The 60,948-nt window shown below is 41.7% G+C and overlaps 6 protein-coding genes across 9 annotated transcripts in view; 4 read left to right on the top strand and 2 right to left on the bottom strand.

The window, feature by feature from the left end:
• Window positions 1–1,040: 1,040 nt before the first annotated feature.
• kcnk4b (potassium channel, subfamily K, member 4b) lies at window positions 1,041–8,866 on the top strand. Its single transcript, XM_080483820.1, has 6 exons — window positions 1,041–1,341; window positions 6,193–6,307; window positions 6,822–6,982; window positions 7,073–7,259; window positions 7,818–7,960; window positions 8,046–8,866. Exons 1-6 carry the CDS (start codon window positions 1,153–1,155, stop codon window positions 8,667–8,669), a joined length of 1,419 nt encoding a protein of 472 aa, XP_080339946.1. The 5' UTR covers window positions 1,041–1,152; the 3' UTR covers window positions 8,670–8,866.
• Window positions 8,867–16,142: 7,276 nt separating this feature from the next.
• Window positions 16,143–28,594, top strand: esrra (estrogen-related receptor alpha). Of its 2 annotated transcripts, XM_080483771.1 has the most exons (8): window positions 16,143–16,457; window positions 17,978–18,079; window positions 22,703–23,086; window positions 24,470–24,586; window positions 24,687–24,800; window positions 25,289–25,456; window positions 25,863–26,132; window positions 27,068–28,594. In XM_080483771.1, the coding sequence occupies exons 3-8, from the start codon at window positions 22,708–22,710 to the stop codon at window positions 27,319–27,321; spliced, it is 1,302 nt and encodes a 433-aa protein (XP_080339897.1). In that variant the 5' UTR covers window positions 16,143–16,457; window positions 17,978–18,079; window positions 22,703–22,707; the 3' UTR covers window positions 27,322–28,594. The 2 variants fall into 2 exon arrangements, with proteins under 2 accessions (XP_080339897.1, XP_080339898.1); XM_080483772.1 differs by lacking the exons at window positions 16,143–16,457; window positions 17,978–18,079 and adding an exon at window positions 18,732–19,051.
• Window positions 28,595–31,778: 3,184 nt separating this feature from the next.
• prdx5 (peroxiredoxin 5) lies at window positions 31,779–36,047 on the top strand. Of its 2 annotated transcripts, XM_080483265.1 has the most exons (7): window positions 31,784–32,100; window positions 32,212–32,285; window positions 34,521–34,655; window positions 34,735–34,866; window positions 34,959–34,997; window positions 35,074–35,138; window positions 35,716–36,047. In XM_080483265.1, the coding sequence occupies exons 2-7, from the start codon at window positions 32,274–32,276 to the stop codon at window positions 35,819–35,821; spliced, it is 489 nt and encodes a 162-aa protein (XP_080339391.1). In that variant the 5' UTR covers window positions 31,784–32,100; window positions 32,212–32,273; the 3' UTR covers window positions 35,822–36,047. The 2 variants fall into 2 exon arrangements, with proteins under 2 accessions (XP_080339390.1, XP_080339391.1); XM_080483264.1 differs by having other exon boundaries at window positions 31,779–32,285.
• Window positions 36,048–37,300: 1,253 nt separating this feature from the next.
• On the top strand, window positions 37,301–52,971 carry banf1 (barrier to autointegration nuclear assembly factor 1). Of its 2 annotated transcripts, XM_080483523.1 has the most exons (4): window positions 37,301–37,393; window positions 38,809–38,966; window positions 39,210–39,309; window positions 52,914–52,971. In XM_080483523.1, exons 2-4 carry the CDS (start codon window positions 38,841–38,843, stop codon window positions 52,937–52,939), a joined length of 252 nt encoding a protein of 83 aa, XP_080339649.1. In that variant the 5' UTR covers window positions 37,301–37,393; window positions 38,809–38,840; the 3' UTR covers window positions 52,940–52,971. The 2 variants fall into 2 exon arrangements, with proteins under 2 accessions (XP_080339649.1, XP_080339648.1); XM_080483522.1 differs by lacking the exon at window positions 52,914–52,971 and having other exon boundaries at window positions 39,210–39,804.
• gng3 (guanine nucleotide binding protein (G protein), gamma 3) lies at window positions 41,053–44,788 on the bottom strand. The gene is made up of 3 exons (XM_080483524.1): window positions 44,597–44,788; window positions 43,689–43,788; window positions 41,053–42,654 (listed from the first exon to the last, which is right to left on the bottom strand). The coding sequence occupies exons 2-3, from the start codon at window positions 43,785–43,787 to the stop codon at window positions 42,526–42,528; spliced, it is 228 nt and encodes a 75-aa protein (XP_080339650.1). The 5' UTR covers window position 43,788; window positions 44,597–44,788; the 3' UTR covers window positions 41,053–42,525.
• Window positions 52,972–60,026: 7,055 nt separating the features above from the next.
• Window positions 60,027–60,948, bottom strand: part of LOC308121420 (uncharacterized protein) — a 22,219-nt gene continuing 21,297 nt past the window's right edge. The window contains exon 5 of the mRNA XM_080482649.1: window positions 60,027–60,948. This exon is cut by the window's right edge and continues 1,140 nt beyond it. The gene's annotated coding sequence lies outside the window, so the exon portion shown is untranslated.

Below are 60,948 nucleotides of genomic sequence, written 5' to 3'. Positions count from 1 at the left end.
AGTAGTGCATAATGAGTCTGGTGTTCTGTGTTGCAGTCTGAAGTGTGCGTACGGTGGATGAGCAGCGTGCCCATCCTGTGTTTCCATGTTTTATTTGACGTGTAGTTGAACCAAAACTCTGGGGCAGCATCTTTACTTGGTAATCCATCGAGCAAAAATGCTCTCTTATCAGAAACATTGTGATTTTCCTCCTGACCTCTTTGAATTTTCCACATTTGTTGAATTCTAACTATTAGCCTGTATGTTTCAAAAGTATGGGTTTAAGATTGGGAATGAGGTAGCGATGTTTCCAATTCAGTAAGTGGACAGTCCCTTTGTGTATTCCTGGCAGCAATAAAACTGTTTGGAGAGCAAGTTTATATTCTGCTGTCACCGCGTGACAGTTTATTGCTCCCATTTTGGAGAGAGACCAGAAGATCTGCTGACTAAAGAGCTGCAGCCACTGAACTTTTAGGAGACAAAAAGCTCGGGTTTTTGATATTTTTCACGCAAAATGAATTGTGTAGCAGCCGTGTGTAGCCCTGCCACGCCTCAGAGGCTGACGTTGCACTCCTCGGTTGTCTGCCATTGATTATCTTCTCCAGTGGCGGGATTAATGTCAAACATTCTGTTTACTCGTGTAAAATCCCCGCTCAGTGCTGCGAGCTTCATGTAAAGGCTGATGTCTCTGGTCCTTGTCCAGTGTCCCCTCCATCAGAGTGTGACGGGGACGGGATCCCCACCGGTTACGGGTCCAGGGACTCCATCCTCAGACCTGGGGCCAAGAAGGAGTGGAAAAGACGAAGGCGTGGGCACCTAAAGCGGATTGACAGGCAAGTCCAGTTAGACTTCATCACTTCTCGTGCTATAACGTCCATCCAAAGTGTAACGTGGATCAGATGACAGGCTTTTTATCCGGGATGTTGCACTGACTGTGTGTCAGTGCTGCGGTGAGGCTTCGAGTCTATTTGTGCAGCTGCAGCAGGCGTGTGTGCCGCCCGGGGCTGTGGTCAGCCTGATACCTGTGTGCTTGTGTGTGGTTGCTGATGTTTCAGCTGCAGCAGCTGGGATCCAGAGCAGGCTGCGGCCGAGGCCGACCGACAGAAGCAGCAGCAGCAGCAGCACCAGCAGCAGCAGGAGCAGTCAGTGTTTGGCCTGACTGGAGGTGCAGCCATGCGCTGCTCCACCCTGCTCGCCGTCTTCACCGGGGTGCTCCTCTACTTGGTGCTGGGGGCGGTGGTGTTTCGCGCCCTGGAGGCTCCGTGGGAGGAGGGAAAGCACATGCAGCTGCAGGACACACGCCGGGACTTCCTGCTCAACTTCTCCTGTGTCAGCCCAGACAACCTGCAGGCCCTCGTGGAGGTATCAGTGACAGGAGCATCTTTGAAAATTAGAAAATTTCTTCTGCATTTCCTCGTTTTCGGGGGCATTTTGGGAGGGAATTAGATTCTACTGCTACTTTTTCTGTCACTTTTGTGCTACTTAAAATAGACATCCCATGAGTTAGGACACTATGCACAATGTAGATAAACATCAGTGTCCAATGATGTCCAAATGATTTAGAGCCTATGTGTAAATAAAAATGGTTCAACTATAACAAAACACGTATTGAAAATAGATTATTTAGATACGAACATGTTTGAAAAAAGTGACGACTGGGTATGATACTAATCAAATAAAAGCATACGCTAAAAACAAAATAATATCATGTCTACTGGAGCTCATACAAAAGCGACAAGTGACTTCAGGATTTAACTATTATAGGAGTACAGCTTCAAAAAAAGTCCATATTCTGTGAAATATTGCAAGATAAAGAAGAAAAGATACCACCAATGGCCAATATTCGATGGTTTCTACCAGCATGCTGTCTAACAGCGGAAAGCTTTGCTTGTTCGAGGAAAACATGATCACAACTAGACTTTGGAGTAAAAGTGATCAACTCTGTAGTTCAAACCTGTTAAACCAGTTTAAGAACATATAGTGCAATATCAAATTTGATTCAGTATACATATGAGCCTAAAGTTCCTTTTCTTTCAACCGTCTCCTGAAAAAAAACCTGATCATTTGTCGATTATTGGGAACTGGCTTGCAGGCTCCAGTCAATGAATGAGGGGCTGCACGGGGTCTGCCAGTTAGTCTTGACTGAGTTGAATCATTTGTTTCATATTTCAATCTGACCCTGAGTGGATTTGCAGTTATTACATTTCCAAGATTTGTAAGTAAATATCATACCTGCTTTAACACCGTCATGCAGTGGAGCTCAGGACACTTTAAATGGCCCCAAATGTAAGAAGTGTTATTTTCTGCCTCTGATGAAACTGAATCAACACAGAACGTCTCATCCGGTGTTGAATCTGCATCTTATGCAGGAAAAAGTGACACTGCCACTGCCCAGTTGATGTTATTTATATGATTACTTATCATCTCTAAGCGAGGAGCTGATAAAGGAAGAAGATAGAAATATGTTTTGGCTGAATGTCGTGCAGATATCTGAGAGCTTGAGACTGACGATGAAATCACTGACAGTCTTCTGTGTGGGTATTCAGGAAGAAGACCACCCCCTCTTGACTCGTGTGGTCAGTGCAGGTTGTTAATGGCTCTGCGGAGCAGTGCGGCACAGCCATGTGTGCACCGACTAATTGTGTGTCTTTAAGTGCATGAAAGCTGATCCATGCTGAGTTTTACAAGGTGTGTCAACTGTGTTTTGATCCTGAGACGGATGACCCTCGCTCCAGTGTGAACGCGTAAAAATACAGTTTTAGCTTCAAGGGTTCAAATGTTAAAGCATGTGAAGGACAGGACAGAAGTAAATCAAAAAGGCAAAACAGATTATGGCTTATAAAATTAGCAGTTTGCATGTTCTCCCCATTTGTCTTCTTCTGGGTACGCCGGGTTCCTCCCACAGTCCAAAAACGTCCATGTGAGGTTAATTGATGGCCCTATATTGTCCCCTAGGTGTGAATGTGAGTGTGTGTGTGGTTGTGTGTTTGCCCTGTGATGGACCAGCGCCCCACTTCCCTGTACAGGATAAAGTGGTATAGAAGATGGATGGATGATGAAGGGATGAAACACCTTTTGTATACACTTAAAAATAAATGAAATGAAAATAAATAAAAAGAGACACTTTTCCCACAAGTGAAAATACATCATGCTCACTGAAACACCGTCCTAATGTTGCTCAGCCTCCGCAGCTCTCTTCATGATAAAGTGCAAATAGAAAAATCGAACGGAAACAATTTAGGCTTGATTCAAAAAAAGTCTGCCGTGGACATTTTTGCTGCAATCTTGTCTATTTAAAGTGAGAACGATTTAAAAGGTTAAATGAAAACGCTTTACTTGCTTTATTCGTTTCACGTCGTTGTGGCCCTTTATAGTCCTGTTTGTTGTGTATCGATGTATTTCAGCTTTGGCCTCATTCTGGTGTATTGAGTGGCGACTCTTCTCCCTGCGGTGCTGAATTTTCATTCAGACGCTGCACTTTAAGCAAACAGGTCCTCGCATGTTAACTGACAGAGGTACGGACACAGCAGGCTCTCCATCTCATGCAGAGGCTGAGGTGGACGTCATGAGGCGTCATTTCATTCATTCTCAATGAATTACTATAGATTAATGTGAATGATGGACAGTGATGACCCCTGGTGTCCCCAATATTAGAACAACTGTGATTCAATTCACTCCACTGATAATAAGGATGTTTATATATAGACACCAATATAAGACAAGAACTTTAATCTATTCCTTCATCAATTCATTTATCTTCATCACAGACACGTCTCTATTGTTGTGGTGAATAGACTTTAACAGTGCAATAGCTCACATTTTTACTTTCCAGAGGAATGTTAAAGACGTGTCCATCATCGTCACACTGAGAGTCCCTCACTTGTCTTGTGTGAAATGAGCAGAGGAGGAGAATTAAACAGAAGTTAAACTTGCTCTTTAACTTACACAAGAACAAGTGTGGCCTATTTTGTAGAAAACTGACTGAAATGTTGCTCTTAATTCAGTATGAGAGCACTGGGACACATCGCTGCTGTATCACTCTGCTGATATCATATTCTTAATGGCCCCAATAACAACTAACTCTGGTAGAATTATGCAGAAATACAGAAAAGCTTCAGTGTCACTGAGCAATAATCCCACCGTGGTTTAGTTTAACGGTGCCATTAAAATCAGTAGTTGTTTTTTTTTTTGCATTAATACATAACAAATATACTGTCTTTTATATATACAGCTTACAAACTTTTTTACAATGTGAGAAAACTATAAGATGAGGATTGTTTGTGTGACCTTGACTAAGAAGACACTTGTGAAAACATGTCACCACACTGCTGACGGCAGCTCACACAAGACTGACGGCCACGTTATTCAAGAGTGAGCAGGGCAGCTGCGACAGACCCGTTCTTCAGATGTTGTTCAGTGCAACAGGTCACCATTGTGGTGTCAGGTTTCACTGAACAAATGTCAGACGCTTCAACAGGTCTCCAATAGATCCCGGGTTTCCTCATCCTGCCATCTGTCCTCGGAGCTGAGCGCTGAAGGTTTCTGGTGACGTGTCAAGTCATCCAAAAGGGAGAAAAAACTGCAGGATTTTCAAATGTAGACTTACTAATTTCCTCTGATTGGCTTTGATTTCGTTTTTCCGAGTCCAAAAACTACTAGAATCAGATTTTGAGTTGCGTCAGAAGATGACTAGTCTAAGAAAGGATCTTACAAACTTACAACAGCCTCATTTTCTCACCTGAAACCTCACAAACTGCTGAAATTATACCTTCTCTGGTTGTGTTTCTTACTGATTTGTCAGTAATTGCATATCCAAACTAAATGTCATTATCATTCTAATTATTATTCCCATCCATCCATCCATTTTCTTCCGCTTATCCATTTCCGGGTCGCGGGGGTGACAGTCAGAGCACTGTTACCCAGATCACATAGCACAGAAATTATTATTCCCATTATCTTTGACAATGTAAATTAAGTGTAAGCTTGACCAGTAGTTTGTAAAGCTGCAGTTTGCAAAGTCGGCAAAAACTAAAAACTGCAATACAATTTACATTGTTAAAGATTATTATTCCCATTATCTTTAACAATGTAAATTGTATTGCAGTTTTTAGTTTTTGCCGACTTTGCAAACTGCAGCTTGACAAACTACTGGTCAAGCTTACACTAATTGGGATCCTCAGCAATCCCAATCAATGCATTAAAACAACTGGAAAGTCTCCAAGTCCAATCAATTCCTCCCAGATTCCCCTGAGATAAACGTTCTGCTCAGCGGCAGCGGTCCAACGGGCACGGCCCAGCCAGAACTGCTTATTTCTAACGATCATCAGTGTCTCATTTACTCGATGTAACGACGTCCGCGGAGAACATGTGGATTCATCATGACGCTCAGGTTTGAAATCAGAGTTAACGAATGTCTCCAAGAACCAGTCGACACAAAACGGATAATGGAAAAGGAGAATCAGATTATCTGTGCTGGGAATAGTTCGATATCCATGGGACAGGATGGAGCCTTCACGGTCCAACAATACCAGGAACTTTACACAATTTTTAATCTCTGTGGACAGTTTGAAATCACTATTGGGTTCTCTTACTTAAGCGTTTACTTCTGCTTTTATTGCTTTTATTATCCAGCAGTCTTGTGCAAGTTACTTAAAGTTATTCAGTTATGATCATCAGTAGTTTCTGAAGAAAAAAAAACTAACTTGTGCTTTTCTTGGATTGTTTCCTTTATTCAGCGTTGTCCTCATATTGTTTAAATCTCTGTGTTATCGTCATTAGATATGCTATATCAGTTAGTTGGAGGAAGATGTTATGTAAAAAAAATATATATATATTTTTTAACTAAAAATAATTCATGGAAGCAGCAATAAAATAGCTGAGATTAATTGCAAACATTGAAGAAACTAATAAACCGGAAATCTAACATTCATCCTAAACCGCGTGAATACAGGTGAATGCAACGTGTTGAAAGGAATGCATCTTTTACTCAGTCATCTTTTATGTTGCTATTAATTTTGAGTCAATTCATCTTTAATGAGGCACTTTCTCTTTAGCAAACAGGAGTTTAGTGAAATAGTAGGAAACATTCGTTTTACTGGAGATGAAGCAGGACGATGAGCGACAGCTGCAAGGTGTGATTCCAAACACCATTACTGAGTTGATCATCAGCCACTGAAGTAACTAGAAACTGAACAGGAAACTCTTCGCTCGCAGGAAGTGTCGGACGCCCTCGGCGCAGGCGTGGACCCCAACAGCAACACCACCTACGTCAGCAAGTGGGATCTGGCCAGCGCCTTCTTTTTCTCAGGGACCATCATCACGACCATCGGTGAGCTTCCACAGGTTTTCTTTTTATGTAGTTTCATTTATTTATATAATAAATAGTATCTTTCTTTCGTTTTTTTTTTGTTTTTCAAAATACTGTTGTTGATGCCAGAGATGCATGAGAAGTTAAGCTGCAACTGTGTGTGTGTGTGTGTGTGTGATTTTTTTTTTAACATATTTCTTTTAACATGCTTTATTCAGTTATTTAAGATATTTACGATTTGAAAAATGGCCTCCTTTGTTTTTAATCTCGTGAGTCACTGTGGCTCAAGCTGCTGCAGACGTTACTGTAATGCAGGATCTCAGAAAAAGATTCTGTTTATAGTGCGTCACAGTATGTTGTATATGTTCTGGCTAAATGTTGGATTTATTGAAATGAAGTCTATGTATCGTCACCAGATTGAGGCCGATTGTAATTGTGGGTAATTTGGAGAACATATGAGGCTGTTTAGAAACTTCTTGATTTTCCATCTTAATTGTGAATATTTTGCTTTGGGTTTTTTCTCTCGAAACAACAGGGTTTGGAAACATCTCCCCCAAGACAGAAGGAGGGCAACTGTTCTGCATTTTCTACGCACTCGTGGGAATCCCGATGTTTGGCTTCCTGCTTGCTGGAGTGGGAGATCACCTGGGAACTGGGCTGAGGAAAACTGTGCTCAAGATCGAGACCCTCTTCCTGGTAAGATCCTTAAATAGAAAATAAAATCCCCTCCTCAGTTTAGCTGTCTGTTTGTTCTCCTTTATGAGTCTGGTGTCGCCCTGCTGACAGAAATGGCGGGTCAGCCCCACCATCGTGCGCGTGATATCAGCCGTCCTGTCTATCCTGCTGGGCTGCCTGCTCTTTGTCGCTGTGCCCATCCTGGTTTTCCAAGAGGTGGAGAGCTGGAGTCTCCTGGAGTCGGCCTACTTTGTGGTCATCACCTTAACCACAGTGGGGTTTGGCGACTATGTAGCAGGTGAAATTGCGTCTCAAGTGACTCAGTGAGACCTTGTTTTTTCTGCGGAAATTGAAGAGATTTCAGTTGATTTATTGTTTTTTTTTTCCACAGGTGTCACATCAGTTACTCTCTATTCACGGAGGTCACTTTTGTCGTCAATTACAGGGTCTTTCTTTCAAGACATTTCATTACCCAGGAGCCTCTGTGTTCAGATCGTCTCATCAAATATTTCATTGTCGATAATAATACAAAACTCACAGTTACAGTTCAACTTGGTTGCGCCGCTTGCTTTTGCATTTTCCATCTTTTTTTTGCTGTTGTTGAATTTATCGATTTGCAGCTTGTGCGACTTAATTAGCCTTCTATAAATACGACTGTCATCTGTGATGCATTAAGTTCTCGCTGCACAGACAACAACATCATTTATTAATGATTGTCTTGTGAGGCATGAATTATTGATCGTCCAATTTGGTAGGAAGTATCCACCATCCAAGTTGTTTATTTACTCCACAGAAGAATGATGAATGGACGTCTTGTACGTACTCTCAGCCTCTCCGTACTGTGTTTGCGTCAAAGGGGACTCTGGGTTTGCTGGGAGTGATCACTGGTACAAGCCTCTGGTGTGGTTCTGGATCCTGCTGGGCCTGGCTTACTTCGCGTCCATCCTGACCATGATTGGTAACTGGCTCCGGGTGTTTTTCAAGAAAACCAGAGCCGAGGTACTTTCTCTGTCTGTTCTGTCATGTGTTGTCTTTACCTATTCCATCATCATCATCATCATCTGGTCTCATTTCCCTCCATCAGATGGAAGAACTGCGAGCCCACGCCACCGACTGGACTCAGAACATCCAGAACATGTCGGTGGACTTCCGCATTGCAGGAAAAATCGACGACCCCTTCAAGCGTCATCGACGAAAGCACCGCCACCGTCACCGCAAGCACGATCACAACGCAACAGCCAACGGGGGCCCGGAGGAGAAAGTAGAAGGCCACGAGAGTCACACAGAGTCTGGATCTTACTCGTCTTCCTCGTTTACGTCCTCGTCGTCGAATGATTCGGGATCTGGGTCAGAAACAGATTCTCAGGTCACTCAGACGGAGCGAGTGGCCGAAGAGAAAAACACAGAGCTGAAGAAGAAGGAGGAGGAAGAGAAGAAGAAGGCGGCTCCTGCAGACGCCCACCTGTCTCAGCCCCTTGATTACTTCGGGGAGAACCTTGCGTTCATCGACGAGTCCTCGGACGCTCAGAGTGCCAAACTACATCTGGATCCTCTGCTGGATTCGACACAACCCAACACTCGCCCGCCAAAGAGGCGACGCCACAGGAGGCCGGTCCCACAGAGAAGCCCCAGAGTCATCAGCTGCAAGCAGAAGAAGACGCCCAACGGAGAGTCCAAACCGCTCCCTGACGTTCCACTGAAGCTCTAAGACTTCAGCTGATTGCAGAAACTTTAACTCTTTCATCCCCGGGTTTGAAAACTGCTACAAACTATGTCTGCCTTAACATGAAGCTGCACAGCGTCACAGTTAACAACACACTGAGCTGTGCGGACTATTTAAGCTATGCACAGTTCAGATCTGAAGATGTCTCACACCAAACATGGGTTGGTGCGAATGGTTATATCAAAAAAATGACTGAGTATGAGAAGAAAGCACCGGTACGACAGGTTGTTTGTGACGCTTTGGTACGTAGAAGAAGCGAAACAGAGCATGAACTCGGTCACTTGGTGTCTTAATGATGCAGCGGGTGGTGTCGATCAATGGTCCACAAAGTGTGCGACAGTCTTCTCTGGTACCAGAGCGGCAGGAAAAATCTCCCCGGCATGATTTTTCTCTTTAATATTTGAGCAGAAAACATAAAAAAAACAGTCTGTGTTGTGGCTACAAAACACATTCTTAGAATTGAATTTATTACAATATTAATTTAATTCAATTATGAACTAAGCTTTTGCGCAAAAAACTATTAATGTATCAGTAACAGACATTTCATCGAAGCAGCAGGATAAAAGTTCTGCTTTCTATCGGCTGTGGACTTTTAAACCTGTTTACTTAATATTATAGTGTGAAATACATGGGAAAGTCTGGAATTCAACCAAATATGACCTCTTGGTGTGAGAAGAATGGTGTGCAGTGTGAGAGATGGAGCTGCTCTTTGAGTTTGACTCATCCTCCCACACTTCTGAAACCCCCGGTGGAGATGTTATGGGTTTGAAGCAGCTGTGTGACTGCACCGTTTACAGCCCTCTATAGGACTCTTGCATTTGTTTGCAATCCCTAACAGTCAGACAACCGTGCCACCGAGGTATGTAGCGTACCAGCTGCACGGAACGGTGATAAAAGTTCACAAGAACGTTGTTCCCTCATTGAAACCGTTGAAATACTGCAGGTATTAACACCACTGCTGGATCCTATTTCAACATTTGATGCAGATGCAGAAACAGCAATGAGGTTTTTGTTTTCCACCCTCTCGTCTGTTCAAAGCCAAAACTTATTTATTTAATCTTCCTGACATTCATAGAAAGGTTGCTATTATTTCACCACATGGTTCCCTCTTAAGGCCGTCTCATCACTTCCACTCATTAGTCCAGTCACTGTGCTCTTATCTGACAGTTTTATGTTGGTCAACGGCAGTCGCTCTCGGTGTGGCTGTTTTCTTTGTGTGTGTATATAAATCTCGCAGACACTTGAGATGAAAACATGAAGCTGAAGCCTTTAGCCACTTGTGGTTTGCATTTAATGCTCTTAGCATGCGAGTGTGTACGCCTCAATCAAAGATGATGAAGTGCTCTTTGTGCAAGTGTTTTTTCCATTACTGTGTGACGAGTTACTGCCCCCTACTGGGGCAACAAGACATCGCACTGTTCCTGAAAAGAGAAAACACTGGCTTTTGTACTCATCCAAAAAACAAAGCTCAGTGTTGTGTTGATAAAGTTATTTGTGAATCCTGCCAACAGTTAAATGTTCTTTTGGTATGAAATGATTAAAAAAAAAACAACAACAAAAAAAACCTTTTAAATCACAATATCTGCATTTTGATTGCCAGTTGCTATGATCCTGACTGTACTGCATTTATCTAATAAAGATTTTTTAAATTCAATTCGATGTATGTTATTTAGGAAATATCACACAAGAGGAAGTGCTGCTGTAATGAGTATCAGCACGGTTGTGATTCAACACAAACTTGAGTGTGATATTGCTGTTTGTTGGTTGACTGAATTGATTTCTTAATCATCTGTTTGGCTGTGAAAAGTCAAATAGTCCTGTCACTAAACCATGAAGTGATTGTTTCTATTGTTGTGACACTTACTTTTTACTATATTTCTGCATTATCATAAGTTAATCTCTTCTGAATCATGAATATTAATCTGTATCTTTCCTTTCCATGTGTGACCAGTATAAATCAGACACAATTCTGAACTGCAGCGGTGCTATTATACCAAATATATTTTCCTGTTTGAACTACCTGTCGTATACCCACAGTGACATTACAAAAGTAGTTGCTATTTTCTACAAGGGCCTACAAAGACATGATGCAATCGCTCAATGGCAACCACTATACATCACAAGTAACTTCAGTAGTTTGTCTCTTTCATTCCCTCTTGCTCCCTCCTGTTACTACTTTCAACTTTACAAGTTCTACTTGTAGCCGTTAGATTAAAAAAAAAAAAATGGATAAATAAAAAAGACCAAAGACACAGACGTCTGATTGCAGCACTGAAACATCACTTCACTCTTCTTAAAGCACCACTTCTGAAGGTCATTTAAGGACAGGCACGCTGTTCAGATACAGTTACTCACACGGGATATCTTCACCTACTGAGCAGGGAAAACACGCCAACTACACTTCTTGGTGGAAGCGACTGTTGGAAGCTGTATATTTTAACGCTTTCAAGCATCAGCACTGGAATAGAAATAGACTTCATTGGGGGGGGGGGCACTCTGAAAAGAACATTTCCACCAAAGTATGCGAGTATCAGGAACAAGATGTAGTAAATGTATTTGAGCAAAAGTGCTGACCTGTTTAATCCGAATGATTTGTTACAGAAATATGACCACCAAATTAAGGACAGCAAACAGTCTGCACTAGAGCTCGCCATGGAAATATAAATAGATAAACATGAATCTATTGATAGATTGATCCAGCTTACACAGAGAAAAAAGCCGCGGTGGGTAGAATGATTGGTTCAGACATATAGAGACGAGCCGAAGGACAAGGTGATTGGGCCAATTACACTTAAATAATGTGCAACTACCTGGAACCTGCATTTGAATAGATTGCGGTAATTTCTACCAGTTTAGTCTGGAATCAAGTTTTTTCAGTGAATAAAAAAGTGGAGAACATATCTCCTGAAGATAGCCAATCTATTTAGTAGAGGAGATTTCATGTTTGACATAAAGCCTCAGACATACTTTGAAAACTATTTTTTATATGTAGAACTGCTTTCAGGCTCTAAGGATAAAAACGTTCACAGTGCTTCAATGCCTTTCATGGACCTCCTCAGACGCTGCTGGTAACCAGGCAGCCATATGCTGCAGGACTGGAATAGCACAAAGACTGTATAGAGGAGGCAGTATGCAAATGTCCTTCACTTGGTCAATATGGCCTTTTTAACATGTGCTGGAGCTCCTCTGCTCATCTGTGTAGGTAATACTCCTCTGGGCACCTTAACTAATTTCAGTCTGGAATAAAAAAAAAAACCCAAGGACAAACACAGTTCAGCAGCACAGGAAACAAACTCTTCTTTTATTATCTGTTCTATCATTTTAATGAAAACTATAAATCTTTTATCTTGAAATGTATCTGACCAACAAAGCTTGGAAGCAAAGCAGCTGAAGGAATTTCAAACAGGACAGATCCCAAAGAGGGTTCGATCAGGACGACGAAATGACCTTGACAGTGTGAAAAGAAATAACAGAGGACATAAAATGCGACGACTGTTTTGTTAGAGGTCAAAGCAGAATACTGAGACACAGAACTGAACAGCAGATGGCAACAATGTCCACAGCCCAGAAAGCAGGGATGAAGCAGTTTATCGCTTCACCACTTTACTTCAGCCAGTAATACAATTCCGAAGAAAGGTGGGTGGGTGAAGAAACTACAACTTCAGGTTGTTCATAATAGGATAAGTGATTTCCATTGTTTAGCAACTTTTTGTTTTGCTTCTTTGTAACAACCCATTCTATTAGAAAACCCGATTATTTACCTTTGAAGTAGTGTCACGTTTATCAGGAACATACATTTGTGGGATGAGCAGTAGAGGAAAGTATGTGGATGACAACTCCTGATTGGGTTAGTGGGCTGTATGTAGTTCTTCCACAAACTACTGAGGCGGATCCTTTTGAATAGATAATTTGGTAAATTATTAATAAGTCCTGTTTCCTCAGACTCCAATCATCCAATCCAAGAGATGACAATCAGTAGCAGGCAGTTGTTTTCTTGAGCGCTGTCCACATGCTGCTACTCATTCCACAAATCCATTTTCCTTACAAATGAGGCACTGACAAGGGAATCCTGCTTTCTAAAGGTATGTGGTTTATTACCAACAAAAACAAAGCAAATAATTAATCTAGGGAGATTTTTTTTTTTTTATAAGATAAGATGAGATGGGACGGGACGAGCTAAGATAAGATATACATTCTTCTTATACAGACCCATTCACTCTCGCAATTGGAGATACAGTTTTCAGCCAGCGTTGAAATAATTCATATTTGTGGAGGCAGTTAAAAAAAATGTATTCTTCTTTTAGAAGGAATTCCCAACAGTGTTGTGCAGTGTCCATTTCATTCTGTTCAGTTTAGAAACTGCTGAGGGATGAAGAGATTGTTTAAATAAATATTTTGTGAGCTATTGAATGATGTGATGCAGAGGAGGAGAGACGTTGTGTGACGAATATGACGTTCCAGATCAGAGCTACATGGTACAATTCAGGCCATAAAGTCTAAGGTGAGCTCGCCTGGCTTGTTATACATGACAGTTTAGTAGGTTGTACAAAGACAATAGTGGATTAAATGTGAATAATTCAGGATTTACTTATATTTTTTGGCATTTAAACTGGTGTGAAACAATGGAGTCGCGGGTATCTTTGGGTGATTATGGTGTTATGCTACTGGTTGGGCTCAGTTGAGATCAAAGTGTACTGTATGCGTTCCCTAAACTAAAATGAGTTTGACACCTCCGGTGTAAATGAAAGCTGGTTTTTCTTGTTTAACACAACCAGCAGATGGCAGACACATGCAGTGTTCAAGACCTAATTATCAAGTGCACTTGAAATACATCCGTGGTCCCTGACAGGATATTTGAGTCTACTTTTGTTATGTGTTTGCGGCCACCCTCATTATAAAAGGACAATTTCCCTTTTCGTCATTTTCATGCTGAATAGACGAGACGTCCACATGGTGGAGAGACGCCGCGGAGTGTCCATGTGGCCTTTGGAAATCTGACACGGTCGTATATAGGAAAAAGGCATTGCATTCAGGAAGTCAGGAGGCAGTGATGATGTGCAGTGGCAGTGTCAGTGGGTGACCTTTAACTGGAGGACACACACTCAGCTGCTATCACGTCACCAGCACGGACACTGCAGCTCGACGGAGCCGCCGCTAGGGGACGCAGTGTGGAGCAGAGCGTGCGGTGCTGAGCCACGCTCCTGACCTGGATTTAAATGGGAAAATCCACCTAAATTACAATACAAATATGTTTCGTCCACAATTTTGCAGGTAGATTTGACCACTGGTGATTGTAAATAGACACTGCAGCACCATCTAGAGACTAATTCTGATGCGGATTTAATGTAATATTAAATCAATATCTATAAATTGTATAAATATTACATGATAACTAATCTCCAGCTGGAGGAAACCGGTACACATGTTTTTTGTGTGATTTCAAAACATCTGAAGTTGACATCTTTGTAGAAAGTGCATCATTTCGGTCAGTATATCAGAAGATCAGCGTCCTTTGTATTCATTCTTGTGATTGTATTCAGATGAAGGTGTTAAGGCAAGGTGGAGACTGATTTGTATCAACTGTAGTATCTATGACTCACTATTGCAGGTTCTTTTTTTGTGTGTGTACTACATGCACAATGGCTTCTTGGTGTTATGTAGCCTATGTGCTGACACCTGTCCGGGGTCACAACCTCCTGTAGGGAGCACCCCAGGGACCCCAGCTGGCATTCACAGTGTCTGTGACTGCGCTTCTTGACGTTTCCACTCGCCACACACTCAGCACATGGCCTCGATCTTCATAAGCGTGTCAGACAGACGTACGTTCGGCATTCTAATGCGGTAAATCATAAAATATAAAGTGCGTCGAATCAATCCAATTTTCCAGCTTTCCTGTGAATCTAATGACCGTGGCATGGTCGGCTTCGTCTGTGTGACCGGATAATGCAGAGTCTGCAGCGGGAGGCTCTGATGCAGCCCCGCAGAATTGCAGTGTCTGCAGCAGAGACGGGATGACCTTGCTTCAAGGTCGCAATGACACTGCCGTCAGTTTTTCCTCTCATGCGCGCACACCACGAAAATCCCGTCCCGAGCCCCCGTGGCGCACCGCATCAGGGCTGCGTGTGGCCATCGGGCACTTCTGACACGGAGCAAGTGGCACTGCGCTGCTTATTGGTTCACACCAGTTTATTATTGGTCTACAATTAGAGGCAGATAATGCTGGGCACAGGGGGTGGGGGTGGGGGGGAATACATGCGTAGCCAGACTGGCACTAACGCGGGAGACTGTCACATTTCTCCCGCATTTCTCTGATTTTCAGATAATTTTTTACAAATCCGTGGACAAGCTCGTCAACTCTTGTGTGACAGCTCCTCTTCTCCTCCCTCAGCGCCAGCTGTTACCAGGCATGCTGGAGAGAACTATTTCGAGAAGCAGGAGGCTGCAAGTTAGACAGAAAAATCACTGATTTGTTGTTATCTTCTGTATTAGGAATAACATACATACAGAGAAAGTTCAGTCTTTTCTTGATAAGGGGGGGAATTCTACATTCAGTGCAACTGTTTATCCTCCTTCTTTCTCTCTCTTACTACTACTACTCGCCGTCGATTATGTGCCTCTCTCATCCCATTGCAGTGATCTACTGATCTCCTGTCTTCTTTGGCTTCAGTCCAGATAGTGTAGTGCTGGTGAGCCGGTTCAGTGTCACAAGATCGTCAGCATGACTACATTTTCCATAGAGGTCTTTGCATGGAACCTCTTTATGTAGAAGTCCCATATGGCTTGTGTCATAATCTAAACGTGATAAAGGCTATTCCTGACGTAATTGTGCTTTACATTGAAATCACTACGGCAAGACTGCTATAAAAGGACATAAAACCAAGGGAAGTTGTTTTTAATCATAGGCTGGGTATTAGTAGGAAGTTGGTTTGTCTTTTTATTGGGAAATGGCTTGCAGCTGTGAGAAATCCAGACATTGGAGCTGGACATCAGCTCTTTGTAAGGCTCGTGTCTCGGTGAATGTACCTGGACTACATCAGTAATAACCGGGTCATATTTTTTTCCAGGAGTTGCGGCCCTGATTATAATGCGGGTGACGCTGTGGAAGGTGCGTGCGGACGTAACGGAGACACAACGGACGCAAACCGAGGCGGAGGGAGGAGGAAAGGCACGAGATCAGGACGACGTCACTGACATGCGTAAAGCCGGCGTCAGGAAACACGGAGAAAACTGACGTCTGTGCGCTTCAAGTTCGTCAAATTAAAACCACTCGGCGTACGTACTCAATGAATAAAATTGACATGACGCTTTAGCGATCATACGTTGTGATCACATAGCAGGGAGTAATTATCTAACGCTGGTTTTGGCTTCGCGTTTTGATATTGCCTCGCTGGAGAAAAGTTACATATGTTTCATGAGCGTAGTCTGGTTTTATTTTGAAATCCCTTAACCGGACACTGCAGTTTTCGATGTGCTAGCTTGACGCTGATAGACAACTACAAGCTCAGTTGTGGAAGCCGAAGACGGGGATTTGTGTCGCCGGGGTACGGAACCGAACAACCGGATAAAGGCACGGTGTCTCCCGGTGGTCGACATCGCCTCTGGTGCCCGGTAACATCGTGAAGCGATGTGAGGAAGCCGGGCCAGGCTCCGACGTCGCCATTAAACCCCTAGCTCAAGCTCAGCTCAGCCGACTGTGGACTCTCCGACCGCGGGGACTTGACTGACTTCAGATTAAAAAAAAACAACAACCCTGCGATGCTCTTATATTTCTCAGTAAGTATGATTTTTTTTTTTTTTTTTTTTTTTTGGTTCACTTCTGCTGCAGAGGCTGAGCCCACAGCGGGGCTTTGGGGCTGTTGTTAATCTCGTCAGCTGTCTTAACGGCAGCCTGATGTGCATGCACGATTCTCCTGGCAGAGCCGCTAAGTTCGCCCTGGACACAGAAACCAACCGGGGGGCACGAGGGGGGTTGGAAGGGGGAGCAGGAGGCGCTGAATAAATACTTTGTATGGCATGCATCGTGTAATAATTTACAGCACACGCGTCCTCTCTGTCCTATAGCCCACTCTTGCCCCTCCTCTCTCTCTCTCTCCTATACAACCCAGTACGTAAAAGGTTAAGACGGAAAAATCCTACAGAAATGCCCTAATTAGTATGATGCATGGTCAGTCATGGCGTAAATGAAAAATTGCATGGCCAAGAGTGAGTAAGATGCGACTAATGATGCCCCCCCCTCCCCTCACCCCCCCCTTGCATGCTCTGCACTTCTTCAACACTTCAGCAATGCATTGTAATCTCCGGAGTTATTCTTCTGTGCGCCGTTAACACACTGAACTGTGTAAGTCACCGAGCCTGCTGGACCGGGATTGAGATCACTGATCTCGAGGCGTAATCCACTTTGGCAATTAACCTTTCACCGGTCCAGATCAGTAGGCAAGGTCACCCCTGGGTGCTGTTCTCTCCGTCTCCACAGTGCGCCGCATTTAAAAGCCCTCAAAGTGAGTTTAATGTACAGTCTGCGTGAGGCGCATTGTCAGAGATCCGCCGGTGTCCCCGCTATCAGGACCCCGATAAGAGAGTTCTCCTGCGCGTGAAGACAAAAGGAAGGGCTGCACTGTGAGCACTGTCCCATTCAAGGGACAGAACACGTGTTCCAAGTTTATAGCTTTATTTAACTGTTTGCTCCGCTCAAAATCGAAATGATTTCAGTTAAACAATCCTCTTAATAATGCGGTTGTTATCAAACTAAGTGAAGAAAACACCCTCACTGTTGTTACTCAAGGTGAAAGTTGCTTAAAAGAAAAAAGAAATGTCCAATTTCACAAAAAAAATGTCTTTAGTTTTGATCTGAGTCAGATTTAGACTTTCCTTGCTATCCTTTCACCTTAAATCGCCTGCCTTTAATTATTTACAGGGAGTTATCACCAAGCTTCAGCTTGCCACTGAGTTTGATCAAGAGACAAGGTGTTGGCTTTACTCTGTCTGTCCTTCAAGCATTCCTGTGACTGTGACCTTTGGAGTGTGTCATGCAGTGTAAGGGGGAGGGTACTCGAGCAGCACGCAGAAGTCCGGACAGATATGCAGGCTTATGAAAAAGGCAATTTTAGGAGTACATGCATAACATATCTTTTAAATGAACTTGAACCTTCTGGTCATCTTGGGGCTAATGCAGCAGGCTTGCAGGGATTCGAACACAAATGTAAAATAGTTTTTTTTTAAAAGAATAGTGATCCTCCTTGGTTTTGGCTATAAATACTCGGATGATACTCAAAAGCTTTTTCTTATTTTTGCAGGCTTCCTGAGAACTGCTTTACTTCAGCCCACAGCAACTTTACTTTTCTGAGCCACCGGTGTGATTGAACGACACAGGGTGCGATCTTCTGTTGGCCAAACAGGTAAGCTGCCATTTAGAATATGATGTTATTACTCCATACTTCAACAAGGATCATGTACGACCATGCAGGTACCGACGTGTTTCCGCCGTCATCGTTTTTTTTAACAAGTACTCCGAGGGAATATGGAATTAGAAATGTACCAAAGACAATAAGAGGATTCCTACTGTACTTACTTTTCATTTCCTGCCTGAGATATTACAAGAGGTCCCTACTATTCTGTAGCAGTCAGATGCTCCAGGATCATTGTCTGCAACTGGGATATGTATTTCAGTCTGCTGTAAGTGCATGGACACTGGCTTGAGAGGATGCTGTGGAAAGAACAGAGGAGTGTGAGCGCTGCCTAAGTAGTATGAATCAATGTGAGAATAAAGGTGCGGGTCTGATGGACTTTGAAGTTGTTTGTATCAGGGATGCTGTATGCAGCAAGGAGGCAGCGGATATCAAACCTTTGTGCAAGAATATAAAAAGTAAAGAAAGAATGCAAGTGATTTAAATCTCAATTAATACAGCAGACAAGTGAAATGTCAGCTTGTCGTTCATTCATACTGAATGCTCAGAAATGAGTGAATTCTCACCACATCACTTATCTAATTATAAGAGTCTACATAGTATAGTGTATATATAGACCTTCTGTGATCATCTCATCCCGAGCGTGTGTTTGTTTCTGCATCATGGTAGTTTACAAGAGAAGGAAACCGGCTTGTTAATGTGGCGTTGAATTAATGATAAAGCTGAAGTGGAGACGGTTTGCAGACTGCTCCCTGAACTGTGGAGCCCCAGCCAGAGGACCCCCCCTTGATTCCCCCCCTCCCCGGCTCCTCCAGCAGCCGTGAGACAGAGCCAAGTGAAGCCCGGCCCATCTCTGAGCCGACAGGGGCGAACCGGGGCTATAGCAGCAGGCAGAGCCGTGCCATGCGAACACGCCTCGGGGAGACTTAACGCTAAGTGCTGCTACTAGTCCCTGTCTGTCAGGTAAGATGCGGCCGACGAAAATAACCCCCCCCCCCCTTCACCACCACCACCACCACCCCCCCCTACCTCCCCGGCTTCCAGGAGGACAGAGCCGGTCAGTCAGGATTAGCGCGAGCCCGCGGCTAGCTCGGTTAGCTCGGGGTTGCTAACGTTGTATTCCTCGACGCGCTCGCGACGCTAGTAGCTCGTGCTAACGTGGCTCCAAACACGCTGACAGCAGCTGACGATACACACAACACGTTTCTATGGCGAGTTGAAGAGGCAACAAAGCCATCCGGCCAGGCCCCGGCTGGATTTACACCCCGGGTCGACGCGTTTAACCAAACCGGTCTGCACTCATTCTGCTTCTTGTGTCATGATTTTGGAAGCCGAAGTTCCTGATTTCCTCCCAAGCAGATGTCGCCCAGAGGTGCACATGGTGGAGGGACACTCGGTGGCCCACTTAAAACATGAAAGCGTGCGTTTTTCTGTGTGTGAACTCTGTCGGTACTGACTGGGCTTCGTAAAAAAAGAACCCAAAAAACCCCAACTTGGTCCAAAGTAAGATAAACTTTAAACAGGGGAGGTTTTGCCATGACCTGCTTGCCAAACACAGCTCATATCCTGAGAGGGCAAACTCCAAAGTGAGTGTATGCCAGCAGCCAAGGATGAGATTATCTGCTGGGGTGATAAATATGATAAAGCTGCTCTTGTTTCATAGCGAAATGTACCTTGGAGCTTGTATTAAGCTACTGTGTTGTCTTGGATCATCAATAGTCACATTTATATGCACCACACACATGAATGGAAGCCAGAACTCTTGAATGGCTTCTTCTGACTCTTTTTTTTTTTTTTCCTTTTCTTACTTTATTCTTATTAGCTTCCTGTGCTGTTTTTGGTTTTGTTTTATACCTAGTTGTCAGGCCTTATCTGGGCTCTGACCACTTTCAACACACTAGTTATGTTCAGGCCGTGGCTACAGCAGACATGAAATAAAGTGTTCACCAGTGGTGGTAACAGGGTGTCTTATCAGTGCTGTTTGTCTAAAGAGGACCAGAAAATGTTGTTGTTTTAAGATTTTTGTCAAAGGATCATGGCCTTTAAATAAGGTGAAATGTGTCTGGGGCTGAGTTGTTACTCAAGACCTGGTCATTAAACCATAACTGTGTAGTATAGAGTCAGAAATGTATTAATACTTTTGCACACTGTTGCAGACAAACAGCACACATCTCAGCTGTTATTGATTATACCCTATAAAGGTTTCAACCTTCCTTGAGCTGTGACAAATGCTGCAGACACGACGCTGTAGAAGAATTCTCCTCCTGCTTGACTTTCGTGCTTCTCCCCAAATATACTCAGGTTATCGTTTTCTATTCATGCTTTAAAACAAAACAACTGATGCTATGTTTAATATTCATATGTCGCCGGTGTGTATAGGGTAAGCTTTGCATATTGAGTTAACAATCGATGCCTTAAATCGTTGCAGTAATTCATAGGCTGTTAGAAGATTGTGAGCCCAGCTGATGAACACAGAGGAGACGATGCACTGTAATTGCTAGAGTATATAGTTTGCATGTGAGAAGTGATTTTCAGGTCTTCACTGCGTTGAGGCCAATTAGACAACAGAGATCCATCTCGTTGTCCTCACGCGGTCATATATTAAGGTCGGGCAAGGGCATTCAAGCAAGGCTTTCAGACATGGCATGGACTGAATTCTCGTTTATTCACCTATTTTGTACTCGTGACTGGTTTTCAAACTTTTATGTTTCACCTATGAAAATGTTGAGCTCTCTCCCAAGCGCCACGGCTGTGACCAACCTGAACACATTAGCAGAGGCTTACACACAACATGTGGGCAGTTCACAAAGGAGATATGTTTACTAGTGACGTGAACATTAATTATTATTTTCCCGCCAACTGCAACCACAATGAACAATTATAACAGTCACTTCAACTCATCCTTCATAAATACTGCAAGCAAAACAAGAATAATGGCTGTTTTTCATTAAATACAGGAAAGACGATGCTTATTTTCTATGAATTCCATGTTATATATTAGGTTTACAACTACAAAACTGAAGAAATGATCCTAATAGGAAGAAAAACAAAGTAGTGGGTACTTTGCTCACACTGAAATTCAACCTGCTCCTTTTCATGTGAGACAGTTTTTGGATATTGCTGCATTGTGTGTTAAAGAGATCAGGCTGCTTTCAGGCTGATTGTCCTACTTGTAAAAGATGAGATGTATTATTGACAGTGGGGACCCCCCCGACGTCTGGCGTTAAAACCGAGTTAAACAAAGTCGACTCGCAGCTTAAAAGTTTGAAACTTGATTACTTATAAGGATCCAGATTGGGTTTGCATCTGGTAATGGAAGTATGCACACACTTAAGGAATTGAATGCATTCTTCAAGGTTTTCTTTTTTTCTTTCTTTTTTTAATCATGAACACCTTTATTTCACTTTAAATAGTAATCCAATCAGTTTGAATCAGCTCACTTCATTTTTAAATATTCAACAAAAAGAGGTCTGAGAGTGTGTGTTTTCCCATTTTGTGGGTTACGCAGCCTCATCTTATCCAGACCAGGTCATTTTAATTTCAGAGTGTTGATGTTGGAAAACTGATTGCAAACTTGTTCTGTGCTCCTCAGTGCAGAAAGTGGGCCACATTTCTTCCTCCTCTTAAAAAACGTACAAATGCAGAAACGGTACAGCAGAGCCACTATTGGGGCCGTCATCTTTTTTTATGTGCTTGTATTCGTATGCTCGCAGTGCATTCATCACAGGTACGATATATTTGTCCTGCTGGTTTCTGTAATGAAACTGAAAAGTACAGAAAGTCTTTGGCGGACATGAAGGGCACTGCAGCACTCTCCCTGCCTCGCTTCAATGTAAGTTATATGTCTGGATAAGGAAGAGTGACCACTGTTTATGAGCACAGTGACCTTCATCCTGTCACCTTGGCTATTTTAATAGCTAGAAATGTTGCAAACAAAGGCATTGCATGAAGGCAATGGTCCAAGGACGATCTGCTTTCACATTGGGCTGGGAAGGTTCTGCGTTGGTGAGTTTAGGATGGTTTTGGAGGATTATGAACTGCGTTAGAGACACTATTCATCATTTTTTTGTAACATGAACATGCACCCATCACACATTCTGGACATTCTGTCCTTGGTTATAATCTAAATTAAATATATCCTCCTTGAGTGATAGTTTAAATAAGTTTCCTCTTATCTTTTGCTGGATTAAGGCCTTGTATTCCTGATAAGACTTTTTTTTTTTTTTTTCATGCTGCTTGTTTCCTTCAGATTACTGTGTTTACACTCCAAGCATCCCACGCCCCCCTGCATCAGTGCAAACAGTAATGGTTTGTTTATACTTGTAAACAGGGGCTGAGGCCTCTGTGCCCATCATGGAAGAAAAATGCAAACACAAAGTGTGACGCTTTGATGGTATTAATAACTGCAGTATGCTAAGGTTAAATAATGCACCTCTGCTGAAATTCATTTCCGCTTGAAAAAGACTGAACAGCCTGAAAATGTCAGGTTGCAGCTATTTTGTGAAGAATGTGTTTCTCTGCCAGGTGAATGGAAAGTGTCTTAAGCGGCGATGATGTGAGGGAGACGGCCATTATTTAGTGTGACCTTTCTCTCTTTGTTTTGTCGCCCTCCAGACATCATGTCTTCCCGGGACCGTCGGTCAGACGTGTACATAAAGGCAGAACCGAGCAGTCCAGAGGGAGGCGGGGGAGGTCGGACCAGCCCCGGCGGGGCCTCCTCGGACTCCTCGCAGAGCGGCGGTGGGGGGATAAGAGGAGACGGCACTAAACGCTACTCGCCGCCGCTGTACACGCCGGCTCTGCACTGCCACTTCAAAGAAGAGGCGGGCGACGGGGCCGAGGAGGGATCCACTGGGAACGGGGCCGGGCGATGCAAGTACGCCCTCAGCACGCTCCCCAAGAGGCTGTGTCTAGTCTGTGGGGATGTGGCTTCAGGTTACCATTACGGCGTGGCGTCATGTGAGGCCTGTAAAGCCTTCTTCAAGAGAACCATTCAAGGTGGGTGTTGGCGGCACAACACAGTCAACGTCCAACCTCAACAAAAACCTGAAGAAAAACCTAAATTAGGTGCATTTATAACAAAATAGAAGTATAACCTTGATTATAGACATGATCCTCCTGTAAGAGATATAGTAGGAACACCAGCAATCGGTTTCAATACATCTAGATCAATCATCCACATGACCATAAAAGATGACCACGGTCCTTTTTGTAGGTCAAAGGTCATGATGACCACGACCTCGCATCCGTTCCCTCATTGTCAACGAAATTCATCACAAACACCTTCGAGTGGCTTTCTCTGCGTCCGGCACGTTTGTCCACTTTATCTTCAGAGGGAACTCATTAGATTTTGCAAGTTAAAGGTCGTGGTCATTCTTACAAGTTTCCTAAACGTGAAACCCCCGAGATTTAACACAAACATTAAGCTGAACGCAGAGACGAAGCGATCAAAGAAGAATGAAGTTCTGACTTCTCATTGAGCTTTTTTTTTCTTTTCTTTTATCGAAAAGAATTAATTCAACAACTTTACAGTTTGACATCAGTGTGATTTGCTTTACTTACATTTTCCTGACTCTAACAAATCTTTTCCTGGTCAGGCACTGTGTCTTCAGGGTGCCTCATTGTCTGTACAATATATCACAAGTTTATTGTTTTTAGGATATTAACATGCACTATATATATATACATAAGATATATGATATTTAAAATCTTGCAAATAAAACCTCAATTGTTTCCATGTAATCATACATGAATATAGAAAGAATTGTGATTAATTTGCAAAAAATTTAATTTAATTATCTGGTGGCCACAGTGCCGAAGTCGGAAGCAGAAAAATCAAGACCAAAATCAACAAACTGCAGGCCGAGTGCCTGCATCTATGTCTCGCCCTTTTTTAAATTTGGCCCATTTATTGTAATTCAAACAAACGGATGAAGGTCAATGGTCACGATCACCAATACCTCACAACTTTCCATCAATGCAGTATCTCAGAGACACTTTCAGGGGATGATTTCAGATTTACTGCTCACCTTCACTCTATTTATAATCCTTCTAAATTTTGGTTGCTAGAACTTCATGTTTGCACCTCAAGAAAGTTCACATTGAACGGCACCTAATCATATCCCTTAACAGCCTGAACTAGAAGAATGAGTCAGGACTTACATTAATGAGAACTTGAGGTGGCATGGATGTTTTTATGGTTAAACTCTGTGAAGAACATTGGCAATAACGGAAAATGTTTAAAAGTGCCTTATAGTAACATGTTTATTAGCTACAGAAAAACTATTAAAATCTATTAAATTAAATTTTTTTTTATATGAAAACCACAAAAACTTGGCATCAGAGTAAATATGTGAAACGTTTTTCTTTTCTTCTTTAAAGGTAACATTGAATACAGCTGTCCTGCGTCAAACGAGTGTGAGATCACCAAAAGGCGCAGAAAGGCTTGTCAGGCATGCCGCTTTACCAAGTGCCTCAAAGTAGGCATGCTGAAAGAGGGTGAGTGCTTCAGGACACAGAAGCTTGTGTACCCTCTGCAGTCTGTAAAGATAATATTGTGTATAACTTGTTTTTTTTTTAATTATCTTGCTTGATGTAGGTGTTCGTCTGGACCGGGTCAGAGGTGGAAGGCAGAAGTACAAAAGGCGCCCAGAAGTGGAGAACGCAACATACCAGAGTGCCCCTCTACCACTGACGAAAGAGAGTGAAAAAGGTGGTTCAAAAACACAACATACTTCTTGTTCAAAAGGCCAGTTTTAGCCAGAGCTAAATTCTACTGCCGCCATAAATGTGCAGCCACTTCACGAATTCGCTGTGTTTGACATTGAGCTCTCATCAGAAAGTGGCTTTTGACTGTCAGCGGTCTCCTGCCTCATAGAAGTGACTAAATATTAAGCGTCTTTAAATAAACAGCGCCCCCTGCTGCCTGAAATGTTTTTTGGGGTTTAAAAAAAAAATATATATATAATCTTTAAGTGTGATTGTTGGCACAAATTTAGATTGAATCTATGTTAAAGTTGGAGGACTGGCGCTGGCGTCCTCTCAGAGACACTTTGTGTGTGTTAACAAGGAGTCATATTAGCCTCCTACGTCTTCACGGGGAGTATGGGTCCTTGCAAGATGAATGCGGTGCTCTGCAAGGTGCAGTTTTGCTCAAACGTCTGGGTCTCCTTGCAATAAATTCTCTGTGTGGTGTCATAGGTTCCTCCAACATCATCGTGTCCCACCTCCTGGTCGCGGAGCCGGAAAAGTTATTTGCCATGCCCGACCCTCTGCAGCCTGACACAGCCCAGCGCACGCTCACCACCCTCTGCGACCTCGCCGACCGTGAGCTGGTTGTGATCATTGGCTGGGCCAAACACATTCCTGGTAAGCGATGCAGTGAGAACGGAGGAGGGGAGGGGAGGGGAGGGGAGGCAGTGACAGCATGGCAGCAGTGGAAAAGATTTAGTGATCCATTCTCAGTGAATAGGAACAAGCGTGCTGTGTCATATTTCACCCTGGCTGTGACTGGAATATTGATCATCGGGATCATTATGAATGGCCTGTTTGAACCTGATTCTGCAGGCTGAACAGTGTAATGCATATGTACAACATAAAGTAAATTAACTTAGTGCACGAGGGGTGAGGAGAGGATGCTGGACTGATGCACTGCTTTAATTAAATGCACTTCCACCGCCACCAGGTATTCACAATAAATAATCCTCTACATAAATCATAGTAACGACATCTATAGTGCTTAAATGTGTGTCTCTTCCTGTCTTTCCTGCTGCAGGCTTCCTGTCGCTGTCTTTAGCAGACCAGATGTCAGTGCTGCAGTCGGTGTGGCTGGAGGTGCTAGTGCTGGGTGTTGCGTATCGCTCGCTCGGCTGCGAGGACGAGGTGGTGTTTGCCGAGGATTTTGTCCTTGATGAGGAGATGTCGCGCGTTGCTGGACTGACGGAGCTCAATGCAGCAATTAGTCAACTCGCTCGCCGTTTCCGTGCGCTAAACGTGGACCGGGAGGAGTTTGTCATGCTCAAAGCCATCGCACTCACTAACTCAGGTGCGTACACGCCAAATAAAACCTTCATTACAGTTCAAACTTTCTCTCATTGCTTGGATGCGTGATACAGTTAAAAAAAAAAAAAAAAAAAGTTTTTTGTGAGGTTTCCCCACCTGTCTTGATTGATCATCTTTATCTTGCACGTCAACTTTAAGCATTTGGCCACAATCAAACTTAATTATTAGCAGCCATTTTGACATTCAATTTGATACCTATGATGTATCAAAACATTAAAAACTGTATACACATTTCTTTGAAGTCTCATCTGAACTGGGTGAGGATTACTTAAGTTGTTAAGTTATAATAGATATCATCATAGATGGACGGATAAATAGATACTTTATAATTCCCCAGGGAAAGTCAAGTTTTCGGCAGCCCATATATTACTACAAAATGACAAAAAATAAAACACTCCCAATTCCAAAATCTATAGAATCTATTCTGTAATAAAACTTGATATTTACACATTTCAAGGCAGAAAGTGAACTACTCAAGGTGGATCAGTCCCAATGTTCCTTTTTTAACCTTATTGCAGCGACAAGTCACTCACAGTTTTCACCACTTTCAGTATCTTTAATCCAAGTAACGTGGGGGACAATGGTAATAGATGGCCTTTTTTTTTTTTGATGACTGTAGTAGTCTCAAGTGAGAAAGTTGCGACAAACAGCTTATAGATGTTTTCATTTAAGTGTGTAAAGAGGAAAACTAATGTACAAGATGTTTTTGAGGTATTTTCTGGAATCAAACTTTTTTCAAAGTCATAAAAGTGCTGCAAATAGTGAATAAATCAAATGTTCATTTATGTGAATATCTCGTATTAAAACCCAGAAAATGTTAGGAACATCATAAACATACGTTCGCATTTCATAACAGTCATAATATCCTCTGCTCAAAAGCCATTGATCTTGATCATGTGTCTGATCCTGTTCTCCCAGACTCCGTTTACATCGAGGACATGGAAGCCGTGCAGAAGCTGCGGGATCTCCTCCACCAGGCCCTGCTGGAGCTGGAGTGCCAGCGGCGCCCGGACGACCCTCAGCGGGCAGGACGCCTCCTTTTAACTTTGCCGCTCCTCCGACAGACTGCCGGCCGAGCTCTTACCACTTTCTACAGCATCAAGACCCGCGGCGGTGTACCCATGCACAAACTATTCCTGGAGATGCTGGAAGCCATGATGGACTCCCCCTAGAGCCGCGTGCGACGGAAGTGACCGTGACGATGGCAGAGACCCAGCAGGGTCTAGATGGTTTATGAAAAAGGAAAGCTTTTATTAGAGAATTCATCATGAGGAAATATTTTCCCCCCTTAAGACTTTGAGAAGAAAGGAAAATATAATGAGACGAGAAAGTCGTCATTTGTTCATGTCTGTGAGAGGAAATCAGCTATTAACAGTCAAACGTAACTGCCAAACTGTAGTAAAAGCCTCCAAGATCCACGAGCGAAAAACACCGAACACTAATGCCGGAACATTTCACAGATGTAACTGTTTCGTGGCATGTTTCATCACCGCGTCTGTCTGCAGTTACTTTACCGCTGAAGAACAACTTTACCCAAGAACAGACTGCAGGCGTGCGGCTTTTGAACTTTTCAAACCGATGCGCCGTCTGTTAAAGAAAGCCATAATACCATGTCTGGCATAAACGCTCGAGGGTCCGGTACGTGGTCAGATTGAAACGCACATGAAGTGCTTGTATTTACTATAGTTTAGCGTGCCGTTGTAGGCAAACCATAGGAATTACTTGCAATATGTTAAAAAAAAAAAAAAAAAAAAAAAAGCAATATAATGACTTGATTATTGTCTGTCACATTCAAAATGTGGATAAAATGGTGAGACATCTATTTTTTACATCAGTCGCTCTTCACTCTTTGCCCCTTCCAAGTGCTGATTTAATTTTTTTTTTTAAAAGTCTATCTTTGAGTATGAACTGGTTAATAGATTCTTTTAAGAGTAAAATAGCGGCACGTCTGGGGTTAATTAAAGAGTCGGGAGCCGCTGATGTAGGTTTCTTTATAAAAGGTTGTGCAATGGATTGGTTGTCTAGGAAAAGTGCACCTGAAGATTATGTGCAGATAAAAGGCTTCACTCGGAAGGTGATGCAGTTTATAAAGTGTATGTAAGTTGTTATGGTACACACACACACAAAAAAAAAAGTGGCTTCCATACAGACGGGCGTGTGTGCCACTGATTTCAGGGACGAACACAACTGTGGCTACAGCAGTGAGTCGAACAGGAACACGTCAGCCTCATCTGCTCTTCGAATATATTCTCCCCTCCGCTAGAACCACTGCGATTGACTTCAGCCGCTGTGCGTTGGAAAGGTTTGTCCTCCTCATGATGCTATAAAACTTGTAACACTATCCTGTACAGAGGGAGATATGAGCCGGCTGCAGCTTTCCGCTGCAAAGTTCTCAAACGTTTCAGAGTGTGATGGATGCAAGTCTTCGGGAATTCCCGAGGAGAGAAAAAAAAAAAAAGAGAGGAAAAAAAACTAAACAGGCTTGAAGCAACAAGAAATGCAACATATGCAACATTTCCCATTTGGGTGTTGAACTCTTGAAAGTCGTTAAGACGGTTTGTACGCAGTCTGAAGTGATTATTGTTGTAAAGCTCCACATGCAATGCAAACCTACAGCGTCTGATGTGACCATCGGATCCCGAGTAACGATACTCATTAAACTTTTAGCCATGTACAGTTCCATTCAAACAAACATGCAATTTATAGTGGGAAATGATAAAGCCAGCAAATGTGATCCAGACCGCCCATTACAATATTTGTGCAGCATACTGATATTTGTAATGAAAAAAAAAAAAAAACTGCAAAAAACTAAGCTTTTTCATACAGGTTCCTTTCTAGGATTTAAGGGTCTTTTTATTTGCGTTGTGACACACTTGTGGGTTTGGTATTGAAATGAAGCTTTCCATTCAGGATAAAATGAATGCTGATTGTCTTTTTTTTTTTTTTTTTTATTGTGTTTTTTTGGGGTTTTTTGAGGCTGATGTTTTTTTTTTTTTTAGGGAACAGTTTTTCATGGCTCTTTCGATCTGGTGGCTTGGTGTGGCTACAGAAGGCTACCTCAGGAGGCAGAGTGAGCCAGACAGATAAATAACTGTGGAGACAAACATAACCGTCATGGTCCTTTTTTTTAATTGACAAAATTTAAAGGTACAATATGTTTTTTTTTTTCCAGTTATTTCCTTCGAACAGCTACCGAAGATAAACTTCTCCTGGCCAGTTTTGCATTACAGAATGTCGCCAGACGCTCTGGTTTCTTGTCTGATTTTAGTTCTTTTTGGACTGAAAGAAGCACTTTTGCTAGAATGTCTCGCACGAGTGCTAACGCAGTCGGCGAAGAGTCAACAGAAAGATGGCTGGTGAAACCATGATGAACCAAGAAGCAAACGGAAGTGAAATCTGTAATTTCTCTGAAGCTTCTCCAGACTTTTTTCAAATTACCTGCTGACTGCATTGTGTTCAGTTTGACTCACTACTGCCACCCAGTGCTGACAGGCGGCGTCGCTAAAAATCGAGCATACTGTACCTTTAAAGCTCACTGGATTTCTCACAAGCACCTGAGTTCATCTGTTCCCAGTTTCCCACTCATTATACGGTACAGAGTGTGTTTTGCGGTCGGTGTGGTCAAACCTGTGAACTGTCCACCTGCTGACGCGTGGGCGTCGGACATCTTCCAAAACTCCACTCTTGGATTCACCTGTTCGGACTCGTTTTCGTCCTTAACATGCTTACATATGTGTGTCTGAAAGTTTTTATTATTAGGTTGTTTTCTAACCGAGTTTCTCAGCCACATCTCAATGCTGGCGAAGTTCCTCCACATTAACACGGCCATATATGCAAAGTTAGGTTTTTAAATGTCAGCAGACACACGTTTAGTTACTCTGGGTGTGGGTGGAGTGAGGATCAGCCGCGGTGTCACAGTTCAAATTCTAGAGTCATCTGTAGGTTTGACTACGTATGTGCGCATTAACATAAATGAGCAATACAACAAATTACCAAACCTCACATATTTCCTTGTATAGCCACAGTGTACATTTAACATTGCCAGTTATTCTGACAGATAGCGACTAAACGTTATATTATTTAGAAGTTCAAATCAATGTTTGTATTTTGAAAGACTATTTAAATGATTAAATTCTATTTTTTACTCAATTTACTGTCGTTTGTTGACACTGCTTTATTTCTGTGTGTGATATTGGCTGTGAATTTCTGTGTGTAGGCTTTTTTTTTTTTTTTTTTCATTTAGATACAAGTTTGATGTCCTTGTCTAAACATGTCCACATTAAAAAAAAAAAAAAAAGAAGAAAAAAAATCACTGTGAAAAAAAAGTGAGATCTTCCACTGTCTGGTGCAGAGCAGGGAGTGGATTATTGCTTTGTGTTGTGTAATAAATGGACACACCACCACCACATATCATTGGCCTCATCCCTTCCTTTTGGATGTTTCTGTGTGTGTGTGTGTGTGTGTGTGTGTGTTTTGTCGTTCTGCAGACACCTAAATACTATAGATTGAGCTTAGATTGTTTCTAATTTTCAAAACTAACCATACAGTGAGAAAAATGCTCACACTGTGTGAACTTTAACCATTTTAGCTGGTTCTGCATAGTAAAATAATTTGTACGATTTTGATTTGCAATCTTTTTAAAATATGATGTATTATAAACTCTGTTTCTATAGTTCGAGGTTTGCAGATATGTTTACCGGCCCATCCAATGCGGATATTCCCTTCTGTTAGACTGAGGAAAGACTAGACACTACAGGCTATCACTACGCCCCTGTGTGGTATAAAGTGGTACTACAACACAGGCTTTGACTACAAGGCCAGTTCTAAAAAAAATATGAAATAACAAAGATCTTGGAAATAAATCTGGCCAGATTAAGTTAGTCAGTTGAAATTTTATAGATTTTTATCGTTGATTTGAACAGCGCTACCAGTCCCATATGGTCTAGCGGTTAGGATTCCTGGTTTTCACCCAGGCGGCCCGGGTTCGACTCCCGGTATGGGAACTTAATCTTTCTGCTATTTCTCAAATCCGCTGCCCTTAACAATTATGTAATTATACTTAATTATAAAATTCTGATTGACCCCACTTTCCCCCTTTAGAATACCACTGCTATCATTTCAACTTCCATGAAGCTTTAGGATTTTCCGTTTAATTATGGAGAAGTGTTCCTTATATTGTTCCTTCTCTAGGTAAATTATTGTAAGTCCAAACATAACATAACTGGACAGGACTTCTCACGGATATCCAGTGAGGAATGTATTTTATTTAAACTAGTTTTTAAGGCTGATTTAAAAATCATTACATTTGTGGATTTCTTGTTTTTTTTTTTTTTTACTTTCCATGACACATTTTATACATAATAATGTTACGTGTATATAATGTACATATTAATATATATAGTTTTATCCTTAATTATTTGAATTTTATAATCTATGTGGAGCAATGGTGTAAAGAATTCTAATCTGGGTTTAATGAAGATTTTTCTATTCTATTCTATGAGTCGCGTCTGTATTTGTTATTGTTATAAAAGCCGCAGGTAAAAAGTTAATGATGGCCGCATTCCACTTAGTGGAAAATCTGCTTTTGGTCGTGACGGTTGACAGTCTGACTCACGCGCTGTCATTAGAAACACTAAATGGAATCGAGCCATCACCAAAGCACCACACGTACTGTACGATCGTTGACGGCTGCAAAAAAAATATATAAAATTTTTTTACTACACTAAATAACGTTACTTTTATACTCGATACACCTAAAACCACACTCCTCTGCTTTGGAGTAACTTAAGATGAAAAGTTGCTTGAGTAAATCTGATTCGTGCACAATAATATCCCAGTCTGAGAAAAAACATATGGCTCCTTGTTGGCAGATGGCGCAATAAATAAAGGGTTAGCAGGAAGTCACAGGCTGGAAGCCACGTTAAATCCCCCACAGTCACACACCTGAGCAGGTTACTGAAGGCGGTGTGCCACAGCCACAGCCACAGCCACACACATACACACACAGTGGGCAGTTATTATTGCTCCACTCCGCTAAGCTATGCTCTCCCTCACATCCACAGTCCTGCGGAGCTCCACGGCGGTCCAGCGTTTCCGGCTGCTGCACATCTCTGCCCGCGTCAACATGCCCATCAAGGTATGAGCCCCGAGTGACCTCCAGCAGCAGTGGAGGAGCGTCGCTGTGTCTTATTTGAGTAAATAACTCACGGTATTGGTTGTTTTGTGTGTGCGCGCACGAAAGCTAACTGCCTCACCGAGGTCAGCCGCCGCCATGACAGTTGTTATACGAGGGCGATAAAATGTCTTTATCGGATAGTTGTCGGGGTGTTTTCTCTCCTCCACACACCAGGGAGTGGACACGTTACAGCGACTGGCCGTTCCTCTTCATTTCATCCACTGACGGTGTTCTTAAAGTTGCTTCCCAGTTAATCTCTATAGTTCAGACAAGCTAGTGCTATATATCCAGTTCCTCACGTTGTGCATGTGCTTCAGTACTCCTCTGTTATTGACCTATTCAAACTGCCTCAGGTGTGCATTTAACCTTATTGAATGTGCTGCTTGTCACCCAGTGTGATAATAAAGTGTACCACTTAATCGTTCTCTCAATGTCAGTGTTTATATTTAGCTTAGCAGTCCGGCGTTTCGGATTAACTAGTTACCCCGTTGACTGGTGACCGACTTCCTGTCGCGTTCGTCGTCACTGCAAGTAAAAGTAGATATTAGAATCGGACTCACAGAAAGCACGGCACTTTAAACCTTATTGTGATTTGAGTTAAACGGCGTTTACTTGGACAGCTACGGATGTCTGCGTTTTTTTTTTGTTGTTGATTTTTTTTAAACGTATGCCATTGCTAGCAATAACGAGGCTAAAGGAAGCCAGTCACCAGTTATCCGGGAAACCACTTAATCCGATACACCGATCTTGTTGCCCGCATTTGTGGTGGTTTGTCGCCCTCCAGTGGTCGTTAATGATCGTTCGCTCTCATTGCAGAGCTCAAAGCTGAATCCAGCAAACTCTTTCTATTTCTTTCTTCTCTGTAAAAATATCGACATTTTGATTAGGTATACTCTGCGCAACAACACAGAAACAGTTAAAAGTTTCAACTTGAAGGTTATTATATCACTATTTACCAGCCTGGTACACTGAAGATGAAATTGGGCTGCATGTGGCCCCTGAAATAAAATGTGCTTAACCCTCCTGATCTAGATCCTGAAGCTTTTCAACTGGTTTTGACATTTACAATGTCATCAGGGTGGCTGGAGATATGGTCAGGAAATGTACTGACTGGGATAAAGTGACATAATGTAAGACATTCTCTCACTTACTGTATCGTTGTACTGATGGAGAGGTATAGCCAGCAGACGCCACCATTAAGGGAAATCTGCAAGCTGTAGTCAATATTAATGATATGGACCAAATGTGAGCCCTCCCTGGGAGGCCATTCTTCTCACCACTACACTATGACAACATGTAGGGGCCCCATTAGAGGGATTACCAGTATATTGTGTCAAAGTTAAAGGCTTTCATCATATTGTCATAGATATGTGTCAGTGTCTGCCCTCTTTGGGGGGCCCCCCCTTCCAGTTCAGGGCCTTAGTCAATTGCCGACCTTGCCCCTTGCCTCGGTTTCTTTTCTTCTTTTTTTTTAAGAGCTTAGCAGAATTTTAAGCCAAAACAAAAATTTACCAATACCTGAAACGCATTATCAAACCATACCCCCCACCCACCCATTCATTGTACATCGCTGAACATTGCTTTTGTTTTGCATGCAAATATAACCAACTGCTCTTTAGTCGTAGCTATACTAGTTTTGAGTTTTGTTCATCAATACATACTTCAGTTTCAGTGAGTTCTGGCTCTTCATTTCATTGATGAGGCCGTATTAAATTCAGATGAAAACGAGCATCGGGGCTTGATATTACCTCACGTGTTGCTTCAAGTCAAAGGAATTCTCCATCACACTGCCGCCTCAACACACAACATTTCTGGACAAACCTCATCACTTAGTTGTACAGGACAGACCAGATCAGCCGAGTTGTTTGTTGGATCTCAGACAATACTAGTTCTGATCAGGCTGCTGATGTACAGGACCAATTCACAGTTATACAGTTTTATTGATATATATATATATAGGTATCGAGGTGTGGCTGAGATTGGATGTGAAAAACAAGGTGATATTTAGATGGTTGTATACCCAGTAAAAATATAGTCTGTGAGAATTTCTCAGAAGTCATACAGACTGCTACGTTTTGTGTAAAGCATATTTTTTTGTATTAAAAATGAGAAAAAAAAAAAGATCGTTGTTGGCCTAAGATATAAGTTTAATTTTTGTAGTAATAGTAACCCAGCTTTCTTCTCCGCCGCCATCAGGTCGGTGAGAGTCTCCCTGCGGTGGAGGTCCACGAGGGCGAGCCTGGAAACAAGGTGGCCATGGATCAGCTCTTCAAGGGGAAGAAGGGAGTCCTCTTTGCCGTCCCTGGAGCTTTTACCCCCGGATGCTCCAAGGTCAGTCCAACGCCGACTCGTCTACCCTGTGTGTGCCTCTGCGGCCGTTATGTCACTTAACGTGACGCTTTAATTTCAGACTCACCTCCCAGGTTTCGTGGAGCAGGCGGCGGACCTGAGGGGCAAAGGCGTCCAGGAGGTGGCGTGCGTTTCCGTCAATGACGCCTTCGTCATGGCCGCGTGGGGAAAGGAGCACGGAGCAGACGGCAAGGTACAAAGAATAAAGACCTTTTATAAGAAAGCTGTAACAGCCACTCTGACGGCTTTCAGATTTCTTGATTTTCCTGCTATTTCCTTCGGCAGGTTCGAATGCTGGCGGATCCCACTGGAGCGTTCACAAAGGTAACTCTCAGTGGCTGGTAGACGTTGGTTCTGATGAACTGTTGCGCTCACGGCTCCTCTTCTCCCTCCTCGCCAGGCGGTGGACCTGTTACTTGACAGTGATCAGATCGTGCAGGTTCTGGGGAACAAGCGGTCCAAGAGGTGACTGTTGTTTCACAATGATGGATATTGGATGTTATGTTATGTTTTGTTTTTGTGAATTTAGTTGCTCCTGCTTTATGATTGAAGACTAAGAGCACTGCACACGTTCATACAGTTCAACATTGTTGTGTTCTTGATGGAATCCAAACAGGATTAATAGGTTCCTCCCTGTTAAATGGTTTACATTTGAAAAAGTCTTATACGTATGAAGAAAGGACATTTTTGTTTGTTCGATTATTTATTTGTTGCGATAATACGTCTTGCCAATAAAGGTTTAAAAATCCTGATTATCTTCCTTTTCCAAAGCTGCCACATTTGGGAAGAATATGCATTTGAGGGATGAGCTGCATGACTGTATATGTAGGCTGTGCCAATAAAAACAAAACAAATAAATCCAAATATCAATTTTACTCAAATCTGCAACTGTGTAACTTACATTCATGGTGAAGTTCATTTCATTATTGTGAATATTACAATGCACACATCTACATATTTAACTTAGTTTTGATTTATTTAAAGAAAAAAAACAAAACATATTGGACTTCCAATAGAGTTTTCACCTCTCCTTGTGTTTCAGGTATTCCATGTTGGTGGAAGACGGAGTCGTAAAGAAGATCAATGTGGAGCCTGATGGCACCGGCCTGACCTGCAGTCTGGCCTCCAGCATCCTGTCGGAGCTGTAGGCTCAAGTCCGAGCCAGTCACACCCTTAGTCACTGTCAAAGTTGCACTAACAAAGCCCTGTAGCAACCTGCTCTAGCCTTTCCCCGCTTCCCAGAGACGGCGGCAGATGTCGGTGTGGATCCGAAGGGTCAGACACGGAGATGACGGTTCAGTAATGCGCACAATTATGTCATGAATGGAAATCCTGATGTTACAAATGAGCAAATAAAGAACTTTATCAAGTCAGTTATTGTTTACAGGTTCAATTATTTCACCATCAGTTGTTTGATTTGTGAATATAAAGAAAGATTGGAGACAAATGTCTCCTATTGATGATTATTTTAAGTTTACATATATTATGACTGTATGTACAATCAATTGAAAATGTCAGTGTTCAATGTTAAGCATTCATACTGTTAAGCAGGTCCAGTACAGCCAATGGTTGAAGGAGAGAAAGGATCAGACTGTAGTTTACATCTCATTGATCTAATCCAGGGGTGTGAAAGCTTTTTTTAATTGAGGGGCAACATACAGACCTATTTGATCAGTCAACAACCATAACTCTAAAGGAATCCCCCCCCCCCCCCCTTTCTTTAAGTACAAATCTTACACATGTTACTACATCACACTTTTCATCCTGCATACCCTGCACGCTTTGTGTTCATATCAAATCTAAAGAATTGTGAACAGATATTTATTTGAAAATATTTACAAACATACCTTTAAATGTACAAAAGTAAATAAACTTCCAATGTTTAGCAAATTTTAAACATTGCCTCAAGGTGTGAATTACACTCAAGTTATTAATTTTTATTCCAACTGAAAATGCAACAGATGACCGCATTACATTTAAAAAAATATATTTTTTTAAAGTAAATTCTTCAGTTTCATTTTGACAAAACTCCGATGCTTCTCAGGTCATATGACTCCTGCATCCTTCAGCACGAATGTTCTTACTTCACCCTCACAGTGCGCTCGTGTTACTTCACGAACGTTAAGGTATCCAATTTTTAGAACTGCTTCTATTAATAAAAACAATGCCTCCCACACTAAATGGTTTGCGGGCTGGTCTGGACCCTCTGGTGGGCCGGTTTTCACCCGCAGGTCGTATGTTTGACACCCGTGGTCTCTGGCAGGAAAAGAGACATTAATAAATGTGTTCGCACATTTATTCCATATTTGGATGTATAATGAGGACGCTGTGCTTCCAAATAAGGAGAACGTGAGAAGGAGGCTGACCCAGAGACATTTAAATATCCACTGCACGTGTTTGAGCTCGTTTGAAAATGTGTCAGCGATTTTTGTACCGGGAGGGAATTTTTTTTGCGCATCATAAGGAAATGTTGTGTATTTCCACGGCGGCTGATTGGCTGTTTGGAGCGCGGGCTCTTGTCATCCCCCTCTCCGCACGTCACCCTGTGACGTAATGACGCAAGGCATTGCGGCTCTATTTATCCTACGCGTCTCCGTACGTCACCTCGTGACGTCAGGACGCAAGCCGAGGCACTGCTGCATTGTGGTCGCCGGTGTTCCGTTAGAAACCGAAACCACACACACCGAGTGTTGTTTTTAACTCGACGAGACTTTTTAAAGGTTTGTTTGTTTCCTGCTTTGTTCTGTCGCTCAAACGAGCTAAGTCGAAGAGATATAATGTACGTGTGGGAGATCAGTAGTCAGGAATCTATAACTAGTCGGCTCGGTTGAAGTTTCGCTAACGAGGCGCCTCGATTCAGAGCTTCTCGTTTTTGTTGTTCTAAACACGTTACAAGACGATGAAATACATACTAGTCTTTGGGGGGTGAAAAAATGGCTCAACATAGCGAGCACTGCTTGCTCCCAGATAATAGCGGCTCATCAGAGTATTAAGTAGTAACGTGTTCCACGATAGTTAGCTCGTGCTAAACCGGTTATCTCTGAAATGCGTCGCGCGCGCAATTCAACCGTGAGCTTGAATGGCGATGTGGCTAAGCTAACGGTTAGCTTCTGTAAACTTGGACGGGCTCGGGCCTGTCGCTGTCAGGGAACTGGTATCAGGCACAACGCGACATGGAGCTCAGCGATAAAGTGTTTTGCGGAGCCAAGCCACGGCTGATATGAGCGATAAACCCCCCGCGACTCGTGGTACAGCTCAATGTTTTAAAGGAATAAAGATTTAGCTTTTTTTCAGTCGTGTCCTATCTTTTTGACTTTAAATGAACCACGATACCACGTGAAAAGTCATCCTTGCTAATTCTATAAACAGTGACGTTGAGTGCAGCTTATTGCAAAAATGTTTGTTTTATTTTGGTCCAGAAATGTATTTTTTATGTCGCATATTGACATCCTGTGTTATTCTAGCTTCAGTGAAGAGTTGGGAAGTGTAAACTTAATTTTTTATTTAGATTTGTTCAGACATGACTTGACTGCATCTGTGTATGTCATTAAGAAAATAAATTAATCTTAATCAACTGAGGTCATGAGATGGATTAAAACAAAGTGATTAAGATAGGCATGAAAAGGAGGACAATTAAAGTAAGTAAAGCTTTATTTAGGGATCATATTATTCAGCCTTTCAACACTTTCACATCAGTCTTGTCAGTCCAAAAATGTTGTATTTAAAATTCATTTTTTTTCCAAATCCATCCTTTCCTTTAGTGTTATCCATTTGAATATTAGATCATATAAGCTGCATTCACAATCTGATGTGTCTGTGTGAGCTGTACTGTCTCCGCCCACACATGCCCCAGGAACTAAAAGCTGCTTCATCTTGTTTCTTCTAAATCTAGGAATACTTGGTAAAGCTCTTGCTGAGGACCTCAAGGGTCTGGGTGTTTCATATTCTACTAGTAATTCTGAAATGTATTTGGGCCTGAGGCCATTCAAAGGGAGACATTATTGTAGTAACAATTAAAAAAGACTATGCATTACTTCAGAAACTCAAATCTAAAAAAGTGTTGGATGTCCCAATTGTTAATTACATTTTATTGAAAATATCTTTAAATAAAACTCAATGTGCTTTTGTGTTGCAGCTCAGAAGTTGTGTCCAGCCTGAACAGCAGACATGTCGTCAACATCCCAAAAGCACAAAGAGTTTGTGGCTGAGCCCATGGGCGAGAAGAACGTGATGGCTCTGGCAGGCATCGGGGAGGTTCTTGGCAAAAGGCTGGAGGAAAAAGGATTCGACAAGGTGACGGTCAAACACAGTTTTCTCAGATATAGTTTAAAAGTTTTGAATTCACTTTTACTTTTAATACCTAAAGTTCACGTACAGAGAAAAGCAACACTGTCGATGTCGTATTCCCTGCACTGAGTATTGATCATGTGCTTCAATCTAAATGTAGATTCTGGACCACAGAGCCCTTGTTGTGGGAACCCATTCCCTCTGCTCCTAACTAGATTCTCCACTGACTCCCCATCTATCTCATCGCAGGCGTACGTCGTTCTTGGACAGTTTCTGGTGCTGAAGAAAGACGAGGAGTTGTTCCGAGACTGGCTGAAGGACACCTGTGGTGCAAATTCCAAACAACAAGGTGACTGCTTTGGCTGTCTTAAGGAATGGTGCGACGCCTTCCTATAAACACCCAGTCATTGTTTTCTACTTCTGAAGTCCAAACTGTACAATACCTCTTCAGTGATCTTCATTCAATTCAGCTGCAACATGTATGAACTGACACTGTACATTGTCATGGGGCTTATTGGCTCGCGCCCTAATCATGGTCTTCAACAAGTAGGTCCAAACTAATAGCTGCCAGCGTCTTTCAGTAATTGTTGTTGAAATAATTTATATAGTAGATGGTGACATGGTTTGATGAAGTCCCTCTTCACTGCAAATATTTGGATTTGTTATAGAATAAATTTGTTTTAGACTCCACTTCATGTCACAACTGTGTAGCAGCGACGCAACACTAAATGTGCTGGAGTAAATAGTAGTCCAAAATATCTGCTTGAACAGCTGGTTGGGGAGTTTAACTGGGATGCTGCTCGTGTTCGGAATACTCAAAAAAACACCAGTTCATGAAAATACTGCATTTAATTTCTCTGCAGGGTTGAATTTTACTTGTTCATTGTTAAGGGACTTAGAATTTCTCCGTTTTAAGCTCAACACTGCTAGTTTGTTGTGTGTTCTATGATAAGCTGTCAGTACAGACCATTCTAATGCTCATCTTACACTCTTTGGGTTTGGCAACTTTAAATGCCATCAGGAGATTTGATGTAAACTACATTTATTTTTAATTTTGTCCTAATAGTGGGCTCAACACATCACAGTCTGGTTTTGTACTGCAAAGTGCTCCGTTCACATGTTTTCCTGGTGAGGAAGTTGGTTTGCTTGAAGTGTCTTTTCTGGGGGATGTGGCCGGTTTATAATGTGAAACCCAAAACCTCAACGTGGTCTCTGCAGATGTTTTTAAAAAAATTGAGCGCACATTGTTAAAATTGTTTAACTTAAACTTTAAATGAAGATTATACAAGGCCACACCCCACACATCTGGTCGAAGCCTGTTTGGACCTGAAAATGGAAATGTATGTAAATAAAGATGCCAATGAAAAGAATTCAAACCTTGTCAACGGAACGTGTCACTCTATTGCTGATCAGTGGGGTTAACCTGAGCTGGTTTTTAGTAGAAAGACAGTCGGGTGGGAAAAGTAAGCTACAGTCTATGTTTAGGGTGTGCAGCTCATCACATGTAGGTGTCTTTCAATGATTCTAGAGAAAACTGACACGCTCAACACTGTCGATCACATGGTGCCCATCCTCATCCACTTATAGGAGAGAATGTATTCAAATCTTGACGGGTTGCTTTTCTTCCTACATATCAGAACCTATCTCATCTATCACCTGACCTGAATTAAAAACATTTTACTGTTTCACTTTGCTTTAAATGAAGGTGAAACAATAGTAGGTTTTTGACACAGCGACGCTTAGTTGTGTCCGACTGTATTTTTTAAAACATGAGATGCCTTAATGTTAAAGTTAGTTTATGCTACAAACTCTGCAATAGTGCACGTTTGGTGTGTATTTCCCTCCCCTGGTCCACATTGCTGCTTGCAGGATGCTGTATCAGGATGTAATCGTTGTGTAGCAGCTGCTTGTTCAACACTGGCCCACGTGTGAGGTCTTGATTGTGAAAACCTTCCAGCTTTTATATCACTTATTACAAAACAATAAATAAAATAAAAAAAAGCACGTATCAGATTTGGACACGCGTTGTGTTTTTTTTATTTTTGTTTGTTTGATGGGGAAAAAAAATAAAATAAAATCACCAGAGACTGAAAACCTTCATCAACAGGTTTTTATTTTGATGCTTCATTTTCCATGGTTCCTTTTTCGTTTTACCCGCCAAAGCTCCAAATGTGATATTTGCAAGATATTTAAAATACACTTAGGTTTTAAATTGGATCCAGAGTAGAGGAGCCGCAGGGGGTCGGGGGGCTCGGATGAGGAGCTGTTCTCTTTACCTTTGCCGATGATTTGTAACAAACACTGAACTTTAGATGGAGAAACTATGTCGACAAGTGAATTCTTAAAGTTTATAAACTGGCCAATGAGAAGTGATACTGGACTGATTGTTTGACCCCTCTACTCTGGAAAACCTCTCGCATCTTGATTTCTGAAAATGACAATGCACATCTGTTTTTAAATTACATTAGAACTGCTGTTTTTTTTTTTTTGCCTTTTTAAAGAAATAGAAAATAGTCACTGACTCGTAACCTGGAAAGCTGATTTTGCTTCAATGGCTTGCATCTTAATAGATATTAAATGTCCACAAACCCCCCCCCACCGGCATGTCTTTTTTTGGGGGGGGGGGTTTCTGATGGTATCCGTGTGCTATTTGTACTATAAAATCTCATTTCGACAGTGATCAGATGCTTGTTGCTTAAGTTTTCACAGTAGCACCTAATGCACACACACTTTCACATCCACACTACAGCAACATTATAGAAATGAGCAACATGTTAAAACCTCAAATAAAACCTTGTGGGGGAAAATCGGTCACCACACATGAAGAGCTGTCGTCCTCGCTGGATACAAGTCACTGCCAAAAAGAAGGGACCACCACTGAATTATAAGAATACAAAATGGAGACGGGATTCACAGCTAAAGGAGCCTTTTTTTTTTTTTTTTATTATTCTTCTTTAAACGATTTACAGAGTCTGACCTGTAAGTGGTGTGTTATGAAGATCTGCTTGTGGGGAAATGTCACCGTGGATTGCCCGACACTGATTTGTATTCTGTTGGATTCGTGGAACGAAGTTGGAGGCCTGACGCTATCTGAGACACGTAGCAGCGCCATAATCCACACAACCAGTTAAAAGCCTCAAACGCTGCGGATTTCCACCCCTGATCAGGGGAGCATCAACTTCCTATTAGTTGGCCTGATCGTCAGCCTGCTGTCCGCTCTTTTTGGCAGTTACCGGTGATATATTAGAGCATGAAATGTTTCTTTTCAGTCGTATGATAAGTGTTTTAATTGTTGTTGCCTTTTATTTTTCACGTTGATGTCATTTCTGTCTTGGATTTGCTGCAAATTCTTCCCCTCTGACATTGAGACGTCGCGCGTCTGCATTTTGAGAATTTAGACACTTGGGTTTTTGTAGTCGATGGCGTACTGTACATCGGCAGCTTTAATGCAAGGTTACTATAGTACATCAATGTCTTATTTAGATCGGAAGTACATGTACACACTGTACATACATGTACACACTGTACACTTGTACTTTGCCTCGACAACAATCCCTGATTTGTCTCAAAGCAGAGCGCAGAAGAATTTCTTCTCCCTGAAGGGGTTCTCTGAGGTGGGCACGGGGGTGATCAGGGGGTCGTCGCAGGAGTGTGCGTCGCAGTACGCCATCAGGTCGGCTGCCGCCTTCGACACCTGCAAGTGGAGATAAATTACAAGGTTTTTCATCCGACGGGAAGGAGCGTTCACTCGTTGTATTGTCTTCTGGCTGAGCTCAGCCTGTATGGACAGAATATTGTACGGAAATGAAAAGTTGCATATAGAAGCTCCGGACTGGCTCATTAATCAAAAGTGCCGTCGAACTTCTGGTTCATTTTTAATCACGGAAGTTTGGCCTCACGAATACAGTCTCATTTTTAATTTATGAAGTTTGTTTAAACCACACGGATTCATTCATCTGATGGCCTGAAGTCTGAAAAGAAAGTCGTGTGGTCAAACGGTGCTATAAATAATCCAGATGGGGCGACAGGATGAAGCCTATTGATTGACCAGACTTCTAAAGGTATCGCAGTACAGCCGGACAAGTACAAGATCATGAGGCGGGTCACAAATACAACGCAAAGGACTCGAGGGGAAGGTTTTTTTTTTTTTTTTTTTTTTTTTTTGTACAGTTTGCATTGCTCCACTGAATGAATTCAAATGAACATATTGGAAGATGCAGTACAATTTAATCTAGTTCTTTGTTTTCTCAAAATTGTTTTAAAATATTTGGAACAACTTTGGACCTTTGCATTTTGCAGAAGGTGACACAGCTGAAAGTTCTCATTGAAACTGATTGATTTGATCTATTTCTATCTTGATGGATTAAAGTGCTTTGGAACATCACAGAAGGTGATTTGCATCGGAGAAGGTCACTAGTGGCTCAATTTTTAATGGTAAAACCACTGCGGGTCATTGATATTTGACAGATTCATGCTGTAATGACCTCAAAATAAATTAGTTTGCTTCTTACAGAATAAAAAAACACTTGGAAATGAAAACACACTGAATCACTGCAGCGTCAGGAGGGTTTGCCCCCCCCCCCCCCTTGTGGTTCAAGCTCTGAAGGGAGGGTTTGTACTCAAGCTGCACTAAAACCCCAACATCAAGAAATAAATCTATACTTACATAGTTGTGCTATAAATAAATATTGGAAGTAAGGGTACGTGTGTTTGATGTTGTCGTCCTACCTTTATCCTGCAGAAACTCGCCTCGATCTTCAGTTGCTCCACCAGCTTCCTGGCCTGGCCGACGCTCATGGTGCTGTTCACCGGGGTGTCTCCTTTCATCCTAGCCAGCAAACACCAGACGAAAATCAGTTGACCTCTGCGTTTTGTTTGAATTTATGTTTAAATTACTCCACAACTTGTAAAAGAGTTTAATATTCTGTGTGCTCTACCTGAGAGAGTCAGCCATTCACTTTGACACAAACGTGTAATGATACTCTCAATAGATTAGTTAGAGGTCTGAAATGTGTACGTTCCATGTACACATTTGGGGTTATTCCTACCAAATGACATTTTCACCATACAAGGTTGGCTTATCTTAAATAAGCTCCACATAAGTGTCGCTGGAAATGCATTTCAATATGTCACGTATGAAAAGAGTTTTTGGTATTTTATTAATTTAGAGGCACCGTCGGCTGCAAAGCAAGCATGAGGCAAGACCTGCGCTCAAGTCTAAATATCGGTCAGTGTTGTGTCATGGAATGGGCACAGCTGCTACATTATGTCATCTTATGTGGCTTCACAAGCTTGTGCATTCTCTGAAAACGCTCAAGAAACACAAACTGAGCCAAATGGTCAGATTTCATCAGCGTTTCAGCACCCCCCCCCCCCCCCCCCCCCCCCCAAAGAAGAACCACAGAAACATCATATGCAGGATGAATTAACCACTGCTGCCATTCAGAGATTCATGACATGTTTAAATATGCGTTAAAAAAAAAACGTGCCAGAGATGGAAAAAGGAATCAAGTCAGATTGTCAACAGGGGGGGTGGAAATCAGAGCAGCAAAGGAGCGTATCAATCCAAACCATTTTGGACCTTTCCCCATTGTCTTCTTCCTTCTCCCTCTTCATCCACCCCCTTTTCTCCTTACCCGTATTATATTCCTCTTCAGGTGAGCTCTTCCCCCCTCTTCTCTCTCTCGCGCTCTGTGTTTTTCGGCCTCTCTGTGTCCCTCTGTGAGCTTGTGTTTGGTGGTATCGGTGTGGCCGGACCCCACCCCTCACAGACAACAGCCTGGATGGTACCCTGCTCTGTGCAGTCCAGTGCACTGCAATTCTGCCACAATGAGCACTGGATGGCGTGGTGGATGGAGAGGATCACCCCTCTCGGTGGTGAGTGGTACCTGCCAGACGGAGGGAGGGGGAGGCTGCTGCTCTGGCTTTTCTTCCAAGGGCTGGATCGTACCAAAACAGTTCTTGGGAAATGGGGGCCAACTGAATTTCTTTAGGTTTTAATCTTAAACGTGAACCAGTATAGTGTATGTGGTGTGGATCTGGGTTTGTGTGCTTTAAAAATATCACAACACATCTTTGAAAATGAAGTACATGTGTGGATCATGATGTGTCTGTGGTTTTTGTCATGCCCACCCTCTCCTCTCCTCTGTTGCTATGGGGACTGCAGCAACCTGGTTTACATGTCACATCACACTATTGGCAGAAATCAGCCGGCATTTATAGGCTATATATTATCTCTGTGTATAATTTATGTAGATTAGATTGAGTGATTTAACAGAATTGCACAGATGTTTTTTCCTTTAAGCATGTTTTCATGACGTTGATATTCCAAAGAGCCTGTGGAGACAGGAGCGTCAGTGGCGCAACATATACGTGCCTATTCACGCAAGTAACAGTTGGCGTGTATTTAGCTCCTCAACAAATAATTATGTGACAAATAATGCATATAGTACCAACTCGTATAGTTTGCAACTCGCGCTGACCGCTAGGAAAATTACAATTTGACGTCTCCGAAACCGACCGACGCCATCTTTGCTAAGCTAGTGTTACACGGGCTATAATGGCGCGACGCTGCGGTCTCTTTTGCTTGTATTTTCCAATAGCGACACATCTTACGACTTTAACGTTTCTGGTTGCGGGGCAGGTTTAGCGGTTTCGGGAAAGTTTGTCCTTGAAGGCTTCCGTAGATAACTAATTTGCTATATAAAACTTTTCTGAAATGGATTTAACTTGACGCGCGTTAAAGCGGAAGTGTTGTGTTCCTATTGTGTTTTGTTATTTTATGTGATATTTATTTAGTTTTAGTGGAACTTAAACACATGACACACAATGTAAGTTCATCTGTATTAGCCATGATTATAAAAACAATAACAGCCCTAACAAATTGGTCCTCCAAATTATATGAACAGGTTAATATCTCTTTACTCTTTTACTTTTTTTTTTCCCCCCAAAGCTTTTGCGCGATATTAGATGAAGTGTACTTTCCACCACTATCCTACACTGTGTTGTCTTAAGATTAAACTGAAACTAAAACATGTTGACATATTTTAGTTTATTCAGGGCATGGATGCTTAAAATTAACATTTAAAAAAAGGGAGAGAACAAGTATCGCAGTGGCGGTGATGAAAATTAGTGAGAAAAGCATTTTTTCCCCCCATCTCAGATGAGTATTTAATTTATTTTTTTAATTTACAGCTCGTATTAGTGTTATTTATACAGGTTCCAGATGATTCTGATGAAGCTATGCAGCGGGCGTAAAGAAAAGAGCTCCCACTGAAGGTTAAGGACTCCATCTGCTGGATGATTCTGGCAGATTTGGACCACAGCTTGGCTCAGTCTTCAGCTGGAGCAACAGGAAAACACCAGAGAGACCTGAGCCCCCCTTCCTCTGAGGTGAACAGAACACTGACCTACCACAGAGGCTAATAAGTAGGTGATTAACACAAACAGTGAGCCGAAAGCTGTGGTAGATGACAGCAAAAAAAAAAAAAAGGTTTAGGAAAGCAGTGAAGTGTGAAGCCATAATGCCTGAGTGAACTTTAGCTGGTTTCTGGGGCAAATCACAGTACTTGGTCTCCTTCATTTCAATTGAGGGCAAATGTCAGTATGGGCTCTGATTAAGGAGCTCTTCAGGGGAACGTGTCGAATTTCTTATTTTGATGATGTTTTGCTGCAGATCAGTGGCTGCAAAATGAGGGGACTTTAAAAAGACAATGAAGTGAATACTACTACACCTCACAACAATGAATAAACCTGAGAGGCCCGGTTAACTTGTAATCTACAATCTAATCAGAGATACATTCAGGGTCGAGGACTTTTAGTGCTTTAAAAAAACAATAAAATCACTTTAAACAATCTGATAGAGAGGAAGGAAGGGCTCTGACCGAAGCTCTTGTGACCAGGGGGCACAAAAGAAATGTTTTCACAATTTTCCACCAAATAGAAATGGTCTGGAGCTGCAAAACATGACATTTATCTGAAATAAAGAAAAAACTGTGGAAAAAAAAAAAAGAATTGCTATGCATACAAAAAACTAAGGTTGTATTTGTGAAGTGTCATAGGTACAATTCAGATATATTTTATTACATTTTTTGGCTGTTGTGGCTATTTTTAAAGTTTTTTCTCCAAGGATTTTCCTGCTTTAGATTTTATAAATCTTAGCTATTTTATCCTCTTTAACTTTGTATAGCCACTCTGTTTGCTAATGGTTAGAGCCATCCTGGAAATTCTTATTTTTATCTTTACTCTTTTTTGTTTTTCCCTTTCTCTTCTTTTGTTTCTATTTTTTTAAATCAGTGTGGAATGCATTATTATATAATTACATATAATATATATAATTACATACAATGAAAGATTCAGGGAGCCACTGGAGAGGAGCTGAAAAGCCACATGTGGCTCCAGAGCGCCAGGTTGCAATATGTTCTACTTTCCTGGAAGAGTTGGTGCCGGCACCTTTCTGAACAAGCCGCCGCAGTCGGTGAATAAATCATCAGCAAAACAATCCATTCTGCTGAAAATATAAACACAGACGTCCTATCCTTTACCAACACTCACAAAAAACTATATAAATTCATCATTGTCAGCTGATCAATACATGTAAATAGAGTAATGGTTTGGTGTAAATTACACATGAATTATTGTAATAAACTTTTGAACATTTGCAATCATATTTATAATTGAGAAAAGCTGCGAGTTCCTGAGAAGTATGGGAGTATTTACTGCCTCTGGCCTCCAAATCCCCTCTTTTACTAAATTATTTTGACGGCAGGGCGGCTGTTGGGATCTGTAGAGGGTAGAAATAGCTGAAAACTTGGTAAAAGTTTTCAAATATGTTAAAGTTATAAAATATTGACTTTCATGACATTTGCATTTCCTCTATTTGAAAGTAGAACTGTATTGCTGGAGAACAGAATCAAATCGAACAGTCCAATTCCAAATGTTCCAACTTTACTGTTTTGATTGAGAAATAGATTCTTAACTGGTCAAAATGTGTTAAAATCAGACATGTATGTTTTTTAATCTGTTATGTAACTGTAGTATATTGATGACTGACAGAACAAGACAGTGGCTTGCAAAAATATCTCTTCATATCTCTTGCACTTTTCCACATTTTGTCACATTACAACCACAAAGCTCAACGCATGTAAGTAGGATGTTTTCTGATGGACCAAAACAATGGAGTGGTTTTAATTAAAGCATATTCATGTTGTTAAAATGAGCCAGCCAAAGGCCAGACATTCATCCAATACAAAATCTCTGGCATTGACAGACGCTCTCCATCCAATCTGACTGAACTGGAGATATTTTGTAAAGAAAAAAAGGAGGCAGAAATCTTAGTTTGTAGATGTGCAAAGCTGATAGATTCAAACCCCAAAAAGACTGATAAAGGATTGGACTTGGTGGGGATTCATATTTTTACATGCCACACTTTTCAGTTTTTAATTTGTGAAAAACAAACAAACGTGAAAACCAAGTATTATTTGGTATATCACGTAAAATCCCGGTGAAATATTTTTACATTTTCTGGCTTTAATGTGACCAAACGTGGAAAAGTTCAAGGGGTATCAATACGCTTGCAAGTTCATGAATTCAGGTTGGTGTAACGGCGCTCTACTTTTTGAGTAAATCCTCTGTCTTTCTCTCTTTTTTTATTTTTATTTGCAGCGCTGACTCATCAACGCCAGAGCTTTTAAAACCTCTGAGGTGTGAACCCACGTTTATATTTGGCCTGTAAATTAAAGGACCATGAATATGTGGTGGTGGTGGTGGTGATGGGGGCTGGCAGAGACTGTGAAACACCGTGACAGCAGGTACAAACCAGTACATGACCAGAAGGGCCGTGTGTAAAACGCTCAGCAGATGGTCCCAGAGAGCCTCTCTTTCATCTCTGCAGGTTATTCTCGACAGTAATTAGTGCGAGTGCCAAGCATCCAACATAGACGGCCGCTTAATAACTCCGTATGATAACAATGTCACAGTGACGCAGAAGAGCAGCGTGCACGTGAGCCGCAGAACGATTATTTATTGTTATAATAAAGAAAATGTCAAAAAGCAAATCCTGAGCTTCCCTTCAGTGTTGGCTTTACGTTTTATCGACTGTGCTATAAATGCTTGAATTAATTAAGCCCGGCTACATTTCTTTGTGCTTAATTAATAGTGCCTAATTAAGTTAAATGTAATCACTGCTGGGACACCCTGGGACCTTTCAAGTCTGGAGACTTCAAAGCTGAGAAACAACCTTTCTGCGTGTTTTCACTGCGGCTTTACGTCGCGCTGTGCAAGAACATCAAGGTTCCTTTTAGACAAAAACAAACAAACACATATTTCAGTAAACCGTGACAAGTTTCTCTAATTGGCTTCGGATTATCTCTTAAAGGAGATTCAAAACAAGGCGGTCAAACCTCACAATGACATTTGAATGAGGTGGATTAATCCAACGAAAACCGAGTTGAGAAAAGTGCAACTTGAACCACATTTCCGAACAAATTAAATGAGCGATTCAAATCAGAAAGAGAACCTGGAAGATCAGAGGGGCTGAACAGCAACAGCTGGATTGAAACAAACAATATGAACAGATTGAAACTCATGATCCATTCGTAGGGTTTGGCACTGGGACCCTTGCTTATCTCTTAGTTCACAACATTTGCATTATTAATAACATACAAGCACAGCTTATATCTCCTATTGGAACTATTACAACATAATCATCACATATACTACCCAAGAGGGGGATGAAATTATCATTTAAGAAATAGAATTTATCTGCTCACTATATGTTTGAGCATTTAGAACTATTGCTCTGAGGATGGATAGAATGTTAAGGAACATTTCTTAACCTTCACTAAAATCCTGCCTTGTTAAAAAAAAGGCGCCCTTAAACTTTCCTAAATCACATCATGCTGCTCCACATGCGCACAACGGCAACAACGGTGGATTAAATAAACATTGCTGCTCGTTCTGTTCATGCTTTTGAATTTACCTCCTTCAAACGAACGTCACATTTACCACCTTCTACGCCACCGTCATTGGGAAGAGTTGTTTAATACAAATGTTGCGTGCTTTGCGAATCCAACACAGGACTGCAAAATACACTTTGACGTTTACATCGTGCTGTTGTTTGTGTGCACATGCAGTTGTATCACATTAAAAACAAAAAAACAAACGCCAACTAGTGTCCTGGCATGAAAACTACAATGTTTTCAACATTTAGCATTCTTGTCTGTTTTATGACCGTTGCCATCTGCACGCAAAAGATAAATATGCTGTTCACAGCAGGTGGTTCTGTTACTCTCATCTTTATTGTTATTTGGATTTTGTTGGGCATCGTTGTTGACTTTATTTTTCATTTCTCATCCTTTCTGTGTTTTTTTTTTTAGTTGTTTGCGTCTTCATTTCCTCTGTGAGTTTGTCGCAGAAGCAGCCTGGAGTGAGTCGATGTTCCGCTTCCGTAGTAACGGGCCGCAGCGGAGGAGAGACGAAAGTGAGACGGTGACTCCGGGCATCTCTGATCCGATTCACGTCACACCTCTTGTCACTTCTCTGCTGGCTGGCTGGATGAAAAACACACCCTGGGAGTGTCGGGAGGGGAAAGTACAAGAGAAAAGTACTCGGTGTGAGACGTGCCTACTTGCATAACATTTGGCGGGACATAACGTCTCTGCCTCTCTACTACACGCTACCGTTTGAAATAAAACTTGCATGGTCAACGCTGTGTTGGCGTTTTGATTTGAATCCATGTGGCACGCTGTGCAGTTCTCCTCCGGGCTGCAGTCGATGAATATTGAAACAATGTTGGTAAAAGATTTTCATTTTAAGCCATTTGGGCCATTGATTCTGTTGATGGGACTCGACTCGGCCCGGCTGGCAGATACAGAAAATGCTGGATGTGTTTTACGGTTAAACGACAATTGTAAAGCGCTTAAATGCTTGGTGCATTATCTGCACATGCATTAAAATCTGATGACTGGAGGTTGTTTTATGGAAAAAAAAAAAGAATAATCTCCAGAATAAAACGTAGCCTAAGCAGACGTTTAACTGCAGTAAAACATCATCTATAATAACTGAGTGATTTGCTACAGGCAATCACGCACCAGCGGCTCATCAGCTATCGTGTAAAAGGCCTGCACGCACATAATCCAGCAAACTGATGTCGACAGTCAGCAATTTGTTATTCATAAATACGGTGTGGAGAATAAATAATTCACACGGCAGCATCATGTACAACATCAGCGGTGATGACAGAGGAGCAAGCAGCAGGGTTGCAGGTGTGTGCTGACCAAGTGCCGCCATGGAAACAGTCAGGATGGTGACTATATATATATATATATATATATATATATATACATACACACACACACTCTTCTGTGTATTTTTCTGTATTTATACTGAACCAGTTTGGGGGTAAATCAAAGTTTCCACAAAATGATTGAGAACACGACTGAGTTACAGTTAATCTGTGTCTTCCTGAGCTTCAATCCTATTTCCCCTGCTGCCAAAACTCCTTGACACGTGCGCCTCGTCCTGATGTAAAATATGATTGTTAGCAGCTGTTAAGGTCCGTGAGAAACAAAGTGAAGACTTTTTGATACCAGTCTCATGCTTCTGTTTGAAATGACTGCTGCGATTGTCACACTTGTGCTGTAGAACGAAAAAGGTTTTCGCATTTTTTTTGTCTCCATTAAAGTGAATAAAATTCCGTGAAAGAATAATGGAATGATTAATGTTGTTGCCCCGCCCTCTCTCACGATTTCCATTCCAAACTGTACGCTAATCCAACAAATGCCTGTTCAGACACACACAGACTAACGGAAGAACCAAAGTATTCTACTGGAAAAGGATATTTCATTGAGTCTCCAATTCGCTCAGTTGTTGACATGTTGTGAAATGGTGAGCACTCCCAGCCCACAGTGAAGATATTGTTGCTTTGAGTCTGGACTGGTTGTTTTTATGTAAAGTATATTCTTGTACATACATGACTTTCCTCTTGGTTTCATCCAACAGTCCAGAAACATGCATTAGATTAGAGGTTCCCCGGGCGCCACACAGACGCTGCCCCCTGCTGGTGGGGCTGTGCAGAGAAAACTTCATTGTTTTGGAGGAATTCTGTCACGGTTCACATTTTGTTTCCTGTTTTATTTTGAGATTCTGACTCTGTCTCTTGTTTCATGCTCTTTGACTTTCTCTCTTTGTGTCTGATTGCTGCTCCCCGCCCTGATGTGTTTCACCTGTGCCCGAGTGTGTGTTATATTGGGGCTTCTTTTTTGTATCTGGTTGTGGTTTTGGGTTGTGTTCCTGTTTCTCCTCCTGTGGTTCCAGCTTTTTTAAGTTGTTTGCTTTCCTGCGATTGCTGCTGTCCTTGAGGTACAGATTTGTGTTTTGGGGATATTTAGTATTTTTATTTTTTTTTGGTGTTTGGATTCTTGCTTCTGATCAAATGAGCGTTAACCACGTCAGTGGTGGTGTCTGGCCAACTGAGTCCTTTCAGTGATACCCGACCAAATCTGTATAGAGTTTGAATGTTCTGATATCGTCATACTTCTTCTCCCACCCTGTGAATCACAGCTTTGTTTTCCTGGAATAAAACTCCCCCGCATTAGTTTAAAGTTTATCACTGTCAGATACTTTGCAATGGTTTGTAAAGCTCCTTCTTCACCTGCATTCTTTCTCTGTGCATTATCTCTCTGTTATTTTTACAGAATTACATGCAAATATGTAGTTTTTTTTAAAATTGCAATTTAAAAAGTTTACGTGGCAGTTAAGTGTCAAATATGACACTTAAAGACGCAAATCTTGGTTTTTGTTAACCTAAAGTAGTGTCATTCTCGTTCAATGAGACATAACTATGTCTATGTCATCTTTATTTTGAAGGAATATATATGCATTTTTAAGTCTTGAACTTCCACTCATCTGTGTTTAATGTGTAAGAGTGTAACAATCAGTGCATTGTTTCTGCAGGCAGATCTCACCAGAGGAAGAGTTGACGTCTTCTGCCCCCCGGACATATTCTGAGTGAGTACGACATTAATGTCCATCGCTATGCAGATGATACTCTGTTGTATGTTATGTTGATATATCCATAGGGCCACATATCAACATAACATACAACAGAGTATCATCGCTATGCAGATGATACTCTGTTGTATGTTATGTTGATATGTGGCCCTATGGATATTGTTTATTACCTGCAGGGTAGACTGTTTTCCCAGAAGGTAAAAGCCGGATGTCAGACAATGTTTCACGGCTGAATAAAAATCATCATTGAACTTAAACAAACACGGCTGTCAAACTTCTGACTCACACAAGAAGGACTAGTATTGACTTTAGTATTCTCGTTGTTTTAAATCATGAAACCGTCGCGCTCCGACTTATTAACATGAATGTTAGACTCATTATGAGCCTTGGCGCTGCCTGACATCTTCTGGTAGTTTCTCTTTTAGCTTGGCCAAAAATATCAAATCATCATGAAGAAAGATGGCACTTTTATTATTTAACTGCACTTTTGTGGAACTTGTTTCTTTTTAAACTCACATTATTGGTGTGGCATATTCCAGTCATTTATTTCTGCTTGGGTTTTCATGCTTCGAAATGTTAGCGTTTGGAATTTTGTGAATGGTTTTAGTCTAAAATACTTTCTAACCATGTTGTGAAATGCTAATATTGTTATTGTATGGTACAAATCCTTGAGCGATACTGTAATTGATTGTGTTTTCTCTGAAAACCAGATGCGATTGTCCACTTAAGTCTTTGCAATATCCTCCCAATCAAGTTTCGAACACTACCGTTTTATAGCCTGGACTCTAATACACGACCGTCCCTGCAGCACTCCGTCTAACGTGGTTATTTCAGGTTTAGAAGAGAAATCTTCACAGTGAAATTCAGCCCCGGTGCTCGCCGTCAAACACAATCGGCACAGTATTGCTTTTATTTGAAGCAGTTATTGCCACGCAGATGCTGAGTTTGTTTTAACCTTTCTCTCTCATCGATCTGCCCCCCGGGTGCTCCATCACACAGCTGTGCATCCCAAACCAGCCTTATGTAATGATGAGCGCAGCAGATCGGGGTGGGGGTGATCATCCCAACCATCAATTTGAAAATGGCCGTATGTATTGACGGTAGCGTAACTGCTCAATACTTTCCAAACTCACACAACTGACTTCATTCAGAGAGTGCTGGTGATCAGTGGACAAAGGCTGCAAACGCCTATCACAATACGTGGCTTTATACAATGGATGGAGGTAACCAGGACTTTCAGTGCTCATACACACACCTACACACACACACACACACACACACACACACACACACACATAGTCAGTAAATGAAATCAAGACAAACTCCCACAAAGGATCATTGAGTCTTTTTCCCTCCACTTCTTTTTTTTTTATTAAAAGAGCCAGTTCCAGTGTGTTTACTAGAAGAAAAAAAAGACATGGAGAACAACTTCACAATCCAGCCATCAGGGGATGCTATTATGGTAAAACCATCATATTCAGCTATAACCAACATAAGAGATGAGACGGCAATTAAATCACGTGACGGGGACTCTTCAGCCGTGTCACCAACACAGGAACCAGTTGAATCGGAGTCGCTGCTGATTGAACTTGTGAGAGATGGACGAGGGAGTAAAGGCATGAGCCGAGTGTGTCCAGAGAGGCTCTTCCTGGAGATCCCATGTGGTTCAAACCTCTTCATGCAGCCAGCGTGCCGACGCATTACGCATTGCACAACCGCTCTGCCCGGACGGGAGTTTGACGTCATGCGAATGGAGTACGGTCAAATCTCAACCAATGATCACACATGACAAGTACATCCATATTGACATGCTCTGACTTTTGACGGGATACTTTTTTTTACTGCACAACCTCTTTACTCCTCTCGAGTGAGCTCTGGCTGAATGAAAGGCCCGTGTGGATTTGAGATAGTTTTGACACTGGCTGTCTTACTAGCTACAAATTCTTTGAATAGGTATTTAAGTATAAATCCACTTGATTTTTGCATATTATTTTGTGCAACACTATTATTCATAGATGCAACTTTTTGGACTATTTCTGAGATCTCAAACTTTACAAATCCCAAAGCACACATACTATATGCTAAGAGTATATTTAGTTGCATACGGATGCAAATTAAACCAGGTCCAAATCTACTCTAAGTGTAAATCTTTGTCAGTTTCAGGCAGTTTACCTTCAAAGAAAACATTTATAAAAGCAAAAAGGCTGCTTGTCCTTTCAGCCTATGACTGTTGCACTGTGATTTTATCTGCATGATTGACATTTTAACAGGCATCACTGTTAATGTTAAAGTCCACAATTCATACATGGTACAGAGCTGAAACGCAGCATAGATCAGCATATCAAATATCAGAGGAATCATTGTTTTTTAATTTCATATATTGACATTTCTGGCATTCTACCTTCCTTATTATCTGGAATTGCTACTTATTGTAACAGTGAATTGACAGAATAGATTCTGTATAGCTGCGATTGGATTCATCATCCGTATAACTCCATAAACAAAAATCCACGCTGTCCTAATATTGCATATAGATGCAATCATATTCAAAATGAATACATTTACCTCTTGCTTCGAACTATTGATTTAGGCACATTGTCGCTCGCTCAACCAGACAAAGTCTGGTCGCGCACAACTTAAGATCCTGCAGCTGAAACGTGTTGATTTGTCATGCATTGAAGATGTTGAGGTTTATTTCACATCAGGCCAATGATGAGTCAATTTTTTTATTTTTTCCCCCCATCAGTCTTAAGGACATAGAGCAGTAAAACCTAAAAACACCCGATTAAACCACATTAAATATTATGGTGACCTCTAGTGGCCACGGTAATTATGACAGGAGCAAATTTGTAGGGGAAAAAGAGAAAGGCGAGAGAAGTATAAGGTTAGTTTCAGGTGGAATTGGAAGACAATACTTTCACCCAATTGATTGTTATATGGAATATTGTGTAACCTCCCCCAAAAAATCACAAATTTGTTTGTGTTACTTTTAAAAAAAGCATCGAACCAAATAACTTTGGTTCTGAAAGGTAACCAAGCATCTCCCTTGTCATTTCATTCTAAACCTCAGATTGGAAACTCCACACTGTAGCAGTGGTACAAATCTCATCATTTCAGCAGCAGGATTTACAAATATGATCTTGACAGTTTTAAAATCATCTGCTTCTTGTATTTTTCTGATGCTGATATCAATATGTAGACGTGTCAAATAAGTCTATTCAGTTCATGGACAATTTTCCAACTGAAGTTGAATTAAGAATCTATCACTGGACCGAGAGGAAAAAGCTCTGCCAAAATGAAAACTCCAAGTAAATCACAGTTTTACTGAACCACAGTGAGCAATGAGATGGCCCTGTAGAAATACGGCACTGCTACGGTTTACTGTCTCTTTCCTGCTCATCATGCTTGCAAAGGAAGACCGACGGGGACGACAATAGACCCTACGGTTGTGCACAAATTCACTCTGAGAGTAAAACAGCACAATGAAGCCTGGATTGAATTCAAACAATGTAAGCAAGGGCCTCTATATTCCAGCCCACTTTGTATCGGTCACCTTTAGCGTCAGCTGCCGTTTGGCAGAGGAGAAAAGTCTTTGTGATATAGCAGCATTGTATTTGTCACAGTGCACCTTAAAGAATTATGAAGAGTATAGTCGGTACATGAAGGTAAAAACGTCTAAATACAAGGACCAGGTATTACAATATGAAAATATTACATTTGCTTAAGAGAAACAATCCATTTATGAAAAGGGGAAGGGGGAGACAGAAGAGCATCACAGGTTAGATAACGTGAGTATTTGGGTCTCTGGAGGAAGCGAAACAGCACAGCATTACAATGATAGTCATACCTGAAGAGTACTTACCCCCGTCAGGAGGTGGTCTGCTTTTTTTTTCTTTTTTCTTTCTTTTTTCTTGAGTTATCTCATCAGTCCTATGAATTAATATCCTTAATTTTAATATTTGGAACGAGAAGTAACACAACATTTTGAAAATGGGTAATAAAATACAAACCGGACTTAAGTAGGTTCCCACAGAGAAGCAATGCACAGATATACAATGTTCCCAAAAGGTATCATACGCACAGTTCCTCCTTTCAAGTGCAAATCACAAACAGAAGATTTGTACACACACACACACACACACACACACGCACACACACACACACCCACACAGCTACACTCAGAGACACTGGCCCTTCAGTTCATATGAATTAACAAGTAAAATGTAGAATTTCCTTCGATGTGTCTCTCGAGTACAAACGTCTTAGGTCAGCAAATGCCTCGACTGCACAGCAAAGTCCAGACAGCATGGAGTTAAAGAAATTGCTTCAGCAGCCATTTTGCATATAAAGTCCATATAAAAAAAGAAAGGGGGGGGGGGGGGGGGGAGACTGGGAGCGGTAGGCCCTCTTCAAAGGTTATGACTACTGAGAGCTGAGCTGGAAAGACGGGAGCGGTGAACAGCATGTTTTGGTTGAAGTTTCTCCAGCTGAAATAAAGGTGAGAGGTAAATAAAAAAAAACAAGAACATGTCGACCCCTCCCACCTCAAACCCACTCCCACCCCCTTCCACTGGGGTCTGATAGCATTTGAAGTGAAGCACAGTAGAAGATGGAAGATGTCTTTCAGTCCTCTCGTATAAAACAAATGGGTCGTGTAGAAAACAAAAAAAAAAAATTATATATACAGATACATGTGTGCCCAACATGATGAGGAGGTTTGACTGTAGAAAAATATAGAGCCTTTATCAAAGTCACTTAGCCAGAAAATAAATCCAACACCTAAAATTCAGGATCATTGCTACAAAGTCTTAGTTGTCGTGACAAAACCAAACTGCAGGAGGTTAAACTGAAGGCATTTTGGTTTGAAATTATAGCAGGGAATCTAGAAAAGGTGCAACGTGTTAGGTTAGAATATTAGGAAAAATAAGTCCAATAAACAAAACTCGGTGCAATCTTTTGTTTGATTTAGATTTAGACATTTGTGTCTTTTGTTTTTCACCTAAAGTGTTGTTGAGTCGTCGACAAACAGGAGAATTAAGAGGAGAAATGGACTTTGTGCCACATGGCTACCGCCATCGGTCTCCTCTGGTTTTAAAAGGCCAAGAAAATAAAAACGGAATGAAAGAAGAACGCACATCTCCTCTTCCTTGAGTTAGACCAATTATTTCCAAATACGTTGGTCTCCTATTTACTATACGCCTTAAGGCTATCAAACAATAATGAGCAAAATAAGATCATCCTCGGCTGGAAAACACCAGCAATGATCGCTTTTATGACTGATTCTTCCTAAAGAGCAAACAAAGCTTTAATAGGAAGCTGCTACACTTTGAAAACCCTTTAGTTCAAACGGCTGCCGTTTAAATCCAATAGCCTGAAAGCTTGGTTACGATACTACAAGATGCAGACGAGTGACAAATTAGACTAAAGGTCCTGTCTTATACTTGGTGCAAAGCAAAGAGTGCCACTGCTAATTTCAGAGCTCGACAGTATTCACACTCGGTAAGTAGCCTCATGCACATCTGTGTGTGTGTGTGTGTGTGTGTGTGTGTGTGTGTGTGTGTGTGTGTGTGTGTGTGTGTGTGTGTGTGTGTGTGTGTGTGTGTGTGTGTGTGTGTGTGTGTGTGTGTGTGTGTGTGTGTGTGCACACGTTGGCCCAACAAATGGGGCCCGACTGATGGTTTGAACATGAAAACTCGGATATCAAGCGACTGCATGAGGGTGTGCACATGTTGCCTTGTGTACAATCTCGTTCGGTAACTCCTCCCAGTCGTTCCTCACAGCTTCTTTCTCCTGGCTGGAAGCCAAATAAAACATGGAGCTCCGTTTTGTCTTCATGATCATTGGGACTAAAGTGGGCAGGATGGGAAAACTGTACCAACTACAATGTTTGAGATTTACTTCCTGGAACACACAGACAAATGTGAAAGCACCCGATGAGACAATTCTGGGTTTGGAATGAAAACGTGGTTTAACCGTACTGAAAATGTGTTCCCAGTCTTACAATTTGTCTCCTATCCAGATTGCTAATTTGAAGCAATGGAAGGTGATTCTGAAGATCAAGAAACAAAAAGAAAATATACAGAGACATGTGCCAACATAGACAGGTGGCTGCACTTTTGCCTCACATAAATTAAAATCCCCAGTTGAAGTGTGAGCTTGGGAGCCTTTCGAGTTTTCATGTTCTTCCAATGTGGGTTTCCCTTAAACATGCGTTTCAGGTTGATTGGCGATCAGCCCGTAGGTATGAATGTGAGTTTCTGACGGTCTTTCTCTTTGTTTACATCATCAGGTATGGAAACGTCTGGCACGCACCGCAATATGACTGTATATTAAAGTTTCTTATCTCGGTTAAGATTAGATCTTTCATTTAAGAGACCATTGGTCATGGGTAGATCTGTTTCCTCTGCAGAGAAGCCAATGTGCGGTTCCTAAAACAGCTGTGATTAAAAGTATCTGCAACCTCTTTGAACCATGTGTAAATTATTGGCTATTGAATCAGCAAAAATGCACTTGAACACACCCAACGGCATTTGCACCATTAGCCTCACGCCATGCACTCCACACTGTAAAACCAAAGCATATCAATACAATGTTTGAGCACCGTGTGCGCAATAACAGTGTCTCTTCAAGTCTCTGTGATGCTACATGTATGAACAAGTGGTGACTTCCTTTCCTCGTGCTTTAACGATCACATTGGAAAATGCTGCCTGTCACTCAAGTCAGAAACTTCCCCAACTGGATAGAGATCTGGCGGCCATTCAGTGACCCACTTGTGCCCCATGGAGGGGTAATTTGTTATACTCTAGAGACGAGCCCCTGTCAGGACTACACTGTGTCATCACAGGAAAAAGGTGATCACTCAGAACAAGTTTGTATTGATTTGCAGTGACACTCTCCTCCGAGGGGACAGGTGGACTCCACCCTCCTCGGCACAACCCACCCCCCCACTGGAAGGGTCAAGCACTCGGGTTTGTCTTACAATTTGTCACCTGTCTGCACTTCTTAAAGGCAACTTTTAATGTTTCATAGCCTCCTATATCCACAGTTTTTTTTTTGGTCTCTTTCATTAGAACCGAAGATTCAGTGTGCAGGTGGTCGGTAGCTACCGGGGCTGTAATTTCAGTAATTAGGACTCAGGCTCGAACCTCAATAAAGTGGAAGAAGAGTTCACAATGAATCAAGTAACCTTCTCCAAAGCCTTCGTATAAACGATAATGCATAGTCACCGGGGAAACGGTTACGAAGTTCGGTATGGATAATTAAGGCAAAAAAAGATAGCGAGGGAGCAATAATGCAAAAACATCTCCAGCTCTGAAAAAACACTCAAGTCTCGTCTGACTCTCTCACAAAGGTATGAAAATAACTAAATACAAAGTAGATTCGGCTTTAAAAAAGTCTTCATGAAATAAATAAGGTAACCTGCGAAAATATACTCTTTCCAAATTAGCCCCTTTTCTGGAACACTGGTTCCAATTAGGAAGTAACACGTCAAAACTGCCGCGAGCCAGTCAAGGCCGGGATCGATCAGGTACAGATTGAAAGCATGTAGCTTCACACATTGCAAAAACAAAAACAAAACTCAAACGTAATTCACCTTGCTCAAAAGTTTCAAAGCACACAAGTTCAGCAAGATGTTAAACGTCTCCCTCTGAAGTTAATTCTGGCTACAGGCTGCCTTTTTCAAATATAAGAAACACCAGTCCATGCAACACAACAGGACTGTTTCATGCTAAACATCAAACCATTTTTTTTTTACATAACAAAAAAAAGACAAAGCATACCTTTTCTTCTTTTTTTTTTTCTTTTTTTGGATCGCCATAAAAGAAATGGTGCACTGTGCACAGTTGAAGGTCTTTTGTTTAAAGCACGCTGTACGAGCGGGACAAAAACCAACCAGCCCACACCTCCGATCGAACATTACTCTATAAATGATAGTGTGCAAAACTGTTGTGATTCCCGCTCCGTAGTAAATGCTTTC

Source organism: Lipophrys pholis (genome assembly GCF_963383615.2).
Source record: "Lipophrys pholis genome assembly, chromosome: 16".
In the NCBI taxonomy this organism is placed as follows: domain Eukaryota; kingdom Metazoa; phylum Chordata; class Actinopteri; order Blenniiformes; family Blenniidae; genus Lipophrys; species Lipophrys pholis.
This window is presented reverse-complemented; position numbering and strand designations above follow the sequence as displayed.

What these genes read in the sequence shown, in the direction of transcription:
- kcnk4b (XM_080483820.1), top strand. Translation starts at nt 1,153, where the DNA reads ATGCGCTGCTCCACCCTGCTCGCCGTCTTCACCGGGGTGCTCCTCTAC. An exon ending in AGATCGAGACCCTCTTCCTG is followed by an intron (nt 6,983 to 7,072) that starts GTAAGATCCTTA and finishes CCCTGCTGACAG; the next exon opens with AAATGGCGGGTCAGCCCCAC. An exon ending in GTTTGGCGACTATGTAGCAG is followed by an intron (nt 7,260 to 7,817) that starts GTGAAATTGCGT and finishes TTTGCGTCAAAG; the next exon opens with GGGACTCTGGGTTTGCTGGG.
- esrra (XM_080483771.1), top strand. Translation starts at nt 22,708, where the DNA reads ATGTCTTCCCGGGACCGTCGGTCAGACGTGTACATAAAGGCAGAACCG. An exon ending in AGTAGGCATGCTGAAAGAGG is followed by an intron (nt 24,587 to 24,686) that starts GTGAGTGCTTCA and finishes TGCTTGATGTAG; the next exon opens with GTGTTCGTCTGGACCGGGTC. An exon ending in CATCGCACTCACTAACTCAG is followed by an intron (nt 26,133 to 27,067) that starts GTGCGTACACGC and finishes CTGTTCTCCCAG; the next exon opens with ACTCCGTTTACATCGAGGAC.
- prdx5 (XM_080483264.1), top strand. Translation starts at nt 32,190, where the DNA reads ATGCTCTCCCTCACATCCACAGTCCTGCGGAGCTCCACGGCGGTCCAG. An exon ending in TTACCCCCGGATGCTCCAAG is followed by an intron (nt 34,656 to 34,734) that starts GTCAGTCCAACG and finishes CTTTAATTTCAG; the next exon opens with ACTCACCTCCCAGGTTTCGT. An exon ending in AGCACGGAGCAGACGGCAAG is followed by an intron (nt 34,867 to 34,958) that starts GTACAAAGAATA and finishes TTCCTTCGGCAG; the next exon opens with GTTCGAATGCTGGCGGATCC.
- banf1 (XM_080483522.1), top strand. Translation starts at nt 38,841, where the DNA reads ATGTCGTCAACATCCCAAAAGCACAAAGAGTTTGTGGCTGAGCCCATG. An exon ending in AGGAAAAAGGATTCGACAAG is followed by an intron (nt 38,967 to 39,209) that starts GTGACGGTCAAA and finishes ATCTCATCGCAG; the next exon opens with GCGTACGTCGTTCTTGGACA.
- gng3 (XM_080483524.1), bottom strand. Translation starts at nt 43,787, where the DNA reads ATGAAAGGAGACACCCCGGTGAACAGCACCATGAGCGTCGGCCAGGCC. An exon ending in CGAGTTTCTGCAGGATAAAG is followed by an intron (nt 42,655 to 43,688) that starts GTAGGACGACAA and finishes CTCCACTTGCAG; the next exon opens with GTGTCGAAGGCGGCAGCCGA.